The sequence below is a fragment of the Micropterus dolomieu genome, linkage group LG04 (assembly GCF_021292245.1).
Source record: "Micropterus dolomieu isolate WLL.071019.BEF.003 ecotype Adirondacks linkage group LG04, ASM2129224v1, whole genome shotgun sequence".
Taxonomy (NCBI): Eukaryota; Metazoa; Chordata; class Actinopteri; order Centrarchiformes; family Centrarchidae; genus Micropterus; species Micropterus dolomieu.
In genome coordinates this window covers 21,965,313-22,036,206 of record NC_060153.1, presented here as the reverse complement: position 1 = coordinate 22,036,206, position 70,894 = coordinate 21,965,313, and the positions used below count along the sequence as shown (strand labels likewise).

Below are 70,894 nucleotides of genomic sequence, written 5' to 3'. Positions count from 1 at the left end.
CGTACGAAAAGGGTCTATAAAGGGCTCAAAATGTCCGCGAGAGAGCCCTCACGACGATTTGACAGTGGGACAGCCCAAAGCCCTCACAGACGTCCCAGGAACACGCCACAAAGTCTGTGAGTCTGTGAGGGGGGACATTGGGATTGGGCCAAACACTTGCTGAAGAGAGGAGCTCCTGCTTCACCGGTGTTGTGCTGAGTTGTCCGCACCTCGCGGGATTTTCGGATAATTTATCACTGTTGATGAACCACACAAAGAATATATTGGTTTTAAACAGCCGGTTACTTGAAATAGACCCGCGACGTGCATGCTGTTGTCGGTAGCACGGCACGCATGCAAAACTCTGCACAAGACCAGTGAATGGCAGGCCAGATAGAGATAGAGAGAGAGAAAGGGGTCAACAATAATAGGCGGGACTTGACAATTCTGATTCGACTATGTAAATCCTTAGTCGAGGACAGCCCTAGTGTCTATACAAGTTGGTCTCTGACTCCTGATTGGTTCAAGTACTGCAAACAGGGTTATGTAAAATAATCTAAAAGATACAAATAACGGAGAATAATATGTAGGTCTTCACAGAACCCTTTTAAAGAAATTATTCATTTGTCAGCTCTCTGTGTTACCATGTTTTATTCTACAAGTACAACACATCAAACCAAGCACTTAATGTGTAAAAAATGCATTTATTAATAACAATGATGCCCATGAAAACCTGATTTTTACTTATTCTTTAGAACACATAATGAAAGTCTGTTCTTAGTAAAAAAAACAACTCAGTAGCTGTCTGAGCAGAATCAAAATGTCACAATGTGTAGACAAAAACATACATTTGTTTGAAATTTGATCATCTAGAAATCAGAATAGAAGCCAGAAACATACAAACACACATCTAACAATCAGTGTGTTCACTGAATTATCCCAATATATATCTGAACGTACGCACTACATATTTGTCTGAGTACAGACACATTTACATTATTGGCAATCGCACTGTAAATCATCCCATCTTATTCTACATTCTTATTTGTCGACAGGTCAGCATGGGCTTGAACTGGCATGTGAAAAGAAATCAGTAACATCTCAAAAAAAAAGCTAACCATCAACAAGGCCGTAACCAAGGAAAATACCCAGTCACATGGACAAATCACTAATGCCAGGGAAATATTCTAAACTTTCAGGTAGAACAAATACGCCGACAGCACTATTGCACATTGTTATCCCTTGTAAGGCAAACCAGTAGTTCTGTTTTTGAGCTGTGTCATATAATCAACCTTTAACCTTTGATAAGAATCATTTTACCTTTAACAAAAAAATCCCCAAAACCTCTCACTTGTTTCAGAAGTGTAGGACGGCAATATACTACAACATTTCCTGCTCTGTCTATGTAGGCAGTGCCTTTGAAAATGGATTTCCTCATCGGTTTGTGGTAAGATTTGACATAAAAGGCACTAAATGAAATGAAACTCCAACTTCCTCTACGTCTTCCTCATCTGGTTACCCTTGATGTTTTAATGATTAATTATTGCTCACAAACCTATCAAAAAACAACAACTAAAATTGGTGTTGAATGCTGGTGTTCATGTAGACAAAATGAAAAACAATGGAGCATAATCTGAATGGGTAACATCTTGTGTCATGTTGTTCTCCTTCCCAGACTTTTATCACTGCAAAATAAACCCTCTATGTGCAGACCCTCCGCTTATCGTCAAACAGTTTACGGACCGTGTAGACCTGGGAATGGAGAAATAAACACAGACAGCATGATGTTTCAAACTGTGTGACAGGTTAAAACAGGAAGTAATTCCTCTGTCCTTATTTGAGCTTGTAAACCCCCAGAAATGTGATGACCCCAGTGCTCCATTTACCTGGGTAAGGGCCACACACAGCATCACCAGCACACTGGCACAGGACCAGAATGAGACCCTCCACAGGTTGTCTTCCAGGAGGTTTCGGTCCCGTGCCTCAAAAGCCCGCAACACCGTCTGCATCTGCCGGCTGCGCTCCAAGCGCCTGTGCAGAGAGTCCATGGACTCCTGAGGAAAATGTGAGGAAAGCTTTAGGGAATTTAAAAAATGATGGCTGCAATGACAAAGAAGCGGGAGTGAGAAGCAGAGTCAATAAAGTGGAAACGATGGTCTCAAAAGTACAGTTTTAAATAAATGTTAACACAACAAACCTGTTACAACTATCTCTCCTTTTCTTCTTGCCTGGATGTTTTTATAGACATTGGTTGAGTATATCTAACAACATGGGTTTATTAAGGAGATCAGCTGCATAGAATTAACTTCTACACCCCAAAACAGGCATCTCACCCGGATGTCCTCCAGCTTGTACTCCAGAAGGCTTCCATCGGGCTCCTCTAATCCCGCCCACTCCTCATCTCCACCCACATCTCCTCCTTGACCGTCGATGATGATCTCAAAGAACACGATCTTCTCTGAGAAGCGACTGAAGCTGTTGTCAAAGCACATTTGATAGTCTCCCTCATGCGTAGGCTCCAACCTGGAACAACAGGAAATATAAGTGAACGATAAGACAGACAGAACCAACAACGCTCAGTAATATGATCAAGGATTCAGGCCAGTGTGGGGTAGCACTAACACGTGGACTCCGTCTGAGCGCCGAGACTCCATGATAAGCAGGATGCCTTCTGGAGAGAGGATGGTGAAGTCTACATCCATACCGGCCCCAGCAATCACCTGGATGTGCACACACAAATAATAGATATCACACACAAACACACACACAGAGCAACAAGCAACATGCTCACAAATGATATTGTCAATAAAACCATTTTCTGCAACCATTTAGTGAGGATTATTTTTGACAGACAGGAAATCCTGTATGTGGAGAGGGGGGCTCTCAGCCGGGATGGTACCATCTCCCTGCACTTATATGATCATGCATCTTGCAACAGGCCACCAAGCCACAAATTTTCAAGAGAGATTATGTGTGCCTTTCGAGGGAGAGTATGTTGTCATCTACTAGGGACTCTCCCACTAAACAAACACACTGCTGACTAGTAGACCTTTATGAGACCTGTTCATGTGTAAATAACTGTTTTACATTTATATGATGTTACACAGTACAGTAGTAGAGCTGAAACATGCAGCTGACCAATGAATCTGCAACGATTTTGATAATTGTCAAATTATCACAAAAATTCACACTCATTCCAGCATCTCTACTGTACCTCTCTAATATTAAATTGAATATCATTGGGATATGGATCCTTTGTTTAAACAAAACAAACAAGACATCACGTTCAGCTTGTTTTTCCACCATTCTCTGGCATTTCACGGACCAAATGATTAATGGAGAAAATATCCAGCAGATAATGATGAATGGATAATGAAAATAATTGTTAGTTGTAGCACTAGACTGGAGATTTCACCGGGCACTCAGAGCTCCTGTGGCAGCTGTGTGTTGAATTAACGCTGATGAGTGGGCATCCTGTAAGAGAACTGACTGATTCTGCTCTCGACCTTTCAACAGCTAAAACTAGTGCCTCAATAAATGCCAGACAATTTGTTATGGGGTTTTGTCGTTCCTATTTCCCTTTGTTGTTCGCCGGGCCAGGACCTCGCTTCAGGACGTTAACCTGCCGGATGACCAGAGGCTTCCAGGATCTGAAGCTATCAGACATCCAGCCTGTCATTTACACAGTGACTCATTAATAAGACCTACTACACTCAATTTGTGATGTGTTATCTCATTTCCTGTATTTTTATATTGCTGATCTTTTGATCACTGAAGTGAAGTGAAGTGAAAGACTTGCATCAATCTCTGTGGGGAAGCACTGCTTGTATTGCAATCTTGCACACAAAGTACCAGATATAATAGTCTGACTTGACGATGGGCCGTTTTACCACAGTTTCAGGAAGCTGTGAGCCCACAGTACGTGGTTATTAGACTGGTTAACTCCCACGATATGAAGTGAGTGGAGGAACGTGAGCTGTCATTAGCTTCCTGTACTGCTGCAGTTTAATGCTGGAATATACAAATATGCATAGAGTATGCTAGCTTACGGTATAGTGGTTAATAAGTTGACTGTTAGCCATCAACATGGTGTTCCTGTATCGCTGCCTGTAACAGATAGCATGTAAATGTTAACACACTGCGTGATTATGTCTGCGGACCACAAACACAGTTACCTGATATTCGACCTCCATCGTACCATTCTTTACTGCTGTCTGAAAGAAACACTCGGATCTTCCGGCTGGTAGCATAAATGTGAACTCGCTGTCGAGGCTCTGCCCGAAACAGCTCACAGACCCGAAACACCACCCAAACACTAGTGCAAGGACAAACAGTCGTCCTCTGCTCCCGTCTTTCCTCAGGAGAAGGTCCATGGTGAAGATATTCCCAAACACAAGGCTATCTAAGTTCAGCCATCTCCTTCGCATCCCTCTTCCGCAGCAGAACTTTGCGACGTTGTGATTGGATGGAGTCCTCCGAACGAGGGCAAAGCAGCGGACCAATCTGAGGTGGAAGAGTAGCAGTCCTCCTCCAATCACCGGAGGGCTGAGGTTTTCACTCATAACCATCCCAGCTGGTACAGAGAGGCCACTGTGTGACCTGCTGCTACTGTGTAGGCCTATGGCAAGTCGTTTTAACACGTATTCCTTAAAACTTAGTGGTAGCAATATAAAGGCTACTTGTACTTATTTATTAGTTACTAATAACTATTCCTGCTCTACTACGAACAATTGATTAGATACTAGTAGGCTACTTGCAGGGCCGGCCCTGGCAATGTTGGCGCCCCCCCCCATGCCCAACCCTAAAAAGTGCACCTCAGGGGTTGGGGCCATCGCTCCCCTATCCTCAAGAATTATTTTAAACGTTCAGCAGCCAAATTAGCATGCATAGGTGAAAAGCCAAATCATGGTCAACCTCAACATCATAGCCTAAATTGGGAGACCAAACCTATTCCCGTCCATAAACTGTGAGTCAACCCAGAGACTGTTTACTTGCGGTATGTCTTAGATTCCTAGAAATGCAAAAGCACTGGTTTAGTTTCAATAGTGGAGATGACTCAAATGAAGAGGAGGGTCTGGGGGTCTTCCCTCAGAAAATTTAAAGCATTGGGGACTTCATTTCCTGCATTCTGGTGAAAATGTCTGCCTTATCTGCCTCAATTTATGGTGTAAAATTATTCATTTATGTAAAGGGGAATAAAAATTCAGGCAGCAGGTGACAATTCAAAATATATAAAATGTATAGAATATAATGCAGTAAAACTTTCAGACATACTGTAGCTATTGTTTTTAAATAGCCTATATTTCTCCTGTAGATCAACTTTTCTAATTTAATAAAATCCCTGCTGAGTCAGCACACCTGCAGGCATGATTTAGTCTTCCCTCCTCTTTTGTGTCTTTTGCATGGGGATTTGCATGTGGCACCTTTTCACCTCAAATAACTTATAGTTATATATTCCTGGACTTTAATAAATCCTGTGTTTCAGCAGGTTTTCTGCTCATGTTCAAAACTTTCTGCACATTCAGAATCTCTCCCACATCTGTGTTCTCCGACATGTCGAAAAAACAGAGCAGGCTATTATTAATAAGAGACTAACGTCATCATTTGATGAGAATTCCTAACATCTTTTAATTCTACTTGCCCTATACTCTGCTGTGCATTAGGCTACTTATTGCTCCGCTGGAATAATCCACAACTGTCTGAACTCATAGCGCGAGCCGCAAGGTGCACTTAATTGCTATCACGGCGTACGCCGGTGTCACAGCAGCTGGGCTGAGATGATTTGTGCCAGTCGAAAACCTTCTCTTGCGGCGTCCCCTGACATTTTGCGCCCTAGGCAAGGAGATCTTGTAACAAGAAAGAACAAAATACAATAAAAGCTGAATCGTTATGTAAAATATATAGACACTTTCTACAATCAAAATAGGATCTGCCAGAGGAGATGGGAGATGTTTAGTGCTATAGCGTTGTGGAGTCTGATGGCAGATGGCACAAATGACATTTACATTTACTTATTTAGCTGACAGTTTTATCCACTTTATTAGGTACACCTGTTCTATTGCTTGTTAGGACAAGTAGCTAATCAGCCAATCACATGGCAGCAACTCAGTGCATTTAGGCATGTAGACATGGTCAAGACAACTTGCTGTTCAAACAAGGCATCTGAATGGGGAAGACAGGGGATTTAAGTGACTCTGAACGTGGCATGGTTGTTGGTGCCAGATGGGTTGTCTGAGTATTTCAGAAGCTGCTGATCCACTGGGATTTTCACGCACGACCATCTCTAGGGTTTACAGAGAGTGGTCCGAAAAAGAGAAAATATCCAGTGAGCGGCAGTTGTTTGGACGAAAATGCCTTGTTGATGTCAGGGGTCAGAGGAGAATGGGCAGACACGAGATGACAGAAAGGCAACAGTAACTCAAATAACCACTTGCTACAACCAAGGTTTGCAGCATACCATCTCTGAACGCACCACACGTCGAACCTTGAAGCAGATGGGCTACAGCAGCAGAAGACCACACCGGGTGCCACTTCTGTCAGCTAAGAACAGGAACAATTTACACACAGAAGTACAGATAGTAAAGGTAATATTGGTACAGAATTAATGAATAATGGTACAGATATTTATAGTAATGTTAATGATGATAATCGTAATAGTAGTGATAATAATAACACTGATGATAACAACAATAGGAGTAGTAGTAACAATTGTAGCGGAGGGTGTCAAGCAGGATCATGGAGGCAGTGACCCGCAACCACAGATCCAACTCCACAGCTCCAGAGGCAGAAACACCTGCAGAAAGTGACAGGAGGAGAGAGGAAAGGGACGAGAAAGCACAAGACTACGGGAAAGGGAAGAAGTCAAGTATTGATGCAGCCTGCCTTATCAACAGTTCAGGCTGGTGGTGGTGTAAGCATGTGGGGGATATTGTCTTGGCACACTTTGGGCCTCTTAGTACCAAATGAGCATCGACAACCTACCTGAGTATTGTTGCTGACCATGTCCATCCCTTTGACCACAGTGTACCCATCTTCTGATGTCTACTTCCAGCAGGAAAATGCACCACGCCACAAAGCTCATATCATCTCAAACTGGTTTCTTGAACATGACAGTGAGTTCACTGTACTCCAATGGCCTCCACAGTCACCACATCTCAATCCAATAGAGCACCTTTGGGATGTGGTATCTATAATTTAACAAAAAGTACACAACTCATTGTGGAAGTCCAGAAATTACATGCAAATCCAACTTTGCCCAGGGAAGCAAAACAGGATTGAGGAAGAGATGAAAATAAATCCATGGGAACACATGACAGGACAATGATCTAGCAAAGACAGAACAGCAGGCAATAGGGCCAAGGCCCAGGGAGGGAATAAACAGGTGAGACACATCAGGTGATCAAAACAGGGAAGACACAGACTGCTACCCAGGAACTAATTTGGATTCCCCCATTTGAAAAGAGAGTAAACCATATGCATTCCACTTGTGTTTAAACATGTATTTAGGCTACACAGACACTCCACTCACTTAATGAGGCTGGCGATGAGTTAAAATAAATAGCCTGTGACTTGTGGTAAATGACAATAAAATATTGTTATTTTTCCATAATGTGCTAAGCAATTGACACTAACACTAAACATTGTCAATATTTGCCAATATATTTGCCACTAATGCCCAAGAGACACTCATCAGGCCTTGGTCAAAGCCGTTTTTTGACTTGTTTTAGAAGCAAAAGCACTGGTTTTACTCATAACATTAATGACTTTAGTGTATTCATGTGTCCCAGTGAGCCACGATAGTGTGACAGTGAGCCAGCACGCACAATACAAAGACCCTAAAATTGAAGGAGCTAAGTGGAATTCATCCATAATTATTTTTATTATTTAGAAAAGTGCATTTCCTACAAAAGGTTGCACAACTGTATTTTTGGATTCTATCAAATGTGACACGAGTATATTTTGTTTCTGTTTTTTGTGCATATTTTTCAGAAAGAGAATTTGGACACCCAAATTTCATTTAGGTTATCCTACCAGCCACAGCCTGATTATAATGCTATTAGTTATATCTGTACTGTCACTGCAACGTCACACCCATTTTACCGTGGACCATCTCCTTTCATTTGGTGTAGTCTGTGTTCCTTCTGTACTACTGTGAAAGACCCACAGCCTAAACAAATATTTGCCTCAGATATACACATAAGTTTCACAGTATTCTCCTCAGCCACTTTCTTTAGCCACACTCTCTCATCCCCAGCCCTCTGTATTGCTCTCTGTCACTGTCTCTGGCTCTCCAGACCTGTCATCCTCAAGCCATCCACCAGCAGATGCCCTCGGACTTTCCCTCCTTTCCCCTTCACCAGACTGCTGCACCCAACTACCCACTCCTCACCTGCAACTCATTCCCTCTTCTTCCACTCACCATTTACAGTAAACCGGTTTGCTTCCTTTGTTCATTGCCAATTCATCCTAGTTGACGGGTTTTTTCTAGTTTCTGTTATATGTATCTGCCTACCTATTTGTTGCCTGCCTGCTAGTACCTGCCTGTAAGCTCTTTCGTGCAATAAATCATTGAACTGCACCAGTCAGTTTGTTCTTGTCAGGTTTCCTAGTGTAGAACCCAAAAGCAGATCGGAGGCAGCAGGTAAGTTTAAACAAATTATTTTCAACAAGCAGAGTAAGGTTGGGGAAATGGCTGGCAGTGGAGGGGGGCTTTGGGCTGATGTCCAAAATCTGAGCTGTTGGCAGTGTCATGGGTGGCTGTGTGCCGAGGAAAGTAGGACCCAAATGCAGACTACAGTGAGGAGGATGCAGTTCAATTGAAGATTTATTAAACAAATAAAGCAGGCTTACTCTGGGAGCTCAGTGGCTAATGTTTGAACAAAAGTAACCAAACAAAAACTTAATCCACAGGGAAAATCCATAAATAAGGAACAAACCAAGGATTAATCCAAAAGCGCAGGGACAGGACGGAACACAGACGACGAAGGCCGTGACGAAGAATGAGAACAACTGAGGGAAATTTATACACAGGCAAACAAGCAGGGAGGGAGTGCACACGTGAATGACATGAGGAGCAGACACACAGCAGACACACAGTGAAATATCAAGGCAACCAGGCAGGAAACTAACACAACAGAATAAAGAATAAACTAAAATGACTAAAAACACAAGCAGACACAGATCCATAAACAAAAGTACAAAAACACATGCAGAATCAACAACCTAATAAGACAACAGGAACAAAGCTAGACAAGAACACCAGGCACAGAATATTACAAAATAAAGCAGGAAGTAAAGTACACAGGAACACACAAGGACAGATCTACCAAAGTAAAACACAAAACATGGAGAGACCGCAAAATCTGGTCATGGACAGAGACAGGACCAAACAGGAGACAGGACTACACTGAAACATGGAGACATAGGACTAAGGACTCGAACAGGTAAAAACATGCAGATAAACATAAGAATAAACTAAGCTACAAAACCGTAAACAAGACAAGATCCAAATGATAAAACACAGAAATACACACACCAGGAATAACACTAAACATGAACTAAGGCACTGGACTAAGAATTGAGGCAAAGAACTAAATTGCAGGACTAAGAACTAAGATAAGAGACAATACAGATACTAAGTAAACTAAAACATGTGAATGAATAAAATGACAAACAAGGCTACACAGAGAAACGCAGAACCAAAAACAGACTTAAACAGGATCAATAGAACACAGAGCAAACATGGGCAAAACAGTATTACAAAAGACACGGACCCAAAACAAGACCAGAATCCTTAACTCATAACAGCCTGAGGCAGACTGTGGTTTGTGTGACTGAGAGGTCCAGAGTGATATAGCTAGCTGGCAGATTTGAACTGGGTGTTTTGGTTTTTCCAGAGAGAAACCATATGTCATCACAGCAGAGGGGTCATGACTGTTCTGTCTGTGTTTGGGGCCAATCCCCCTTCCTCTGCAAACCCACTGTAACAATCAGTCTTGCTATCGTAAAAATGAGAAACAAAAAAAAAGGCAATAGGAAGAAAGTAAGAAATGCAGCAAATATTGTGAAGGACCAGGGGCATGTGCGTAAAATGAATATTTTTGCAATCCAAGTAAACTATTTAATGTATTATTCGTGAAATTAGGTAATACACAATAACTGGTACTTCTTTGGTTCCAAACATTTCCAGGTCCATCTCTTTCTCTGCAGTTAACACGCACCAAATACACACCAGCCCCCCTATAGACTTCCGTCTGTCCTCCCTGAGTCTTTATCTCCACTGAATACTGTGTGTGTGTGTGTGTGTGTGTGTGTGTGTGTGTGTGTGTGTGTGTGTGTGTGTGTGTGTGTGTGTGTGTGTGTGTGTTATGTAGTGTAGTGCCAACATATGGAGTCTGTCATAACAAACTGTCCACTCCTACAACAAAGAAAAAAACCCAGAATTGAATTTCACACTGAATTAAGTGCAGTGACGTAAACACTTTATCATCATTCACTACATTTGACACAGCATTTAAACTGCTGCGAAAGAGAAGAAAACATGCTATACCCATATTCACATACAGCACATATGAAAAAGAGTTTTGATAAAGAGAAGAAAATCAAAGTATTTCTCAGAGTAGAGAAAGAACAAAAAGAGAAAAGAAAGAGAAAATATAACACCCAGATTGCCTACATTTCTGTACTTACATACACATATGTAAAGTGGAAATTACATTGGTACATTGGTGGTGTTGGTGGGAAGCAAGTATAAAAAGTGGGTAAAAACACTGCACTAAATGTACATAACAACAGAAAACAAGTATTGATAAATCACCCCTAATTAAAAAGGACAAGAATGCTTAAAGTGAAGCAACTCTTGAACAGTGACCGTAAACATGGGAGGAAAGAAGAAACGTTGCCACAGCTACGCTTCGCAATCCTACCATCCTTTGCAAAGCATTAGTCATCTTCAATCACTGCAAGGTTGTTCAGCAGAAATTAGAAAATTACCTCCTAAAACTCAAATAAAAGCTACATTGCTTCTGAAGCAAAGCACCTGAGGCGTTTGTATTGGCAAATGTGTAAGAAAGCGGTAGCCTCAGGGATGGGTGAGTGTATGGCGAAACATATTCATACCAAAAGGTGGGTGGGTGGTAGCTGCAGTGGGATATGGCGGTCAATGGTACAGGTGTACATTTAATAGCTTGAACACACTCCAGCCCAGCCTCCAAAGCCACCTCTACTGTCACAAATGATGTGTTTACTGCATAAATCAATAGGATTAAAACTGTCCCAAATGCACGGCTCAGATAGTCAATGCAATTGAGCAATTTTTCTCAGGAACTGGCAAAACAACAATTGCTGAAAACACTGAAAAAACAAACCAAAAGTGTCTCAGAATATGAGACACAGAGAGTGAGAAATTGAAAAGAGAGAGAAGGAAGTGTCAGCTGATGATAACTACAGTCAGTAGGGAGTGTCCCACACTCACATGCACACTACTCACTCTCTCTCTCTCTCTCTCTTAGTCTGTGTTTGCCTCTTCCCCATGTCATCTTCATTTCCTCCTTACACGAGCTTGCTCAAAAAGCAAAATTAGTGATAGTTGACAACAGGCGAGCAAACACGAGAGGTGAGGGAGGACACAGATCTGTACTCAACAGAGGATTTTCTATTCTCAGAAGGTGAGACATCTAGAGAAGTCATCATACACAGAGAATGTTATTAATGTTATTTTAATTTCTTAGAAATTGTTTCATAATATTTTTTTGCCATTCAATGTCCCAAAGGAGTTTCAGAGGAGTGTCTGAAAACTGCCCTGTGCTGCTGGATGGTTGACTGAGCTTTGGCGGAACATCTAGTGCACAGTTAAATCCAAGGTAGTCTCTTTCTGAATTACCTTGAACAAAATGTGACAATAGGATGTTTCTTACTCATTCATTGGACCTGTTGAAGCCATCTTTCCTTGTGCGCTTGCAGTAGTCAGGGTATGCTGAAATCACTAGGTTTCCCAGAAGCTGGTTGAAAAACTCCTAAGGTCATGTCTGCATGTGTCATGTCTCTCTCTCAGTCTGTCTCTGTCTTCCTGTCTTTCATTTCTTTGTTTTTTCTCGTCTCTCCACAGCATGCCTGTCTTTTGCCTCTCTACGATTCTGTTCCCTCATTTTTTGCTTTACCTAACTCTAGCCCTGTCTCTTTCAGGATCCCTTCCTTGCCGGGCCCTTTGACCTTTAACCCTAACATCCCAGGTGGAATGCAATCTGGTGGGATGGCAGAGGGTGGTGAGGGTACATGTCCCAAGGTGTTTGTGGTGGACAGCCAGGCCAACTACATCTCCATGCCCAGCAGGAGGGAATCGAAATGGGCGCGAGCAGGCCAAAAGTATCTTTTCATGCTGGTTGGACTCGCCATGTTGGGACTTGTTGTCGAGGGATGTTTAATCTACAATCTTTACAAAAAAACCCAGGTGAGGTTGACGTCTGCATGTTGTTTCTGTTTGTGTGTGTGTGTGTGCCCGAGTGAAGGGAGAAACCTCAGTAGGCTACAAGGAGCACATGGAAATTCCTCCTTGAGAATTTCCCTATTTTACTCTACATCATAACCAGACAACAAGAAGCAGAGAGCTTAACACATTTGTACGTGGGTTACAGATCCGTAATGACAAATGTGTCAAATGGACTCTTTCACTAGTTGTACTTCCCTTTCTTTTCTTACTCAAGTGCAAACCCAAAACATAACTTCACTTTTCTGAGACAGTTTCATAATGCTGTTTATTACACACCAATTTCTTTGATGTAAAACAGTGTCCTGGTTTGTTTAGTATAACAGAAGCTAGTAAAGAAAGTAACATACCAGAAAAACTCCCTGCATCCCTTCACTGGCTACTGTAACTCTCAGTAGTTGACTTCAAAGACAGAAAGTTGGCACATTTTGTTACAAGATTTTGTCTTTTGTTATATCAGTGAAAACTGAGGTGTTCCTGTATTACCTGTATTATATGGCCAAATTAACACAAAACAAAAAACAGTGATCAAGTGAAACCTATATATAATTTAGCTTAAAAAAACTACTTTAAAATGTAGTATTGTTTTTTAAAATTCAGTTTGGTTATTTTTCAAATCTCAATGTGCCTTTCTTTGTGTGTGTGAGTTTATTATATAAAAGTTATAATGTGCTTTTATTTATACTGGACATGTGGATACTTTCATATTTCCATTTCTTCCACATGTGCATTTCTATTGGTTTCCACGAGGCAGGACACTTCCTGTTCTTCACACTCTTGAACTTTTGACATCATGCTTGCAAACACAGATTTTGTAACTCGCCCCCATGTTCAATTTGTATTTCTCACTCTTTTTATTTGTCCTCTCCCTACAGGCTTTTCCCCTCAGTGGGTCTCACCTTCTCTGCCAGAACTCGTCCAATCCCAAAACATCTGTAAGTGTTGGTGTACAATATACACATGTCTTTACAGGTTACACTGTTGCACGGCCTGACGTGTGTTGGAGTGTTGAGTTATAACTATTTTTTTCTGTTCCAGGATGGCACCATCATGAGTCAAGTGGGACATAAAGGTATTGAGTTACTCAAATATCATAAATAATTATGCTTCATTTTCTATACATGTGGCTCTGGACAGAAAATGTATGAATTAATCTTGTATTTTTAGCAAAAGTCAGTTGCTAAATTGATTTGACTACATAAGACAAAATGTTGCAGCTAAGATTACAACATATTTGCAACATGTAATACCTCATGTGTGAATTAGAACATGAACATTGATTGAATAGTTGTTCAGGGTGATTGACTGATTGATCTGACCTTACTTTCTCGAACAGAGTCCAATGAGATTCCCACAGTGCGAACACATCAGGAACAGATCCAACAGAGGCCCTTTGCTCAACTGTTAGGTTAGAGCCCAGTCAGCAGTAAAACCTAAATATTATAAATGACCTTAATGGTTCATTTGAACTGATGTCCTTCATTTTCTTTGTTTACAACAAGCCTTTTCTCTTTCTCATCTTTATCCCAGGATCCAGCCATCCTATGGACGAGCAGAATGTTGTGCAGTGGGTACACGAAGGTGGCGAAACCATCACCCGCAACATGGACTACAACAATGGCCGGTTGTTGGTCCAGAAAGACGGTTACTACTACCTCTACTCCAAAGTGACATTAGAAATTTCAAATACTGCAACGGAGTGTTCGCTTTTCCAGCACAAGGTCATGAAAAAAACCGAGGCCTATGGCAATCCTATAGAGCTTATGAGATCAAAAAGGTTAGTCAGTGTGCCACTCCTCACTTCCTTCCTCTGTCATAGCACACATGCTTAAGAGTACTTATTTGAGCGCAGCCTGTAAGTAGCTTTCCATATGTGTATTTAAAGGCCAGCTGAAATCAGTGCTGTCTTCATGTTTCCTCTAGAGTCAGCTGTGGGACCCAGAGACCTTCAAGTTCAAAGCCTTCAAGTGTGGAGAACCTGTGGAACAGTTTCCTGGCTGGGATCTTCCATCTGCAGAAGGGAGATAAAATTTTTGTCAGATTGGATAATATCAAGAAGATGCATCAAGGATCTACTGACAACTTGATGGGGGCCTTTATGATATTTCCGTAGAGGCATATAGAAATACCTTTGTTCCACTTTGTGAATGAACACACAGAAATACAGAATTGTCTCTCTGTGTGTTCATTTACACATTATGTTGTGGTGAATTTTATATATATAATATATACAACATGTATAATATAAATTATATTGTAAATGATTAATGTATTTGAATCACTTATGAAAAAGCAACAAATGGTTGTAGTATCATAAAAAGTATCTGATATTCAGGTTATAATCCTACTTAATATAATTTGTTATAAACTTTGTTGTGTGAATAAAATCTTGTTTCTTATCAAACAAAAATGTGAGTTGGCATCCGTTCATATCTCAGACAAATAACAAGACGAAAAGCAAATGCTTTTGAAAAGATAATCAGTGGGTATTTCAAACAGATTTCTTTTCTGCTCACTTAATAAACAGTGCAAAGAAACAACTATTTGGAACCAGCTTGGATACTTTTATTACTCTGCGACAAACCACAGATGTGCAACCCACACAACACAGTTTCAAATCTATCGATTTGCAACATACACAAACACTGCGCAGCAGGTGTTTGTGTATGTGTGTGTGAGGAGCAGGATGTGGTTAAGTAAGGATGCTCTGAGGAGAGGATGAAGGGGAAGGTGGTGAGGTTGGTGTAGCTGACTCAGCTCTTCTCACAGTGTACAGGGGAAAGTTTTGCAGACATTGCAACATTGTGAAATGGAAAATAAAGACATGGAGGTATAGAAACCTTAAGTAAAGGAGAGTTCTGCAACCAACGAGGGACATCTGCCAGGGAATTAGTGTGGGAGAAGTGTAAAAAATGCATGAGAATAGTGTGAAGGCACAGGAAACCATGTAGACAGGTAGACAGACAGGCAACCAATCACCACTAAGACAGATAAAGGTGAGTGGAAAGACTGACCTCAGACGCTGCAGAATTATTTGGGTCATTTCCTGCTCTGAAACACAGATAAAGATCTGTGTATCTAAATGAAACAAACACACAACAAAATACTGGCAGCTTGAGCATGAAGGCTGTGCACATCAGGACACCTCATTTTGCTCATTCCTCATTTTGATGTAGGCTACTTTTGTGTCACTTGATTGTTTCTATGTTGTGCACTAATAATGATAACTAATTTGAAGATTAAGATTTTACATGCATTACATATATTGTAGCTTATACAATATGATGTATTGCTCTAGATTAAACTACCAAACAGTATATAAAGTAGCTAAACTTAGCTCTAACCATATACTGTATAAAAGAAGTGGACATGGCCACTGTGATGTCATCCATTAGTTTGAGGACTACAGTTTTAACCCTGGAGTTTGGCATTTTGGCTGTCGCCATCTTGGTTTTTTGGCATCAGAAGTGACCATACTTGTATATTTCTTTAAATGGGACCGTAATTTACTAAATGAACATCATGCTTGACCATAAACACATTAGAATTGTTTACATGAATGAAAGGTTGCATGAATGCATCAGTACTAACATATCATTTACATAATCTGAAAGGGGCTATTCTATTCTGCATAATAAAGTACTATTACTTGTGATACTTGTGATATGTTCCCTGTGGAGTTTTTGAACTCTAGTAGCACATTGAAGCTACTTTAGGTGTAGATGCCTGTGTTGTTTGCTGCTTTTTTTTTGCCAAAAGGCAGCAATGTACCATCAAAGGCAGAGAAGAAGAATCCTAGCAAGTAAAGGGACAGCAGATGTAAAATAGCCTTTTGGCTAATTCTGGCACACTATACATTTATTTATGTGTTATTAGTGTGCATTGTACGTATGTGTGCATGACGAGACAAGGGGACTAACTTGTAGAAAGACAGTTCCACAGGTTGAAAACATCACAGCAAACCTACAAACCTACAATAACTAATTTTATTTGCCAATACTGACGTTTTATCACCTTTTAAATTAATAAATTACTTAACAAACAACGTTTACGGTAACATGAGCAAAAAAGAAAAGAATCATGAGCCACACACAATAATTCATAACCATCTAATGAAACACATCATCTGACAGCTTAATTTAGTCTTTTTACATTTTCTTGAACTGAAATATATTATACAAGCTTTAAATCATTATAGAATTCCACAGTTTGACGTCAACCACTGAAGTATACATCTGCTTTAAGTAGTTTGTCCATACTGATGCTTAAACTGATACTTAAGCTTTTTGCCCTGTGCATAAACAGTAAATAAAGAATTTGGTATAAATAATTCTTATTGCTCTTTTTTGTGATCTAAACAATGGCTTTATGTTGCTCATGTATGTGTTGCTTCACACTTCCATATAGTAGCTAAAGTTGATATGTTGAACTTGTTAGTGAACCATTACTTATTCGAACATCCAGCAGGTATAGAACAACATTATCATTCATTTATAGTCGTGTTTCTGGCCAGCGGATGAATGTAAGTTCCATATTCTCTCTAATATACTCTCTTTTAGCTTTGTTTTTGGCCTCCACCTAAAACTGGTCTCTTTAGCTGCTAAATGCTCCACTATGTTCACCAGCTAGTTGCCAACTGTATCTGTCTGCTGACTGGTGCTGAGCAGGTAGTGCACAATGGTTTTTAGAGCTTTTTTGCTGAAAACAGCTGCCTGCTGCAGCTGGAAGCGATGCTATGAGAGCTGTGAGAGTGAACCAAAAAAGGAAAGTTGCACGTCAGAGAGCTAAATAAAGAGCTTAAACTACCTTTAAAGCTCCGTAAAGCCGAGCTGCAGATTCAGGTACTACTTCTCTTTTCGGTTCATCACTATAAATGAATCCTTTCACATTGTCATTTTATCCATTGCTATAATCAAAACATTGATTATAGCAACTTTTAAGTAAAGGATCTAAATAAATCTTATGTCACTGTTGTGTAGCAGTAAACAAGGAATTGTTTATGTGTTTCTCATTTGGGGAACCCATAGTTAGTGATCAAGAGTTCCCATGAATAATGGCAGAAATGAATGACTCACACAAAATGGCTCATGAAGATGTGAATGTGGACTTCTCTTTAAAAGTGATGATAATAATAATAATAATAATAATAATAATAATAATAATAATAATAAAACAGCCACAATTTCAGCACTTCCTTTCAGTCTCAAATATTTGAGCATGCCTTCTGCTTCATATGTGCACTAACAAAATGAAAACTCGTATATCACATAGGAGTTAATATTTGTTTTCACTTGACATCTGCACCTTGAGTTTATATAACACAGGAGGTGTAATAGTGTTTGTTTGCTGGCCCACAAAGGTTTTTTTTCTAAACCGCACTGTATGGTAAATAAACAGGAAGTGATGTGAATCCAGTTCCCGGTATGGGTTGCGTAACAGCAGGGAACTTTCCCTTACCTATAAACTTTTTATACATTCCACTTGAAACTTGTCACAATCACTTTCACACTTGTCATTTTCTACTTTTCACACTCGTCATTTTTTACTTCTGACATCAAACAAGTTCTCAGAGTTCATTGTATCCATGTTTAATATGGATTGCAATAAAATACATTCAACAATGTAGTTTGTCCATAGGACTTACATATTTTTCAAAAACATTTTCTAAATCCACAGTCCACAAGATATTTTAGTAATTCTGGTCATCTTTTGATTACAGAAGGATCACTTTTATGGGACCTTGTTTCTGTAAAAGTTATGTTAAGTGCAGAGTGTTACACATCATTTGCCAGAAGAGATTAGTTCTGAATGAGGTCCCTAAGGAGCTTGTTTGGGGTTTCAGAGCAGAATTATAATCACACATTTTTTTTAAGCCTCAACTTAATCTCCCCAGCCATTTATAAAATGAAAATGGAGCTATAGAGTCACGTATCTAACCCAATGTAGGCTGATTAATTTGCAGTGTATTGCACATCAACACTAATGTAGTGATATCCACATCAAAATAAATGTCTATAAAAATAGCAACACTATTATAAATATAGGTACATAAATAGTTACATGTTAACAAATAAATATATCACATATAGAGTAAAATATATACATATTTATAGAGAATGAGTGTCTAGTCCTTTCCACATGATGTTTGTATTATCACAAATGCAACTTCTCTTCAGAGTCCACCTTAAAATCCTGCTGAGCTGTCACAGCTTTGAAAATGGCACAAGCACCTGCCCATTTTCCCCTACTTGGATTTTAGGAAAACACAAACTGGTGTTGTTCTTTAGTGATGACCCACAGGTCACAGACAGATCTGCATCTTGCTGACGGTAGCAGCCCTAGAGAGTGTCTATGTTAGTCCACGAGGAACATCCCAAACCTCGAGCTCATCTCCAGTCTCCAGTTCTGCAGCCCGGCCTCTGGTACAGTCATCTGAGTGAGCAGTCCCTGCCCCTTTGTTATCCTGCTCACTGTCCAGCACTTCCTGCTCACAGGTGTTGAATCCGCCACAGCCTGAAGCTTCACCTCGCAGGTGAGCTTATCGTCCACGCGCACACTGAGGACGCCTGCGCTGCAGCTGAAGGTACAGGTGAGGTTGAGATCAATGTATATGAAATACATCCCCTCCCGTTTAGGTTTCAGCAAACTCTGAACTGGGTCAAACAAGTAGTTGCTTCCTAGAGACGTCCCAGCGGCGAAGGCAACTGGAGCCCATTGCATCGTGAAGTTCTTCAACTCGCCTGCAGGTGGAGACAAACACATGTCATTTAGAAGATGTTTACACAGTGCAGCAACAGGCGTGCCCGTTAGATTCCTTTCTGGTGTTGTCTTGCCTTAAATCTGAAGTGATTTGGCTAGACAGCTAGAAAACATATGAAATATTTTAGGCTAATTTTAGCAATGTATGTAGCAATCTATCTATACTTTGTCCAGGGAGAGGGGAAAAAATAGGCCTATTTATGACATGACTGCTTTTAGCAAATAAAAGTAGACTTACTTGAGGTTGCTTCCAGTTCGACAAATTTATGCATCTGTTGACAAAGCGTTAAAAAAGAAGTGGGTTAAAATGTGCACAGAATATGAGTCAAACTTGAAAAGCAAAATAAACAGCTATTTATTCAGCTTTTAATAACAGGACTTAATTGTTTACCTTGTATGCTGGGGACGATGTGCCTCCTGTCTGTTTTGATGCCTCAATGTTGAAGGACGGAGGCGAGGGCTCTAGATTGGGGTGCAGCTTAATTACAAGCATCGCTCCGCCGGCAGCCACAGCTGTCACCGCCACAAACAGAAAAATGATGGACATGACAAGAAACATGTCCAAGCAACCTCCACGCCGGCGGCCGATCTGCTGGAGAGACTCAACGTCCATTTCTTTATTTTGGTGTCCCATCAATAGGCAGGAAGGTGCGTGAGCTTCGTCCACTTTTAAAGATTCAGCGTATAGAAAAGCTTCGGGTTGCAAATGCAAGCTGGAAGTTGTACAGCTCCAGGTGTTGTTTGGTTTAGCTCCACAAAATAGTCCTCTTGGTTTCGCACAGCCCAGTCGGGGTCTTTAAGTGAATGTCGCGACTGAGAGCTCCATGGTGCCTTTTTATAGTCTAGCGTACTGTACTGTGCTCTCAGTTTCATTCACGGAGGAAAAACGCGGAAGTCATGGATTTCCCTCTCGCCTCCTCACACCCGCCTCCCCCTTCTGCGATGCGTGTACAAGGTGAGAAAACGAGACGCACAGACTTTCCGCAGCTCTCCCTGCTATTGCGCAAGTGCGCACTGAAGGCAGCGAGTGCGGTGGAAAACGAAAGGGAGACGAGATGCGCTGCCTCCAACCTCACTTACATTCCGACGCAGTCAAACAGACGCTCACCTTTCCCTCTCCACTTTTAACCCCTCACAGGACTGGCAAAAGTGGCACAATGGAGATGAAGAGAGACTGTGTGTGTGTGTGTGTGTGTGTGAGAGAGAGAGAGAGAGAGAGAGGGAGAGATAGGGTAGGGCATTTGTCAACAGTATTTCATCACCAATCTAAAAAAAGCTTACAGTGTCATACCTGGCTGGCGCAATTCTTGCACAACCACGTGCCAACTGCCAAACAAATCAGAATGTGACTCTGCGGTTGTGCTAAAACAAAGGCCTACGGGAATGCCCCAGTGTGTAGTCTATATGTGTGTGCGTGCGTGTTTGTGTGAGTGATAGAGAGAGAGTGTGAGTGTGTGAGAAAGAGAGACGGAGAGAGATGGGGTTGAACACACCGGAGGTGCTGGAGTTACAGGCATCCCAAAAAATGAAAAAAAAAGTTTTTCTGCCAATCAGATTGCAGGCTTTTGTCAAAGCCTGGACGACGATTGATGGACGGGAGTGGCCCAGGCAGAAAAGAGCTAGAGACTGAGAGTGCTTTTCACTGCCCTATATAGGCCAACTTGCACTGCAGCACTGGGTCATTTAAATGTAAATTATATGGCTAACAGTATTGTCAACATAGGCTACTTCTGTGAACTTTTATTCTGTACTAATCAGCAAATGCTAACATGCTAACTAAGGACCTGGTGAACATGGTAAACATTAAACATGCTAAACATCAGCAAGCCTGTCATTGTGAGCATGTTAAGATGCTGACATTAGTATTTAGCTCAGAGCACAGCTGGGCCTAAATACCCAGCCTCACAGAGCAGCTAGTATGTCTGTAGACTCTTTGGCTTGTCAATCTGCAGGCAGGATGCAGTCAGATTGCTGATGTGATTCTGTAAATGCAAAGATGAGTCTATAAATTTGGTTCAGGTGACCAGAGCTGTAATTGTAACTTGGGGCATTGGTTATTTTTAGAGTAAGATACAGTAAGTTATGCATTGATCACCAATGTTTCAGTGCAATTGGTGTAATTACTGGTGAGAAGGGCTTTCCCTTCTGCATCAAGTGGCGATCCACACAGCCCTGACCTCTTACAGATGATTTTAAACTGGGATTTATGGTAATCATGCTCAAATGATCCTTGCTGATCAAAACATAACCAGCTGACCTGATTGTAAAGAGAGAAATATCAAGGGAATGTTTGAGGTTGTTACTGAAAGGGAAGTTCATGGTTAAATAAAGACAGACTTAATACGGGAAGTGACAGGCGATGGTTCAGAGATATTTGAACTGCTGAGAAAGCTAAATGTGTCAAAGCTGACGTTAACATCATTAGCATATGTACAAAACAGTTACAGTCAGATACATGTATATACCTTTTATGGGGATCAACAAAACAGTACTTGTTTAAAATGTACAACACTACATTTGAGCTCAATCTATGTGTAAACTGACTTCAAATGTGAAATAAATGAGACATATCGTCACTTTGCAGCTGATTGTCGTCACTTTGCAGCTGACCCGTCTCGATTCTGTGTGCATAATGGACCTCTTAATGTGAATACAATTCTGTATTTAGATTCTTTGTGTTCATTGCTTTCCTTCACTTTCCCCCTCTTTGTTATTGTTGCTTAGCCCGTTATATATTGCTTTCAGGAACCAATGCTGCTGTAAAGTGGGAAATCATTCAGCAACTTGCAGTAATTGCAACATTCTTGTCTGTGGTTTAATCAAGGGCTTGGGACATGTCAGAAGTCAAGCAAATATTATTTTTGTCTTTTGATGTGGCCCTGAATATGAAAACATCACAAACAGTGTTTTCAAACAATCACCTCCATTATCAGGCTGGTTAACCTCATTTGTCCCGATCTTTAAACGGAAACAGTGAGTGAAAGTAGATTGCATAAAACATGCATTCACTACAACAAATGTATCGTTACTCAAAAAGTTATGGTGAATGAGCATCATTTAATGTGCTGCGAAACTTGTAACAATAAAATTTAAAGTAAAGACTCAATCCTGAAACATCATTCGCCTGTAATGTGTCAGACTGAGCAAGACATGAATGTGTGTTGTTTTTGCTCCATGCAGAATAATAAAACAAAAATATTAAATGATGAAACTCCCCAACTTTGACGTCAAAGAAACACCTACAACAGTAACGATGTGTAAATACTGTTAATGCATGACCATAGTAGTTTAGATATAGTGTGTATATGTGTCATATATTTTTTTCCTTGCCATATTGTAATGTTAGTTTGGTTGCTAGTCAACTACATGACAAATGCTGGAAAGTTTATGATTTCCCATTTATATTTATTCCATTACATTTCAAAGGTCAGCGATGTACCTTTAAATTAACTTCATTTATTTGAATACTAATTTGCAGGCTGTATTCCATAGTATTTTTGATCAAACAACTCCAATCTCCAATCCAACCATACATTTTGTCAAATTGGCAGCAAATAAGCCTGATTTGCCCTCACACTGTCTATCAAACTGCACATCCTCCAAGCTATTATCTATTACATATCCAATCCTCTTTGTGCCCATTTTGTCTAATTTCTATTTTCCCACCTACAATATGGCTACTGATGGGAGGGGCTGCTTTGTTTAAATGTCCTCTTCTGAGGTTTCTTTATTGTTTTCTCCTCCTGTGCTGAGGGGTTTTTTAAAATGTTGTTTTTCCTTTTTTTAAAGAGCTTTGAGTGGGTCAGGAACCTTTGCGGTTGCAGGTCTGTAACTGAGACATTGTTTGTGATATTGTAGTAGACAAGTCCCCATAAAACGCAATCTAACCATATGCAGATTTAAAAAAGAGAACCAAAAACGTGCTTCAGTGATTCAAATATAATGAGGAATGACAAGTGAGAATAGGCAGTGGCTGTGATGGGGAAGATGCAGGGACTGTTTCTGTGTGGGAGTGATGGACAGAGAAGGGGAAGTCAGCATTAAACAGAGAAAATGAGAAAGGCTGTCTTACAAGTATGACATACAGTTTGTAGAAGGTCATATGCTCCTGCAGGGCCATTCCCTTATGAAACTAACCACACTTGTGCAAATATCAGGACATCACTGGTGTTGTAGCCAACCACATTTGCACTCGGTCTTTTCTCGGTCTCGGGACATTGCGGACTCGGGATTTTATTTCAAGACTATTCAAGACCATAACTTTGGGAATATCAATAAATTGCTTTGATTTGTTAACATCCTAACTTTGATTGGAAGTAAAACATATTGCTTCAAATGCAACCAATAACCTTAATTAACGACTGTCACCCCTCCCTGCGATGTTTACGTTGATTTCAGCTCTTAGTGTTTGTATGTGGGTGTTTTATTGAGAATGTGGATCCTTCAGATCAATTTGTTAAATAGGCTGCCTATGACCTCGTTCCACATTTTATTGCATGCCATGCAATGCAGGGAACTGGTCTTGGTCTTGTCTCGGTCTCGATAAACCTCTGCTTTCCACCTTTCATCAGAGGAAGTGACAGGCTGCATTACTCAGCGAGTGCTGTAATATGTCACATTGAGGAATGTTATCATTTCATAGATGGAAGGCCACTGGGTTTTCTTTACTGAAAATGATGTAAGACCAGAGAGAAGTGTAACAGAAGTGACGTAATTTTTATTAGGCTTGCTTAGGGCAATCAATTACTGCATGCGCGCGCGCATACACACACACATACACACACGCGCGCGCGCAGTTTTCACATCCACAGCAGGATTTTCTGTGGTCGGGGTAAGGTACGGCCCTTCTGACTAAAGAAAGAACACCGTTGTGATGTTCAGGGCTTTCTCACCGGGAAATCACTGTCTCTGTTTTCACTTCACAAAAGTACAATACTCTATCTCTCGCCCTCTTTCTGTTTTTCTCTACGTACAGAAATGAAACAAAAATTGCTGACCATCAGCAGAAGAGAGGAATGAAACCTCCCCTGGCTGTGCTTTTGCTGCCCCCTGCAGCAGACTGTCCTAAATGCACTGCTGCAACTGCAATTTCACTATCAGAACAAGTGCAAACACAGACTTCCCCACTCTAATTATAGAGGTAAGTGACAAAACCTTTCCATACACGCGATTTACTACACTGTACGGTTAAATAAAGGAACTTGTTACATGGGGTTTCTTTTACTGTGATGAAACTGTTGTGTCTCATTTCCCATGTTGTTTTAAATATAAACAATATTATTTTGGTCCGTTACCCCTAATCAACTTCATTCCTGAAGAAAAGAAAGGCAAAAGAAAAAAAAGGCGAAAGAAAGAAGAAAAGAGGCTGGGTTATTTAACAGGGTAATATTACAATTATACTGTAATGCCACATTTTTGTTGTGCTAATTGGCAATACTGCTTCCCTCAAGTGAAGTTGTGGTAATATGTAATGTAAATGTGACCCGTAGGGTAAGTGTGGTCTAAAAATTTGAAACCATTGAACATTAATAGGTGTCTGGCTTGTTTTCAGTACTTGACACTTTGATGCTGTTCCTAAGGGGGACACAAAAAATACTACGCTCAGTAATGGCAATGTAATCATGAAGTAATGATACAACAGAAAGTCCAAAGTTAAGCTAAGCTAACCAGCTGCAGGCAGTAGCTTAATATTTACAGTAGCCTACAGACATGAGAGTGGTATCAATCTTCTCATCTAACTCTTGGATAAGCATATTTCAATAAATGTCAAACTATTCCTTTAGTAGGGAATATCTAATTAACATAAACTTAATAGATCAGTTATAAGCCTAGGAACAACTATTGAGTTGCCAGGTTGGATTTATGACCTTACCTCCTGGAAAACAGCTGTAGAGGATCTGCACCAAAATCTAGGCTGTTTAAAGTTCACATTTAGTCTATTTTTTGTGCCAACCAGTTTAAATGTACTACACAGAGTTTTTAACTGGTTATGAAACAGTCTCAGTGTAACACTGATGTCTTTACATGACCTACATTAGTAAACAAGAACATCAGCAAGAAGACTGGCTATTTGTATATTCTTAATACCGGTCACCGGGTCCGAATTCACGTAAAATCAGATGGAACGATTTACAGCAGGCAGACCAGAAGAGCCAATGTTTACATTTTCCCAGGCAAAGAGAAATACAGACATTGATAGGGCACAGGTGAAAAAAAACGTGTCAACCTTGGTCGGTCATTCAACAGAAAGGATTCAAAACCAATCCTGAATAGGCCCTCTTTCTCACAGACAGGTATGTAATATGTCTATTTTATTCGGCTGTGTACAGTCCATGGAGGTAAAGGTCACAGTGGACATTACTGTAAAACATCTGGCTGGTAATGTAACATTGTATGTTGGCCTTACTACCAAGCTGTATCTGGCTGGTGGTTAAGAGGACATGACATAGTCTAACTAATGTTGATAACTTTAGCATTCTTGCCAAAATTACTATTATCGAGCAACCTAATCTGGTAATTGAATGCTTTGTGTAACCTAGGTGTATGAACTGTACTAAAACAAAGTTTTCTTTGTTTCAACATCTTCATATTATTGTTATCAATCATACAGAGCCACAAATAGATAGTTCATCTCATCGCTATGTATCCTGTAAACAGTTGTTTAACCATCTACATCTACTTTCCGTTGCCTGAGGGCAACGGAAAGTTTTCTTAAGCCCCATATTCATTAATTGTTGTTTCTTTAAATGATTGCAATCAATTAGAATTGTCAATAAACTGTCTTGAACAGTCCAATAATGTGTGGGGGTCACTATGAAGCACCATTTGAAGGTGGAACTTCCTTTTCTGAAACTTGGTCACAGGAGCAGGTGGTGTGAGAAGAAGGCAAGATTATTTGGTTTAGAAATCTAATTTAAAATGACATGAACTTTAAATAAAAATTGTGTTGGTATGAAGGTTTAGAGAAGCCTTTTGTCAGGTTTTTGACATTCGTTTTTATTTTGCATGTTCAGAAATCCAGTTTTTAATTTTTTTGTCTCATGGCAACTTGTGCGATAAGGGCCACTTTTCAAGGAGGTCTTTAATGACCATGTTTTGGATGTTATCACATATTTTTACATGTTGTAGTTCACAATATAAGCTCTAAATATAGTTGTATTTGTTTATTATTAAATTTTACTTATTTTTACACATTTCCACAGAAAAATTGTTCTATGTAACTAAAGAGCAGGATTCGTCTGTTAGGTCAATCCCATCTGACAGCAGGGACAGTGAGGAGGAGTGGACTGGAGAAAAAGGCTTGAGCAGGAGTAAAAAAATAACTTCTTTCAGTAGCTCTGGTTGTCATTCAAATGATAGGTTTATATGGCAGACAATATACAAAAAGGGGTCAAATATCAAGCCTTAGTTATTCTTGTTGTATTTTTGTTGCCAGTGGAAACTTACTGGTATCTAAGTATCTGTCAATAAAATTATATAAAAAGGGAGAAGGAAGATGAAGACACAGATAAAGATGACTCCCATCTCTGACTAAGTTTGGGTATCATGAACCATTTCCCAGAACCATGGATTCGATAAGAAACGTGCGTTTGGGTTTTGAACTTGATTTGAACTTTCTGCATATTTTAGGGGTGCTCCGACTGAACTGAAGTGAGCATTTTATTATTTAAAAAAGTGTCACTTATCTGCAGGGACCTGCTAAGCGGATCTAATGCCATGTCATTTGTTACGCAGTACCTCAACAAAGCAACATCTCACACTCAGGCACAAAACACAGGTGAGCAGACATTATCCTTTTAAACTGAAGGTAAACGAATGATGTCTACAGATGATTCCAATATATATTGTTCTTAGAGACGAGTCCCCACCAGAGACCAAACCAGAGACCCCCCTAGTGCAGAGACTCCTTTCTTCACTTTAGCCATGAAGATGAGCAAGGAGGAAGTGGATAAAGATCTGTGGTGAAGGGGTCAGAACCAGAACCAGGAGCCAATAAAATTGAAATCATTTAGTAGAATTGGAAACAGATTTAGAATCGATTAAAGTAAAATGATACCCAACCCTATCCCGAACCAGCATGTCAGCTTGGACAGTAGGCTACCTCACACAGGAACACCCAAAGTAATATGCAAAAAGTGTACACAGCAGAGAACTGCTTTTTGAAGTTTCACAGGGAGTGAAATGTCATTACATAAATAACATTATATGACACGACACACTACATGATAGCTACAAACCGTCTGTGTCAAATCCAATTTATTAATGTGTATCTAGTGTTTTTTCGTTTTTACTTAATGATCTTGACTGTTTTAAAAAATATTTATGATTTTGCATCACTGTCTGAGCATTATCTTATGATCTGTGAATTCATAATAGTCTTTATGATTCTGTACCATGGTTTGGGGCGGGAATGTCCAAAAAAATTTTTTAAAATAGAATGTTAAAAAAATAGAAAAAGTTTTATCAATAGAATGTCCCAAAAGTTTTCTTAAGCCCCATATTCAGTAATTGTTGTTTCTTTAAATGATTGCAATCAATTAGAATTGTCAATAAACTGTCTTGAACAGTCCAATAATGTGTGGGGGTCACTATGAAGCACCATTTGAAGGTGGAACTTCCTTTTCTGAAACTTGGTCACAGGAGCAGGTGGTGTGAGAAGAAGGCAAGATTATTTGGTTTAGAAATCTAATTTAAATTGACATGAACTTTAAATAAAAATTGTGTTGGTATGAAGGTTTAGAGAAGCCTTTTGTCAGGTTTTTGACATTCGTTTTTATTTTGCATGTTCAGAAATTCAGTTTTTCATTTTTTTGCCTCATGGCAACTTGTGCGATAAGGGCCACTTTTCAAGGAGGTCTTTAATGACCATGTTTTGGATGTTATCACATATTTTTACATGTTGTAGTTCACAATATAAGCTCTAAATATAGTTGTATTTGTTTATTTATTAAATTTTACTTATTTAAAAAAATGATACCCAACCCTATCCCGAACCAGCATGTCAGCTTGGACAGTAGGCTACCTCACACAGGAACACCCAAAGTAATATGCAAAAAGTGTACACAGCAGAGAACTGCTTTTTGAAGTTTCACAGGGAGTGAAATGTCATTACATAAATAACATTATATGACACGACACACTACATGATAGCTACAAACCGTCTGTGTCAAATCCAATTTATTAATGTGTATCTAGTGTTTTTTCGTTTTTACTTAATGATCTTGACTGTTTTAAAAAATATTTATGATTTTGCATCACTGTCTGAGCATTATCTTATGATCTGTGAATTCATAATAGTCTGTATGATTCTGTACCATGGTTTGGGGCGGGAATGTCCAAAAAAAAATTTTAAAATAGAATGTTAAAAAAATAGAAAAAGTTTTATCAATAGAATGTCCCAAAATGAACCAAGAAATGATGTGGAATCATTTTTTTTCATGTACCATCAAAAGATTTTCTTTTTTACGCATGTGTATCTTTACCTAAGCTCGAGCAGAAGAGGGTTAAAAACACAAGTCTATTTAAAAATAAGTTGCGTCTTTCTTTCACACTTCCAAAACAAATGCAGGTGCTGGCCAGATCAAGATCTTTATGATAGGACGCGGAGGAAACATTGTCCACAGGGGCCGCCAGAATCAACGCAAAATCAAAGCTCCTTGTAGTTGCTTTAATGAGCGAAACAAATTATGTAATGATAAAAGTGGTAATGATGTATACCCTGATATTAAAGTAAACCTGATGATTTCTAGAGATATGGGGCCAGTCCAGGCTGATATCATTTTTATATTAAATATTAATATATTCTTGGTAACAGCCATTAAAGCCAGCAAACAAACAAAATGAAGGTGAAAGGTGAATCTTAGTGATGGAGAAATATCTCCCAAATTACATCCAACCACCGTCCCCGTGACACATACCTGATGCTCTTCCTCTCCTTTCTTGGAAATTACACCCACATCACGTTTTACCAACGTAATGGGCAGAGAGAGAGAGAGAGAAAGAGAGAGAGAGAGAGAGAGAGATACACGTCGTATCCCTGAGGGTCTCTTTCGCAACCCGTCTGGAGTTTTTCGCTCCACCGTGGAACATATCTTCAAGGTGACGGATGTCCTGCAACGAGTCAGGGCGAGCCCTGCAGACTCTGTGATGAAATTAAAAATGCATAAAAAAGACAATTTACTTTGACAGTGAAGCAACGCGTGCTGCGGGGAGAATATTAAATACTGTGGCAACTTGTGGATTTAGTTGCAGTCTCTCCGCAGCTCTGCACATGAGTAGTTCAAGGGCGCTCCCAAGTTTCTGATGCCAACAAGTTTTTTACTCCGACCCTCCACCCGCAGCCAGTGATCATGTTGGATAAATGTGGACTGCAGAGCGCCGGTGTGCCCGTCTCCAGCGCGGACCTCCAGCTTAAACTAACGGACAACAAGAGTAGCCTGGCCGCAGCCGGGATGGGGATGGAGAACGGCACTGGGAAGAGACTCATAGAGATAACTGGACCGGCTTTATCCAAAAGAAAACTTCTGGTCGGTTTAGACCTCCTCTGCCTCTTCCTTGGTAAATATCCACATATACACATCATATTAGATGTACAATATAATTAATTCCAACAAAATAGTGCCATTATGACATATCTGTAAGTCTGTGTTTGTGTCAAAGAGATGCAGATCTGTGGCCAATGTAAAAGCCATATGGAGTTAGGTTATGGTTTGCAATGTTATTTTGTCCATCCATAATATATATGCTATGTTAGTATGCAAATGCAGACAATGCAAATTCTCAAATCAGTAAACCAATACTGAGTTTACACCGAGTTAACTTAGCTTAACAAAGTAGGTCTCTTACGCCCGTGTATCTTTACTCATGCTAATAATCAATTGGTCGTTTGGCAGGAATCAATGAAGCGTTTATTGTCATTTTTTAAGCAAAAAAAAAAAAAAATATATATATATATATATATATATAAAGATAATACATTTGAATATTGTTAGTCGTGAAATGTTGCTCGGAAAAGCAACCTGATACAATCGCTGTAGGCGTTAAGAAATTGTGATTTTTCACTATTTCCTTACATTTTATGGACCACCTGATTAACCGAAGAATTGAGAAAATTATCGGCAGAGTAATAGGCAATGAAAGTAGGCTAATCATTAGTTGCATATTTATTTAGTACCCATTTATATTGCAGCTTTAAAGAATCCTCCCAAAAGTTGTTATTCCTTACAATTAAAGGTAGGCTATCTCTAGTGGAAGTTAACTTCAAGCATTTTAGTTCTGCTCCGCTTTGTTTTCATTCCTTTATATGTAGTCATTCTGCTGCCCTGCAGAATATGAGCCGCAAATTAACGCCAGGTTTGAAAGCAGAAAGAGGTAAGAACGAGAGAGAGAAAAAAGAAGGAAGAAAGAAAGTTTTTCAAGTTCGCTCTCCATCTACATGTAGGCTGTCCGCGGCTCTCTGTTTTCCACTCGTGCGTGCTCTCGAGCTCTCCGTGCCAGCTGGTTCTTGCATTGCCCAGGGACCTCTACAGTTTCCATGACAACCCCAGTTCTCAGGGTAGAGCAGGGCCACGGGGAATTGTGTTTGGTCTAAATAAATAAATGCACGATTCACCGTGTGCGTGCGCGCGCGCGCGCGTGTGCACACGAGTGTAATTGTTGACCCTCCCTCCCATGCTCCCTATATGTGACAGGAGGGTGGTTATGTAATGATGGCTAATTGGAAAAAGGTGGATGGAGAGGTAGTCTGTGTTAAAAACAGATGTGCATGAAGGGAGGGAGCCATGCTAGAAGTATCTGTCTCTCTCCCCTCTTTCTCCTGTGTGTCTGCAGGCATGCAAGACAGAGAGAGAGAGGGAGAAGGAGAGAGGGGAAGAGAGAGGGAGAGAGAGTCAGAGGGAGAGAGAGAGAGAGAGAGAGAGAGAAAGGGAAGGACACCCAGAGACAAACAGAGACAGTGTAAAGGCTGCTTCTGGCTCTGGTTTGCTGCAGCATTTATGCTTTGTTTTGAAGGGAAGAGTTGAACTAAAGTCACAAACAACCCCCGTGCGCACGCACACACACACACACACACACATATGCAGTTCAAACTGGGTCTCTATTGAGCTCTGCCTGCTGTCTATTTCCAGACCCTCACATTCCTAATAGTTGTCTAACTTGTTAGGTTCTCCAGAGAAAAACTGAGGGTTCCCACCCTTATTTTTCTGAAAAACTATTCCTCGTTTGACCTTCCCTCCTTTTCTCAGTCTCTTCACTAATGTCAAATTCCCTGTCAGTTTTATTAGCCTTGAATTTCAGTTACCTACATCTATCTTTTTAATTTTAGGCCTTATTACTTTCATCTGTGATTAATGTGATACTTAATGTGCATCTCTTGGTGTGTGACAGGGACAAAGAGTCAAGGGCATCAAATTTTCAGTGGTTTATTATGGTACTACGGTGTTAGTGAACATCAATGCTTTTAGGGTACTGGCAAAAATGTGTCCATGGTGGGTGTCCAAAGCTGTCACGTACCGAAAGGCTGGCATAAAAAAATTTTTACTTTTGCCCATTTTAGGCTGTATTTTTTTTGCACAGCTGCTTGTGCTTAGACAACATTTAAAATGTAAGAAGCATCTTTTCATGGCGCCTACAGCCATGTTACCAGCTCTGTGAGACTGTACTTCTTTCATGGTAGTCCATCCGATAATAGTTGAGAGTTACTCAAAACCACAAATGTCAACCTCATGGTGGTGCTAGAGGAAAGGTCAGGGGATGTCCAAAGTCAGTAGGACTCATCCTCTGAGGACGATGAATCCATCCTATAGTTGTTGAGATATTTCAGTCTGGACCAAAGTGGTGAACTGACTGACATTGCTATCCCCAGAGCCACACCTCTAGCTAGGCTCAAATATATAAGAAAAACATCTTTTTCCTCAAAGTAAATTATTGAAGAAAATCTGATTTTGGTTTTAGTACACAGGCGCCATTTAGTATCAAAATAAGTCAAATGATTCCCAGCCTTTGTCTGCACATGCAGTATGTAGCGATAACACAGAGGTGACTAAGGTTGCAGATTCCTCCCCAGAGCCCCTTCTCATCCTTTTGCTCCTCTTTTCTCCTCCTACGCATCATCTATAGTTTCTCATCACAATGAGGAATCTATACTCCCGCTGGGGATTGTTGTGATATCCTTCTTGGTCCAATTCCATTCATCTTCCTCTTCCTCCTCCTTCTGTGCAGCTTCCATCCCTTTCTTTGCATGTGAACTGAAGGCCATGAGACCTTACAGAAGGGGCTTCATGTGCGGCGACCCCAGCATCACCTATCCTTACCTGCACCGAGAGGCCATACCAGACGAGTTACTCATTGCCGGTGGCATCATCATCACCGGCCTCACTGTGAGTACTCATCATCCTGATCATCCCTGTCATAGCAGTCAGTCCATTATTCATTGTACACCATGTCCCAGCTCACAAGGAACATGAGGGGAATGTGATATGACGGTTCTGACTACGTGTCCACCACCAGATCGCCCTCGGGGAGTGTTACCGGGTTCGTTTCAGAGGCGTCAGCTCCAAGGCCTTTGTCAAGAACCTGTATGTGTCCTGCCTGTACAAGGAGCTGGGCTGCTTCCTGTTCGGTTGCTGTGTTGGCCAATCACTGACCAACATGGCCAAACTAAGTGTCGGGCGGCTGCGACCACACTTCCTGTCTGTGTGTGGTGTCACATACGCGTCGCTAAACTGCACCCCTGGCACCTACGTTGCAACCGTGAACTGCCACCAGCCTGACCACCGGTTGGAGGAAGAGGCCAGGTGCGTGTGTGTGTTTATGCACATTTGTTGTGTAATGTGCTTTTGTTCTGCATTGTTCTAATCTCTTCTCCAATTTTTTTAGGAAGTCCTTCTTCTCTGGTCATGCTTCCTTTGCAATGTATACAATGCTCTATTTAGCGGTGAGTATTTCTTTCTTTCTATCCATTGCATTGTCTTCACCACATATTCTCACACACACACACACACACACACACACACACTCACAAACACAATTTGACTATCTTTCCGATTTCCAATTACCATCTCTCTACAAAAAGCTGAGAGAGAATGAATGAAACAGGCACCCATCATCGGTCCAGTTAGCAGCAGAAATCGGGAGAATGAAAGAGGATAGGGAGAAAGACAGGAACTGAAAGGAGAAATGGGACAAACAGAGACAGCTTTGTTCTGCTGTGGGAGGAGTGTGACCTCGCCTCACCGCCTCACTGCTCTCCTCCATTGTGTGTGAATGTGTGTGTGTGCAAGCCTCTGCATTAATATGCGTATTTATGCAAGTGACTGCATACAGTATGTACCTATGTGCATGCAGCATATTAATATGTGTGTGTGCCATTACTTTCTCCAACTGTTGCCCTTCTTTTTGTTACAACAGCTCTTCATTGCATTTAGCTTACGAAAAAGGGGGTGATTAAAAACAAGGCACATCCAATGCCCTGCTGCACCAATAAGATCCAAAAGGCTTGTTTATGTTTGTTTTCACCATAACTTGAGAGCAGCATCAATCTCTAGCTAGATCTCCAACCAGGTAAAGTGGGTAACTGCGCTGTCGCAGGACTGCAATAAGCACAGCCAGTCATTGACTGACCTACCTAACTACCTATCTGCACACACTCTGCCCTTGCATGCACTGCACATGAAAATGTGTTTTAGGGGAGTGGTTTTGGACGGAGGCCTGAAGGGAGGGGGTGGTATTTTTTTCCGATGGGATACTTTCAAAATGTAGTTGTCTTTTGCAAGTCTCTCCAGTGTTACCTACCCTAGCATTTGTGGTAATTCAGACATCACCAGCATTATTATGTAATCTTGGAGAGCCATCTTGGAGAGAGGCACTGACGTAAAATCAAGTTTTAAGGCTATTGTTATTTCATTGTGGACTTTTTGGACTGTAGGTGCAATTAACAGCATTCAATCAAGTTGTCACAAAAAAACTACTACCGTACTAATTAATACATACAGAAGTGTTGAGTCTGACACCCCTCTCAGTACTGATTTATTTAGTACTGTGGGGATTGTACAAATTGCTGAGTTTGCATTAGCACAAATGGCATCAAGAGCTATTTTAAAAAGGAGTAGATAAAAAAAGCAGGCATAAAACAGGTAAATTCCTGAGAGTTTCTCCAAATGTTCAAAATTACCCATCAATGAATAAGGCCAAATATCTTATTATTATTTTATTTATTTATTTATCTTATTATTTTTCTACGCACTAAATAACATCACATTCATTTTTGTCATGTAGTTTTACCTGCAGGCACGGTTGACATGGCGTGGGGCTCGGCTGCTGAAGCCGGCACTGCAGTTCTTCCTGGTTCTGCTGGCAGTCTACACAGGTCTGACCCGCATCTCAGACTACAGGCACCACCCATCTGATGTGCTAACAGGCTACATACAGGGAGCCCTCACTGCTTACTGGGTGGTCAGTATACCTTGCCTGCTTGTTTTTGTACATCTGTGCGTGTCCACACGTCAGCGTCTGTTAGCGTCTTATGGTTGGTTATGTGTTTGTGTGTTCCCCAGGCCTTCCACATCTCGTCCATGTTTAAAACCTCGAGTTCAGATCTGTCTCCAACTGAGACCCTGGACAGCCCCTTGTCCCCCCACCATACTGTCTGCTAAACCTCACCTCCACCAACCTTTGCCTGTACCAGCCACCTGCTGCCTGATGTCTGGTTAGGATAGACAAGAGATTTGAAGAATGTGAGACCATTTCCCGTAAAGTCAAACCACATACCTCAGTATTCGGACAGAGTGTGTGTGTGAGAGAGAGAGAGAGAGCGTAGAGCTTGTGAGAGAATGTATGTGACCCATAAAAGAAAACAAGTGAACTGAGAGAAAGGAAGAGGGAGGGTACTGAGGATAATCAACCCTTTGTCCTTGTGACTGACCGTAACGTCACATGTGATACACCTGTGAGAGGAATCCTGAGCACACAGAAACCACTACCGCTCTATACGTCATCTGTAAATATATACTGATTTTGTACAACTCAAATGATACTGTAAAGCACGTTTTGATTTCCATGTTAGTATTATTAATTACCACTTTGCAATGATTTGGCACGTAGGATGTAATATATTTTTTACAAATGTGATATATGTTGTAGCTATTTTTATTAATTTTTACATAAACCCAGTGAATGTAATGGTGTTGAAGGAAAGCACAGTGAGAAAGCAACTGATTGTTGTACTACTAAGAAAAAGTAGGTTGTGTCCGTCCTGTTTCAATTCTGTGAGCAGTGTGTTGTACATGTAGTTTATTAATGAGAGAATGAGTATGAAAATGTCTACACAATATATATGTATATATATGTATATATACACACATATATATATAAAGCATGTTTGAAAAGTACAGACGCTACTAGCTCTCTGAAAAAATTTTTTATAAAGCTTTTTTGTTACTAGACTACTTACCAGTCCAAGAGCACACAGATCATTAAAGAAAAAAAAAAGTTTTTTTTCTAAATCTTTGTCTCTTTAAGTTTTTAAGTTTGTGATTGCATACACATTGTGAGAATAACATGTTTGGATGCTACTGCATAATTTTTTTAAATATATTTATTATATTATTATAAGTATTATTGTAAATCCTGAAGTTCAAAACCAAAGACACAGAGAAACATTAGCATTCATGTGGGGTCATGTTTCTGGCCAACTCCAATATTCACCTTCTTTTAGCTCTGTTTTTGGTCTCCACCAACCACTGGAGAAAAATATTTGTCTCTGTATTTGTTAAATGCTCCAATATGGTCACAGCTAGTCACTAACTTCATATGCCTGCCAATTGGTGCCAGGCAGGGTTTGCTTGTTTTTTCAGAGTTTTTTTTGCTTAAAAGAGCTGCCTGTTGCTGCTGGATATCAGGTTGATAAGAGCGGTTTGACTTAATTAGAACCAAAACAATTAGCTGAAAGGCACTAAAATGCTGAACTAGAGCCGAGGGAACTACAGAATCTGGTGATAATACTCTCTGAGTTTTTCACTATATGAACACCTTTTACATCACATAGTCATGTGACTATTTTTCATAGGATCGTAAACAGCTTCAGCCACATTGATTATCGGAAATTCAGCTTTTTCAAAATGTTCAAATAAGTTTCAAATAAGTCCACACATCTGCATTTAAACTTATTAGCCTTAATTTAATAATGCAATAAAGTTGTGGACCTTATTTTACTCTCTGTCTCTGTCCTTTTTACCTTTTTGGACGAACATGTTCTACCTTGGTTTCAATATGATTTGTGTAAATTGAGGTTGAAAAAGTACAATATTTCCCTCTGTAGAACTATAATGCAGCAGAAAACAGAAATACTCCAAGAAAATGAAAGTACAGTACACAACTTGACTAAATAAACTACTTTAGTTTTTCTTATCATTATACGCCCCATCATTCTCGCCTTCCCTTCCTTTTCCACGGTGGATATCTTTCCCCTTTTTCTGAAACTCTCCCTCTCTCTCTGTACATCCACACAAAGAAAAAGACAAGAACATTTATTTCACATGTTTACTTGAACTTCAATAGCAATACAAGACAATCAGAACACTTGAGGTCGATATGTACAAGGATCTCAGGGGGTTGCAGAAAAGTTCTGAGGTTTTATGATCTCTGGCTTTGGAGTCAAGAGTTCTGCTGCAATGAAAAACTTCATGGCAACAAGTTCCATCACCAAGTTAGTGGCAGGTGGTGGGAAAGTCGGTGGAGGGGGGCAAAGGTTTTGGTCTTGATGTGAAAATGAGATTGGTCAAGAGTTCAAAATCAGTCGGAGGGGATGTGTGTAAGAGGCCCCCCAATTTGATATTGATAAAATGTTTCACTGTGATACATTAATTATACAAGAATGATGTATATACAGGCACGCACTCACTCACACACACACACACGCACTCACAAACACACACACACACACACACACACACACACACACGCATGCTCATCAAGCTACACCCACACACACACACACACACACGCACACACTCGAGCGCTTTCCTCCTACAGTATGTAGCCTTGTAAAGCCACTATAAAGTCATGCACATGTTCTTTGAAAGGATTTTTTGGCAACACACAAGTGCTTCTTTGACACACTGCTTGCTTGCTACAGGGAGGGAAAACACCCAGCCAATGAACCAATAGAAACTTCGACGATGTGCAAATAAAGATAAGCACCGATGAGATGGGACGACACAGCACGGTTTCAGGAAAGAGAAAAGAGGGACAGGAAGAGGAGGAGGAAGAGTTATAAATGGATCACAGTCATAGAAAAGTAACAAAACATGAAAAGGGGGAAGTCTCGTGGTGATCGGGAGATAGAAGCAGGGAGGAGCCATCACTGTCATCATCCTTACCTTCGTCATCCATCATTATCCTCAACAGTGTCATCATAATCATCGTCTTCATTTCCATCAGTATGATCATCATTATTTGTTGCTATCACCATCTTCCTCCTCCTGCCTGATTTCTATGCCCCGATCACCACCGCCCTAGTCACAGGCTCGTCACCCGCTGCATCTGTCCGTCGTCTAACTCAGAGGCGGGCTCTGCTGAGTACACTGCTTCTCCATTGGATGCCAGCGGCGGCGGCTGGTAGAAGGTCTGCAGGTGATTGGGCCGAGGGCCCAGCGGCGGTCGTCCCAGGCTGTAGGGAAGTTCCAGGGCGGGTCGCTGGGGCTGGCCAGTAGGGCTGACCTCTTCTAGACCTTCAGGGCTGCTGTCGGGGTACGAGAGGGTCGGAGGGGAAGTGCGGGTGTAGAAGCGAGGAGGGGAGCTGCTTCGGCTGTACACCTGGGGGGAGTGGCGGGAATATAGATTGTTTGGAGGCGAGTTAGTTTCTCGAGGAGCAAAGATATTCGTCGGGGGAGAGCTTCGGGGGAAGATGCTGAGTGGGGGCGAGCGGCGGTCTCCGGGGTAGAGCGGGGAGGGGTTTGAATCTCGGGCGTAGATAGGTGAGGAGTCTGGGTCAAGGTCGAGGTCAGGGGTCAAAGGAAGAGTAAAGCTGTCAGAATCCTCTCGTTCGCCGTGGTACCGAAGAGATCCTCTTTTCCTTGCGTCAAGACCTCCATCTTTGCTCTCAAACAGGAAAGATTCGTCCCTGTCTACATCCATCCCTCCCCTCCACACATCCAGTGCTCTATCCTTCTGTTTCTCATTTTCTCGTTCAATCCCTGCCCTCCATCCATCTCTGTCCTTCAAAAACAAGGATTCATCTTTCTCTCTCTCCATTCCGCCTCTCCATCCTTCAATCCCAAAATCTTTCTTCTGTGTTATAAAAGTCTCCTCCTGCTCTGTCTCTGCTCCTCCCCGCCACACCTCCATCCTTCCACCTCTCTTCTCCAGCAGATGAGATTCCTCCCTCCCTCTCTCCATTCCACCTCTCCATTCGTCTTTCTCGCCATCTCTCTTCTGAGAGGTAAAAGACTCGTCCCTCCCTTTCTCAGTTCCTCCCCTCCATTCGTCCATCATTTCTTCTCTTTTTAAGAGAAATGTATCGTCCTTCTCTCTGTCCTGGCCGCCTCTCCATGTCTCTGTGCCTGCCTCCTTCTGTTTCATCAGCAGCGGCTCTTCCAGAGCCTTGTACAGGGGCTCAGACTCCTGTGGGGGAGGGGGAGGAGGAGGCGGGAGGGGCCTGTCCCGGTAACGATCCCTATCTCTCTCCTTGTCTCTGTCTGTCCCTCCGTTCAACTCCACTGTGTTGCGGTGGCGGGACAGAGTACCAGAGGTGCGGCTGAGGGTGGAGTAGGGCCGAGCCTGAACATCAGGTGGACGTGCTTGCTGCCTATCCTGGAGCCCGCGGCGACCCAGAGTGCCTTGCAGCTGCGACCTGTCCCCATCTTTAAGCAGCTCACGAGACTCAGAATCTCCAGGAACACGTGAGTGTGACCAGCCATCTTGTAAGCGTGGTGTTGTGGCGTGGTCTTGTCCACGTGTTGTGGAATGTGTCTCAGCGTCTTGTGTGTGGTGCCTCGTATGCGCCCAGCCCTCCTGTGCATTGTGGCGTGCGTTTGGCTGCATGGTGGCAGCCCATCCCTCTTGGGGAGGCGGTGCGTGTCGAGTTAAAGTGGCAGTGTGAGTGAGAGCTGCCCTGTCGTGGTGGTGAGGCCTTGCAAGGCTTCCGTAGCGCTCAGGAGGTACAGGCATAGGAACTGAGGGCCTCAGGTTGCTCTGCACCAGCTCTGAAATGATCATCTTTTCCAGCGCAGCTGCATCAGACAAGTTACGACGTATTCCAGCACCACTGCTCAGATCTGTGGCCCCATGGGGGGTAAGGAGGGCAGGGGAGATGTCATCCCCTCCTATCCCAACTCCTCCCTCCCTCAGAAGGTCAGTGCTGCCCACCACGCCGGCTCGGGACCCGGGTGTGGTTCCCAGACCATGTAGGGTGAAGGTGTTGGGGGTGTAGCCTCCGTTGAGACACACACTGTCCAACCCACAGGACTCCTGGTTCTGGGACACATTACCCTCTGTTGGAAGAAAAACGAAGATTACCGAACAGGGATAAAAGACTGACATAAAGAGATTTACGCAAATGAACGTATGAATGAATAAGCAGAATTTAGGGTTCATGTGCCTACTGAGGATGTGGCTTTACTAAGAAGATTTGGACATTAATGATATTCTTTGATGAAATGTTCGGTTTTGTAGCCACATGGAAGAGATGTATGTTGAATGTCATGGTCTATGAATAATTACTGTGTGCAAACATTGCACAAACTGAAGCACAGTGCACGAGGGAGTGGCGCTCAATGATTTGAGTGAGCACAATAAAAGAGCTCATACTCTGCTTGTTTCTGAAGGTTCCTACAGGTCCACGTAAAGACAGAGAGACAGAGAGGGAAAGTGTCAAAACTATTTAAAAGACAAACATTTCATGGTCAAAAACTGAAAACAGAACATGACACTGATATAAAACAAAGATATTTCAGCAGCTTTTAATTCCAAACATTCAGAATGTAAAGAAACAGAAAAATGAGACATGTGCTGGGCATAAGTCTTAGGCCACTTAGGGTTCAATAAATTGTCCGCCCGATATTTTTAGCCAGTATGATCTTATCACAGATATACAGGCATCGGCATATAAGTAATGTATGCTGGCATCGGCCAGAAATATAAAAGATGTGTTTCAGCTAATTTAGAAACAACATCGTCATCACATACTTTGTTCATGAGAGAACACTTATAAGTTTCTTTTTTTAAATGTAAGTGTCCTGCGCTGTACGTGTAATGGTCATAAATCTTTAATAACCAAATTTAAGGATCCTTATTAAAACAGCTTGCATATGTAATTTAATTATCAGATTAAAACTAGACAATTGTCCTCAAAAATGGCTCTATCCAACACAAAAACACAATAAAGTAGACAAAGTCAAAAGAGGAATATTTTCATTGATGAAAGTTGTCCTGACTGAACTGTCAAAAAGTATGTCTCAGTTGATGCTTCCTTTAATCAAGAAACTGGAGGGAATTACTGCTGGATTTTCATTTTTGAATGTATCTCTCTGGAACGGTGTTGCTGCAAGCTATTTTATAAGCTAACAAACTCATTTTTAAGTTACTAAATAGGTACAAAGACATTTTTCAATGATGCATAAGAGTTTCCCAAGGTGCTGTAAGTGCACACACATAAAAGGAAAGTTAAAGAAGCCAACATAAAGAGGGAAAGTTAAGTAAGCTGTGTAGAAAATGTAGAAACAAAATTAGGACAAATCACAGAAATTTGTAATGAAATGTACCTGTGGAGTTGAAGGGTTGATTGTATCCCTGGGCCAGCATTGTATCATAAGGAGAGGCTCCAGCATGCGTCTGTAACACCGGATTAGTAAGGAAATGGTTCCCCAAAGCAGCTGGGGATGGAGAGTGACAAAGGGAGAAAAATTAATACAACATTCTTGAACAAAAGAGGGGGAAACACTGAGATTTAAGACAAAAAGAAAAGCAGTAATCTTTACCTCGGTTAAGAGTAGGGGTGTTGTTAACGTCTGCAGCGATGAAAGAGGATTCAGTCTGTCTGCGAACAGTGTCGTTCCACATCCTCCTGATACGACTCTGGAACAGAAATATTCCACACAAGGTCAAAACTAACTCAGACAGAGAGAGAGGGAGACAAAGACCTGGAGACATAGTGTTGTAATGTACCTGTCTGTTAGCAGTAGCTCTCCGACTCTGGCTGCTGGTGTAGCGGCTGTTTGATCGCAGGGCGGCACCCTTCACCGAGTCTGGAGAGCTGGAAGAGGACGTGGCACAGCACTGCGAGAGACGCAGGCATCGGCCATAGTCCTTCTGACCCTACAAGCAATATTGAAACATGTAACATGTAACAAATCTGTTTAGTCACAAATGATGATGTTACGGGTAGATGTTGCAGTTACATAACAACAACAAGAACCCAGAGACAGACCTTCCTGGCAAGGGTGCAGTGCAGTATGGTGATGAGGAGGCCCTGGGCGGTGTTGAGGGAGGAGAACAGGTAAGCCAGGAGGAGAGACGGAGCAGACAGAAACATCAAGCCAGAGGACCATGTGACGCTCTGCAGAAAGAGCAGTGTCAGGGAGCCAACCGCCCACGCCCTGGAGACACCAGAGGAAGTAGGGCAGGAGAGAAATCACATTACATTTTCATTCTTACAAGCAATTTCAACAAGAGTTCCCTCACCTGGATCTGTTTAAATGCTTCTCTAATTTGATTTTTCAGGCCCCCACACTGAAAATAGTACAGAGAAGGTTTAACTGTTTTACTCAACCATGGACAAAAAGAGAGCTGGTGTGCATAATACTAATATTAATATCTAGACAGTTCAAAGAGAACTTAAAATAGCAACTGAAAAACTAAAATATAAATAAATTTCTGAATTTGCCAGACATTACTAGCACACCCTAGCTCTCTTTTTTTGTGCAGGTTTCCCTCTATTTTTAATTTATACAGAATTGCTAAGGTTTAAACTTTACTTACTCAAAAAAATGCAAAAACAATTAAGATTCCAAAAGTGGTGAATGCTCCCGTTTTAGCTAGGATGGGTCATAAATGTTTTAATTTACTCCAGATAGGGCTGGGCGATATGGGCAAAAATTTTATCACCATAAAAACATTTCATTGTAATCGATATCGATAATTATCACGATAAATGTCAAATCTTTATTTCTTTTAAATTTAAAGGCTGATTTTTGCTTCTAGGTGAAAAGTTGCGTGGTTAAAGTTGTCTTTATGGTCAGAACGTGACAAACACTTGTTGCCAAACAGAGGATCACTTCACAAATTTCAGGTAGAACATTCAAAATGATTCTGATAAAATCTATTTTAAACAATCTTTTTTCAGTTCCATATATTGCGATAATTATCATTATAGATTTATTGCCCAGCGTTAACTCCAGATATCTAAATGGATTCGATTATTCACAAAAACAGACTCATTTTCTTTTTACATCTAGTTTTAATCAGGTTTTGGGCCACTGCACAGCAGGTCCTTTTTCACTTCATAAATTCAACTTTACCGTCTTCGTCTAATGACTGTATGATTGGAGCCAAAGCTACTGAAACACAATGAGGCATAATCACCGAAAACAGATCAGCATGAGACACTATACTTACCTCAGGTTGTCATGGCGACTTGAGTCTGGCTTCAAAGCAGCAGTGCTGTGCATCTTATGTAAAGTCATCACCAAGACAACCAGGTTCAACTGAGGCCAAAAAGAACAAATACTATTTAATATATATTCATTAAAGTGACTCAACGTAAATATAGCATCACGCATCATAGCATGTGAATATATGAAAAGGCAGGGATCTGCACAAGAGCATGGCCTCTTACCGTAATGACAACCGCCACCGGTCCAAGGAAACTCCAGATGAAGTAATTGTCTGTTCGTAGCCAGCATCTACACACACACAAACAAATCACACACATACACACAAATACAAAGACACACACAAACAAATCACAGTAAAATAAGAACCTCTAAAATAACAAAGTCTGGGAGCTTACACAAATTATTCTGATGTAGGAAGGTAACTGTCCCCATTCAAAACCATGCACACACACACACGCACACACACACCAGTCCACTTACGCAGTTTTTGAGCCATAGCCTCTGAAGTCTATGGCTGCAGACACGGCCACAACCAGCCCAGGAATTGAGTAGCCACACAGGTAGAAATACTTCCTCCTGGAGTTACGTCCCTCAAATACTTCCCGCTGCAGCAAGTACAGCTCCACCCCCTCCAGACACAACCAGCAAAACACTGAGAGCAGCGAGAAGTGCAGCAGGCCAGCAATGATGGAGCACACAACCTGGACATATGGACAGAGTTTCAGTAGAATTTTCCAAAATGCTATAAAATACAACAGTAATATCCACCGCATCATAAATGTATACATTTTCACCCACTCAACTCCTCCTCTATGTCTGTATTTGCCCAGTATCGAAGGACTCACTGTGTATTGGGTCTTGTTGGCACCAACAAGGAAGAGCAGTTCAGTGATGAGCAGGTTAGCCCATAGGTTGCAGTGGATGGTGCTGTGGTCTGTGTGCCAGGGCGCCCCCTGGCAGCACAGAGTGGTAAGGCAGATGGCCAAACACACCAGTGCCACAGAGATGCCAACCCAGGAAACCACATAGACGAGAAGCTCTTCTACACCGACCCCAAACTGGTAAAGAGAAGCAGACAGGAAAGAATCTGATCATAAAGAGAACATGTATGAATGTAGGAACACTGACACGGGTTTATGAGTGTATAAAATGTATTTTTTGCAGTGTGGATTGCTCGTGTGCCTTTTCCTCTGGTTGTGTGTCCCTGTTTTTTACATAACATCTATTCGAATGAATAAAATCTTACCCAACAAAGAGAACATCTCACAGATAAACACTTAATTTAATTTCATGGCCTGCAGCATTGGTCACTCCCTCTCTCTTATTGCTATAACCCCCAATTATCACCCCCTCTCAGCTTGATTTTTAAACAACATTTTGAAGAGCATGGCGGGTGAAGTCCAACTGTGCTTCAGCAAATGGATGCATAATGGGTGGAGTCAGGAAGTCTTTGGTGGCTGGAGATGGAGCTGGGTTTATTGATGTTTGAGTGTGGCACATGGCCATATAAAAAGAAAACTACAACAGTAATAATGTGTGACACATAGCTTTCTAATTCTTATTCTTATGAACCCAGTTGTGAAAAATGTGGCATGGCTTGTCTTTTTGTACTGTATGAGAGAAGGTTCACACAAACCAAACAAAAACAAACCCACACACTGTAGCCTTAAAGCTGCTTTCTGTCCGTGAAGGTGAATTGAACACTGCCACGTGTTGTTTTTGTGGTGTGTGTTACTTACAGCAGGTTGCTGATACGTCATGAGGACGGCATAGCTGGACAGGTGGTTGCAGGCGCAGGTTGTGTGTGTGTTGTTGGTGTGTAACAGGCGGCAGCCCTGTGTAGACCACCTGCCGCTCCCCGAAACCCCTGATGCGTTCCAGAAAGAGCAGTTGGGGCCAAAGTGGTTCTCTAGCTGTGGAGACAAACACACACCAAAACACATATTTGTGCCAATAAAGGATACTCAGGGACCAGATTCTGCACAATGTCAGGACTTTGCTCATTCTAACCGTTAACTTTGAGGTGAACAGATTTTGAAACGGACCTGCAGGTGCCTGAGAGTAAAGATCACTGGCTCAGAGAGGTACACTCTGTTGGATCCTCTATGTACAGAGGCAGAGATGACATGGGAGTTGACCACCAGGCTCTTACGCCTGGCCTCGGGCACCTGGCCCAGCCCCAGCCCGAGCCGCAGAGTTGAGTTCTGGGTGGTCAGGAAGGAGCCCAGGTTCTTATAGAGAGTGAGGACCAGCTTCACCTGGCCTGCAGAGGAAACCACAGAGGGGAGGGAGACATATTGAGAGAGACTATTTTTTTTCTGTTCTTTAAATTATCACATTCAAGAGAAAACAGACTTTCATCTTATACTTTATAATGCTTGGATTTTTGATATGTGGAGAAAAACTAGTGTAAATCCCATAACCCGTTACTTGTCCTACCTATGGTTTATCAACCCAGGCAATGTGACTTATAATACTGATTTTTCACTGTACATAATGCTGATTAGTTTTTGTGTGTGCAGTACAGACCATTGTTGCTGTACTGTTGCAGAGCCAGTGCTGATATCTGCAAGATGCTGTCACTGTCGTAGGAGTGAGGGAATGTCAGGTCCTGGATGTCTGCCTCTGTATTTAGTACATATACCTCCAGATCTGCGTACACACACAGGAACACACACACACACACACATACACACACACAAAAAAAGCTTAAAAATTGTAAGTTCCACAATAAGTAGAGCAAAAAACACCAAGAAAGAGGAAAAAAAATACCACATACCAACATTTGGTGCCCTGTCACTGAAACGGCCTTCGTAGAGATTGTTAGCCAATAGAAAAGCTCCTTTCTCTACTGCGTCTAGCAGCAGTGATGCTGAGCGGGACTGATCAACACTGCTCATATCCGCCCAGGACACCAGAGCCTCAGGACCCAGCAAGTTATCAACTGTCTGAACGACCGCCTGACAGAGAGAAAGACAAATATGTTTTATTCCTATTCCTCATCTATCAGTCTGTCCGTCTGTCTGTCTGTCTGTCTGTCTGTCTTACCTGAACATAAGCTCTACATGTGCGTTCCCTCTTCTGCAGCTGAAAAGAAAAAAACATCTGTTGTTAGAATCATCATAGCTGACATGTCCTCTTTCATTTCCAGGTCAAGTACACATCCGCACTGACAAGAGGAACAATTTACCTTGTTGTAATTACGTGCTGCTGACTCTTTATTAGCTGGTCTCAAGGCCTGGAGCTGTGAGTCCAGGATATCCAATAGCTGTTCAATTAGCCTGACGGACATGCTGACATCACCGGCATAGATCCGCCCCCGGGTGAGGTTGACCAACTCCCCGGCGATGTTGGCTGCGTTCTCGCCACTCTTAATCTAAAGTGAGGCGTGGGTGTTTATAATGTCAAATATTTTGACATTTACAAGAGCACTGCTTGCTGACTGGCTTTAGGGCATTTGCACAGTGTGTGTGTGTCTGTGTGTGACTAACCTTCTGTGCAATTTGGCTGACCCAGGGAGAGGTGCAGTTGGAAAGGTCAGGCCCTCTGGAGCTCCAACCCACCGGAGACTGCATGCACTGATAGGAAGCTATCCCTGCAGAGACAGACATGGTGACGCCGACAGTCAGAAAGAGAAAGGACGGCTCGTGTCTTAAAGGACCTGAGGTGATTTGTCACTTCTGTTTCTCCCTGCATTTGCGTCTTTTATCCTTGTAAGTGTTTACCCAAGACCACAACGGTGAAAAAACAAACGAATTTTCAAAATTTGTGAGAAAACAAAGCGCTGGATTCTTTGCATTCTTTCTATGTAAAGCAAAACACTTATTCACACATCCAACAAACATGAATCAATATTAGCATTAATTTTGAGTCTTGTTTGAGTACGAGAATATTCACAGTACTTTTGTCTCTGTTTTGATCTTCATCAACTCCAACTGACCAATCTTGGCTGTAGAGCAGCAGTCGAGGGATGATTAAGTGTTAAGTTAAGTGTTTTACCTGATCTGTTTAATTGTTGCATACATAAAAATGTTTCATGAAAAACAGGATTAGACTTACTAATGCACACCGGTTCTGCAATTAACTGTAAGTAACAGCCACGTCTGTTTTCAGTTATTTAACATTAGATTATTCCACTGTGTAATAATCATCACCTCTGCGCTAAAACCATGTCCAAACCATCCAACATGATTAGGACTGGGCAACATGCACCACAGGCTTATCTGCATAATCTGCATAACAGCTTTTCCTCAGAGGGAGCCTGGGCTGCAGACAGCTGCACAGCAAGAGGAAAAGTTGATGAACCCAGCTTGTCTTAAAACTATAACCTCTTCTCTCTCATCTGAAGGCAAGTTCAAAGAGAGGGCATCCAACTACATTTCAAAGGGAAACGAGATACAGACACACACACACACACACACACACACAGTCTGCCATGCTCACATCTGCACACACACACAAACACAGGCCACACCTACCCAGTGACCCTTTAGGGCAGGGCCTCTCCACGGTCTCTCCCTTCAGGGTGGGTGGCCACTGCACCCCTCTTGCCACCCGGCCCTCACATCCGCCCACCTGACCGGGGCCCCCGGGAGACATGGGGACACGCAGAGGTGGACGTGGGGTCAGAGGGACCATAGCTGTGATCGGCCGCTGATCAAAGGGTCCTCGGTTGATGACGCCAATTGGGTGAGAGGCCGACGGCCGCACTGGGGTCAGTGCGACAGTGGCTGTGTAGGAGCGGACGGTCGTCATCAGAGAGGAGAGGGGACCTGGAGGGACAGAAACACTTTGTTGTTTCTCTAGTTTTATCACATATGTCCAAATACACAAATGCACTTGTTCCACAAACCTTTAGTGGGCGGTGGCGGTGTGAACTGTAGCGGGTATCTCAGCACATAGTAGTTATTCCACACATACAGCTGGTTGTCTCTGGGGTTGTAGTCTATGGAAGAGATGTACTGGTAAGGGTTGGGGAATGGTATTTGAACGGGCAGTTCCTGTCCACGGCTGGTGTCGTAAGCGTAAACCACCATGTCGCTGCCAACTCTGCCCTCCGCCTGCCCCTCATCATCCTGGAAGACAGAGCGCACGGCGTACAGTACCCCGCAGGCCATGAAGGCGTTGCTCGCCCCACGCTTGTCAAAGCCAGTGGCCCAGGTACCCTCAAAGCGCAGGGTATAGGGGTTCACCTGCGGGATGTGAAGATGAGAGAAATCAGTAATAAAACCCTTCCTTCTTCTCTCTTTCCCACCATCGATCTGTTTGCATTCCTCCTACCGCACCTGGCTGACCACGATGCGTCCATTATTGGCTTCAGTAGAGTAGATCACCCAGAGGCCGTTCTCGTCCACTGCCAGATCGATGTCTGACTTCCCTCCCCAGCGGTAAGGTGATGTGTCATGGTAGTTAGCATTGACCACCACTGCTTCACCACTCTTGATGCGTGTGCGCAGGTCATACTTGACCAGGTTGCGCGTTCGCTCCTTGTTGTAAAATACGGCGCCATCATACACCACAAAGCCCGTACCGTCCACACGGCTAGGCAACCTAGGACAGGGAGCGATAAAAAAATATGTAGTGTACATGCAAATGTACACTATTTATGTAAGGATGTAATTCATATTCAATTAAGAGACCCTCCAGAACCTCCATGCACACGCAATGGACCTCATGCAAGAACCACTCCAATTTGCTTTTAAGCAGCTTGTAAAAGTGATTTAGAAGAACTATCCCCTTTTACCACTTTTCTAGAATTTTTACAGTTTTTTTCAGTCGCTTTGGTGCATTTCTCAGATCAGAATTGAAATTCTCTAATACTAATAATTGTTCAACCTCCACATCATCTCGTCACTTTCGCTTTCTCATTGTTTTGAACAAATGGCAAATGACTTGACACACTGTTGCAAATGATTATGTACAATTGTCTGCTGTTTCCTACCTTACTTATCACCTACCTTATCAATTGCTTATGTCATGCTGATCACAATTAATTATACCAGTCTCTGTTGAATAATCTTAACCCCCCCCAAAACATTAGTCACTACATGCAAAATGGTTGAACACGTTGTCAAAAATAAAAGTTAAAATACTTTATTCATATCATTTGCCTACAAGTATATAGCTAAACGAAATGTTGTTTCTTATGGACCATAAACAAAGTAAGAATAGACAACAACAACATCACAATGGCAACACTCAGACCATTCTCTCGCAATACCATATATTACCAGTAAACAGTAACAATACACAGTGAGCAGTAATATATATATATATATATATATATATATATATATAAAACGAATGTTGTTTTAACCTGAAAACGAGATAGTTAATTTTGTCGTGATCACGAGATAACAAACCATAGCTGAATACAGGGGCTGGCAGGTGCGTTTCTTTAGGATAATTTCAAAGCAATTACCAGTGTCACTTGTAAGCGCAGTTGGTAGAGCACAGGGCTCAGTTTGATTCATGTTCTTGTTGACTTTCTTTTTCTTCTTTTGTGTCTTATTTATTATCCTCTTCAGCAAAATTGTTATGAAGAGATTGAGAGGAATCCAATCACACATTTCCTGAGGGCTATTTCAAATGTTCCAAAAGCCGTCAGGAAATGTGTAACGTTACATGGATTCTCCTGAATGAGAAGAAATTTCCTCTGCCTGGGAATGATGGGGAAATGAAAAGTCCATAGGTTGATGGATGTGGACCAAATGCCGGCACGTGCTTTACAGTAATGTGAGCATGTGAAACAGTCTTTTCATAAGAACTTTGTTGAAGAGGATTATGAAAAATATTAAAAAGAACAATTCTGTCTTCAGTGAGGATTGAACACACAACCATAAGACTAAGTCCTGTGCTCTACCAAGTGAGGAACCAATGATACTACAGACCACACTATAATTACCATTATGCTTATCTCAAAATCACAAGAAAATTATCCTGTTATCACAGGAAAAGTGGAGTGAAAAAATATTTGATTAGGGCTTCCGTATGTATATATATGAATGTATATATAGATAGACGTTCTATACATGTCTATTTGAATTTTTTTGTAAATGTGTCCTGAATTGATGAAGATATCTGTTGTGATGTGGAAGAGAATCTGTGATACAACAGACCGGAACGTCAGCCAAAGGGGTGTATCCCATGCAACAGTCATGTCTCTTTCTTTTCTGTATTACAAAGACATGCTCTATCAACAAATTGCAGTACGAACAGTAAAAGCATAGCTGTGATTCCTGTCCTCTCTCCTGCAATGTATGTACTGGTGAAAGTGATATATGCCATACAAAAAAAGTGCAGCCATGTGCATTTTCAATCATTGTCATCAAAATCTTAGCCAAAGTGTACATCAGAAAATACTTACAGAGTACACTGTTATATTGACAAGATGGCTAAACATTTTGACTTGCTTGTTCATAAACAAGACACAAGGACTTGTCGTTCTGATGGCACTGAAAGTTCAATGACATAAAGATTTGCTTTTGAGAGATAGACTAAGGATTTTGAGCAAGTTATGGGCTTTTGCAGGTAATCCACTGTGTTGTGCTGTTTGTACTGTACTGTTTCGAGAAATGCACTTACTGTTTTGCAAATGTACCAAAGCAACTGAGAAAAACTGTAATGTTCTCTTAGGCACGAATATAATTTACGAGTGGTCCAGACCTGTCGTGGGAATCATGTGCAATTAGTCTGCTGTTATCCCAACCTAGGTTTTTCACCATTTCACCATACTGAACCCTGAGTTGACACCCTGTTCCGCCAGTGTATGAATGAGTGTGAATGTTAGTTTCCGTTTGAGCACTTAGGCTCAGTGTATGACTGGTGAATGCAGTAAAAAACTTTGAGTGGTTGAAAAGACTAGAAAGGTGCTATACAGAGCATTTACATTATATTTTTGATAACTTTGAGGCAAGTTTAAGTTTAAGTTTAAGTTTGAAAATCCTACATAAATTACACTTTAATTATGTTGATACACTTACATTATGTTGTTATCCATACAACATCATCATTCTTTTTAATTGTCTGTTGATGCTACTGTATACCACTACAATACCAATATGAACATTTCAAACTGCAAAATGACTTAAATGATGAACTAAGTGAAGGTTAATTTGTTTCTGTATATAATAAGGTCAGCTGAAAGTGTAATTTTTTGGAAGCCTTAGCGCAGGCCCTTGGTAGGCCCTTGGAAAGTGACAGCGTGCTTATATATTGGCACAGACAGATAAAATGGCACTTTTGATTATGCGGGGCTGTGCTTCTGCAAATGTGAAGCTTGTTAGAGAAATGATAGACTTTCTTTATGGATCGCCGAACGCAGGACTTTAGTCTCCAAACTCTTCATTGTCATTTTCATGACTGAACACTTCCTGACATATGGGGCAGGACGAGTAGCCTTAAATGGTATTATTGGAGCATTAATTATGCTAATTTCCGAATCTTATGAATGGGCGCTCAATTACATACAGAGGGCACTCATCAAGTTAGGAGTTGAATCTGATGTGGCACACTTACACGAAAAGTAAAACAAAGTTAAGATAAGATCCAAAAATGTTCTCGCGTGAGGTACAATCTTTTTCTGTAGTTACAAGAGCTTTGGTTATTTCACATAAAACATTATGTTTTCGTCTGTGCTAAGAACATCCCAGAGTTTCCGTAGAAATGGCCTTGAGTTAAATAAATCTGAATCTGAATCTGGATAAGGCACTTTGAGGGGCTACATATGTAGTTTCCTGTGAATCCATTTTGTAAATGTACGCCATTTAAAGCCACAGCGATAATGGCGGACACCACCACGGACAATTCAAGCAACTAAATAGACAGATTAAAAATGGTGTTAACACATTTACTGGCTATAGCAGAATAAATACCAGCCATAAATAGTATAACATGGGTTTGATATGATGAATTTTTATGGATTATAACGTTTACTCTGCTTGTCATAAATTCTTACTATTATATATTTAGGGGCTTTAATCTTTCATTTAGAAAGTAAATGTTGCTCTATTCCCATTTTGAATTGAATGAATGTGAAATTAGCCCTCAAGAGCTGGCACTATTATGAATTACGTTTTGTTATTTGGATGAACTGATTAATTGTTTAGACGATACATTTTTAAAACAACAAAAGATATGCCAATTATAAGCTTTCAGAGGGAAAGGTTACATCTTCAGTCTGCTTGTTTTGTGTTTTGACGAAGTCCCAATTCCTAAAAATAACTAATCAATCTATTTCAACAATTTCAGCAATAAATACAGTACACACAGACATTACTCACTTATAGGTGGTGGTGACTCTGTTCTGGCGGTAGTCGTCCCAGGAGGCGTACTCATATAGCACCTCCGTCCTATACGGCGTCCACGGCATGACGTACAGCCTGTCGCCAGCCTGCAGTGGGTCCTTACACCATGCCCCTGACTGATGCTCTGCCTCCAGGAGAGAGGAGGCCGGCTGGATGCTGAGCAGTGAGCCAGGACACACGAAAACTGGTAGACGGGAGTTAGGAGGGGTAGCCAGCAGGATATGAGATAGAAGAGAAAGAGGGATGGAGAAGAAGATCAGGAAGGGAGGTGAGGGAGAAAAAGAGTGGTAAGATAGTGGAGGCAGGTGCAGGGAGAAAATGGGTCGATGCATGAAAAATGGATTGAATTAGATGCATTTGATGCAGCAAGAAGAAAAAAGAATGAAGAGAAAAAGAGAGAGGGATTTAAAACACCTGTGCTGATCTCAAGAGGCAAGCAACAGAAAAGACATAGCAGTGTTGAAAATCACACACTGTTAGTGTGTGTGTGTGGTGAGTAATACAACAGGGACACTGCAATGAAAGGTGTGTGAGTGTGTTTATGTGCGTTGTGTGTGTATGTGTGTGTTTGCATATTTATGTGTGTGTGTGTGTGTGGGAGGGGGGGGTTAGTGCAAAAAGAGTGAAAAAGAGCGTGAGGTAGAATCAGGGACGCAGAAGGCGGGGCTAAATTTTGCCTTGAAGTGAATGAGAGGGCAGGTTAGTTTACGCCGAGCACAACGATTGGTCCACCCACATGGCAATAACTGTATGGGACACATATGTATACTGAACAGTCTCACACTGGCATGCAAATAGGCATGCACACATCCTCACACACATAAGCAGTGCTTGGTAAGCACACATCCAGACGGATATATAATCACACACATTTGGTCTTATTTTTCCTATGAAGATAAATAAGGGGCTCTTCCTATAAGGGAAGAAAAGGGAAAATAAGCATGAAGAGGATGATCAGACAAGAAGGAAGGAAGAAAGGGTGCTTGTGTGTGAAAAGGAAACAGCAAAGAGAGCAAAGAAGACTATGTTTATGTTTGTGTGAGCAGATGTGTTTATGTTGTGTGTGTGTGTGCACAGAGAGACCGAGGGAGAGAAATTAGAGACAGAGAGATCGACCAGGAGCAAGAGAGGAAGAAGAAAGGAAGAAACTGGAGGGAGAAAGGAAGTGAGAAAAGAGGAAGAGAGACTAGGTGCAGAACCTGCATAAAATTGGATAAAAGGACGGGTTTCCATACAACAAGAGATGAATAAAATGGGGGGAAAAATAAATAACCGAATAGGAAATGAAAAAAGGGGGGCAACATCCAGCATGACTACGAAACAACGTCCTAGGGTAAGAGGAAGAGAGAAATGGTAGGAGAGAGGAAGAGAAGGAGAGAAAAGAGGGGGGTCGGGGGTAAAGAGAGATCAAGATGCTACAATGTATTGTCTTTACCTTTTTGGTCCACTTCTACTCAAGCATAGGAAAAAAAGAGGGAGAGAAAGAAAGAGAAGTCAGAGGGTGAAAGAAGGGAAGTAAAGAGAAGCAAGAAAGCAAGCAAGAAAGAAAGAAAGAAAGGAAGAAAGAAAGAAAGAATTGCACAGATAAAGACTTTGGAACTCATTCTCGCCACAAACATCATAGTTCACATAAAAGAAAGAAGAAGCACAAAAGAGACCCAGCATACTCCCCTCCTCTCCTCTCCCCTCCCCTCCCTATGCCCCCTTTTCCCTCCCTCCACCTTCCCGATCTCTCCTTCGCTCAATCAGGCTCCTGTGGAGAAAAGAGAGCGACCCCTGTGGTGTGAATCTGAAAAAGAAAACACACATGCATGCACGCGCAGGTGCAAACGTGCACTCTTCCGCGCGCACACACACACACACACACACACACACACACACACACACACACACACACAGTATGCAAATGTCCTACAGTTTCCCTCTCTGTACTTTCTCCACCCAATTTTCTGTCTATTTTGCACACACACACACATGCAAAAACACACACTCCCTGAGAAAAAAATATTTTCTATCCATCAATCTCTCAGGGATACAGTCGACATCAAGGGTTAGAAGAACAAAAAAAAAACACCTTAAACCTAAAATGTAGCTGACAAAAACTGGTTAAATCTTTGTGTTTTGCATGCACATGCACATATTTGCGTTTAGTCCTGTTTCTATGTATGTGTGTGTTTATGTGTGTTTATATATATATTATATATATTTATATATTCTTACTTACTATAAGGGACACACTCATACTGGATCTCCAGGTACTTGTATGTTCCAGGACAGGGGTCTGGGAAGACGTCGACCCCTGCGACCACCACACACTGGGTCCTGTTGTTACACCTGGACGACAGAAGATGGATGGATGGATCAGTGAAAGGGATGAGAAAACAAAGAAGGGAGGGAGAGTGATTAACAGATAGGAAAGGGAGAGCAAAGGACACTCCATTTGTCAACTCTCCCTCTCCCTCTCCCTCTCCCTCTTCCTCTTGCTGAATATTGATCAGTTCTTCAAGGAAACCACTGCTGAGTACACAGCTAATAGCGCAGCCAGGCAGTCAGACTCAGCTGGAGAGATTACTGCACTTGCACGTACACATGACTTACAACACAAGCATTGGCTTTGTCTAACGTTTCCTCTGACATGAATCCACATGTGTGTTGTACAGCAGTGTACACATGCAATATGTACGAAACAGTATACGCTCTCATTGATTGGTTTAACTGCTTCAAAAACACACTAAAATAGCACAAGAATGACATAACAATGTGCGTCTTTGCTAATTTAAGCTCTTACATAAACACAGTATACAGTCAGCAAGAAGTGTAATCCAGGACATACACACCTCTGTGCCATAATCTTGAGTGCGTCAGGGAGGTAACACTGTGTGTTCTCCATCTGGAAGGGGTCTGCGTCACAGATCTTGTCATCAGTGCGGCCATAGTTAGCGGTCTCCACCATAACTACGTCACTTCCTGGGCAGCGCAGCTCTATAGGGTAACCCTCACACGCCAGCTCCCTGCGCAGCAGCCCGAATGGCATGGCAGCCCGGGACATAGCTGTTCATGAGGAGTGGAGGTGGGGAAGGTGGGGGGTGGGGTAAAATGGGCAGATGGTAAAGGGTGGAAGAAGGAAGAATAATTAGCATTTACTTTGTCTTTGGACTGTAATCAGCTGGACAATCCAGTTGACAGAAAGCATTGTGATTTGTGATGTTCTGTAAATTTAGACAGCAGATTAATTTGGTCATTTTGCTTTTACTTCTTTTTAGGAAAATGGGAATAATGTTAATGTAGCAGCCCGTATGAAGGGCTAAAGGGGCAATCTAGCAATTTAGCATTGCACTTCCATAATGTTGTAGGACTCACCAGAGACAGATTTTAAAAAGACTCAGAGTTTACAGTTAAGCTAGCGACTCTATGAGTCCTTAGGCAATGAGTGGTACTTTGAGCTAAATGCTAACATGCTGAGACATTTCACTGAAAACAACATATGTCAACCTCATTGTGGCACTAGAGGTAATGTCAGAGTATCACCAAAATCAGTAGGAGTGTAAAAGGTCTGTATAACATTTCATGGCAATTCATCTGTTAGTTTTTGATTTATTTCAGTCAGGACCAAAATTGTGGGCTTGTCAACATTTCCATCCATAGAGCCACACTGCTAGCATGGCTAAGAAATTATCCAAATTGAAGCAGCAGAGGTGAAGATATCCTGACTTTTAGTCCCTTGTTTGGGTCTGTTATAAATCTGTAGTCTTTAAGCCTAAATTGAGATAACCCTTATGACATTATCTGGGTAATTCTCTCAGACTTTGGAAAAGATCATGGGTAATTTAATGCAATCTTTTAAATGCACACGTGTGAAAGCTTACAATGGAAGGATTCAAAGACGCAAACAGTGTGTGATTGTTGACATAAATCACACTTCTACTCCACTGTGACACCTAAATGTGATGCAATGTGTGGGCACATCACAATATCTTGTGTTTTTAAGTCAGTGGGGAGGATAAAGCTTCTACTACTGGCTGTCAGATGCTTGGTACAAATAATCTGTCGCGTATGATATCTCATTTTCTTTCCTTTGAAGGCTGGAACTCACTATGTCACATCTGTGTGTGTGTAAACTCGCCTGACTGCCATATTAATCCATGTAAACCAGGGTTATTTAAGAAAATCACATTACCATTACCTTAATCCGGTTGTTCACATCAGCTTGAGTCTCATGAACATATGAAAAGGTGGTTTTGTCATATCAGGAATAAACCGAATTTTATACCAAACACGTCTGTGTGATCAGTAGGCTACTGGTGTACTGTAACTGTCTGTGGTGCTGAATGACTGATTGCTTATTAACTAGGAGCTACAGGTGGCTCTGAAACACTCCCTTTGTTAAGATGCACAATTCAAATGTTCTGGTAAGCCAGTATTTATGTAGGTCACAGAATTTCTTGGCCAAGATCACTTTCTTTCTTTAGAGGCAGGCTGGTGTTCCCCTGTTAATGATGACTTTGCTCACTGGCAAAACAATTACTTATATTTAAGTCACACAAATCCAAAATGCATTGGCAAAATCCATCGCTTCTTTTTTAAAAGTGTTTGTGATCATTACGCTGACTGCTGTGTCAGGATCAACACCTCAAACCTGATACTACCTCAGCGCCTTACCTTGGCTGGAGGGGGCGACGTGAGCCAGAGTGAGCACACACACACCCAGGAACCACAGTGACACAGCCATGCTGGGCAGGAAGAGTTAGGATGTCACACCACCAGCAGCGTTAGGAGAGCCTGGGGAGGAAGCAGTGCAAGTGTGAGATTGGGAGTGAAGAACTGCACCCTCCCCTTGTGTGCAGATCATTGTGTGTGTGTGTGTGTGTGTGTGTGTGTGTGTGTGTTGTGTGTGTGTGTGTGTGTGTGTGTGTGTGTGTGTGTTGGATGGTCTATACCGAACACTGACAATGAAAGAGTACACGTGAGGAAAAGACAGAATAATGGAGAGACGGACTGTTAGGAGAGAGAGAAATAGAGATAACAATTGAGCAATCGTTGCAGTGAAAAGTCTCTCAATCTGCTGTTACCATGGTGATAGCACAGTGCAGTCTGACAGAGTGAGACAGAGAGAAAGAGAGAGAGAGGAGATATGCTGGGAGTGTGTATCTGTGTGTGTTTGTGAGAGAAAGTGCACGCATGTGAGTACGTGTTTTAAGTCCGTAATTAGCTAGGAGCAACAGTGGCTGCTGACCCATAAAAGAGTCTTAATCTTTGTATCCTCACATACACACACACACACACACACACACACACACACACACACACACACAGGCAGAGAGCTGGGCTCAGCTAAGGCCACTTTTCAGTAATCCTAAATAAATGATGTCGTGGAGACGATCTCTTCCCCCAGCAGGGGTAACGAGATAAACAGCTGACTGAAGGCGCAAGTGATCAGAGGACAACGCTGCACTGTGGAGTTTTACGAGGGAACATACGGGACGCAGGCGGGCGAGCTACAAGAGAACAACGGTAATATGACTCCTTAATATAGACTGAACTCTTGGCCCTAGACAGAAGGGAGGATGGAAGCGGAACTGCACCATGCACAACATTACATACATTTTTTTTTCCTGATTAGCTTTCCAATCTGCTGCTGCAGTGTGTACACAGTATCTGGCATGATGGTCTGCTGAGTGATTACTCGTGTTGTTTACACACATCGTTGGGATTCGTCTTTCTTTAAGGGACAAAATGCATTTCAGGGTGAAGACTTGGTTTTGGTTTAGGGTACAGGTAGATTTAGGTTTGGGATATTGTTAGCGTGAGACTCCAGGAAATAAATGTAAGTCAATGTATTGTCATAGTGTGTATATGTGCGTGTGGTTGTGTTGGTGTGCATGTGTGTGTACATATACTGTACATATGTGTGCTTTCGTCTGTTTATTTGAGACTTGCTTTTCTCTCCATCTTCTTGTTAGGTAATGATGGCAGACAGATTTAGGTCACTGCTCAACAAATGTCCAACATGCATTCAAAGACTTGTGCTTGCACCGGGCCTGCTCGCACACACACACACACACGCACACACACACACACACACATGCAGGCACACACATAAGAAAGAAAAGAGAGACCTCTGCCTTCTTTAACTCCACTGAACCAACAAGACTGTAATAAAGGCCTCAGGACCACCGTGACACGCACGCACATCCACACACTAAACAAAGTACATAAAAGACGCAACAGAATGTGAACCTTTCCGTTTTTCATCACATAGGCTACACACACTGACACACACACAAACATACACAATACATCCCATCTCATCCAAAACCCTTATGGCAGCATGTTCTTTTGCATGCAACCCCATCGGGCGCTCTCTCTCTCTCTCTCTCTCTCTCTCTCTCTCTCTCTTTCTCTCTCTCTCTCTCTCACACACACACACACACACACACACCCTTAAGTGTTGATGCAGATTAAGTAGAGCAAGGACACTGATGGGCCTTGACAAAGCCACACACCCAGTCCCCCTGTTCGCAGCACCATGCTCCCTGCCTGCAACCAAAATCCAGCCCGGGGCCACCGTCCGGCCTACTTGGAGGAGCAGCAGTCTCTAACTGAGAGTGGGTGAGTAGTGGGCCTGGAGTGAAATATATTACACATACACTATAATCACATACAGTATACACAGAAAAACTGCATTCATCTGCATATCTAACAGTGTTAATAGTGACTGAATTGCAAGAAAAAATGTATTAGCATCTATTATGATAATCAAGTTAGTCCCTTAACATACAGTGTGTCCCTTTTAAGTACCAATAAGTAGCTTTAAGATTGCTAAAATCAAATGTTTTATCATATATAATATCACATATCAATCAAATAGGAATGTTCTATATGTCAAATTTCACCTAGGTTCAGCCTGACACATTTGGTATTGTTGGAAACTTTGGGATCTGTAAGGATATAAAATAAAGTTAGTTTGTTTTGAACAAAGTTTGGTTTTCACCACATGAGTTTGTAATGACAGGCGCTAGGCGGTTAAGTAATTCATAAATTAAATTTGATAATATTTGCCGTTTCCAGCTTCTCGAATGTGAGAAATGCTTTTTTTTCTGTTTTACATCAATGTATTTGGGTTTTGGACTGTTGGTCAGACAAAACAAATAATTTCACTTCAGGCTCTGGGAAACTGTAATAGAACTTTTTTACTATTTTCTGACATTTGTTAGCATAAACATTTAACCAGTTAATCAAAAAATACAGGCCAGATAATCAATAATGAAAGTAATCTTTCCTCGCAGCCCTAAACGGCAGAGATGTCAAACAGGAGTCTGCCAGACTCCTGTGTGGTTTGGTTCTTCACAAATTTAAGCACTAAATAAAAAAGAAAATTGACTGACTCACTGCTGTGGGAAGCAAATGATACCTGAAAGCCATTAAAGTCTGCCTGTTGGAAATCATTCAAACTGATGTGAAATCGTGCCAGGTACAAAGATTCACGCTGTTAGAGGTAGAGGCCATAAAATCAACAGTGAGAGAGAGAGAGAGAGAGTAACCTCACCCTCTTTCGGTCACAGAGCTATCACTGCCTGAGGGTGGATCGCCATGAAGCACAAAGTGACAAAACAGCCTTGTAGTGTTATGCTTCTAATGGAAAAATGAATGTGCATGTGTGTGTTTATGATGGAGCGAGAGAGCAAGTGAGAGCAATCAGGAGATGAGGGGGAGGCTGAGAGATTAGACTTCTGACAGCGCAGTGAGAGCAAAAGCTTTACTGGCTGAAATACTTTTTTAATAACAACAGTATTCTTGTTCTTGTTGCTGATAATATTTAAGGCTGAAGAAAGGATTTTAAAAGACACTACAGTGGCCTCTGTGACTGCGAGCCCGTTTCAGACCATTGACCCCTACAGCTCCCAGAGGACTGAGGCCTGCATGCCGCAGTCAAAGCCACTTACAGGGTTTTAGAGCCTGTATGTTTGTCTGGTCGGTGCAAGGCTCTGGGGAATGGAGGTGTCGCCCTCTGTCAATCATTCGCTTGTTGCAAGCCGGAAACACGTTCAAAGCATTAGGACCTGCACTGCATGTTGGACGATCCTGAGAGCATTAGGGTTTACACTGTATGAAGGAAATGGGAGTAAATTGCTTGCAGATAGATCCAGATCGTGAAAAGTCATTTTCACTTTTTATGAGTTTTCAAATTCGGTCCAAACAAACTGAATACATAGCTGTAACACTAATACATTTAAAGATAGTTAATAGCATTTATACATAATACATGGATGGCCAAAGGCTCCACACATCCTCCCTGGCATCGCATATTATTCTACATAGTCTGCACGTGGTAGACAGAGATGGTTTGTGAGAAGGATTTGTGTGAGAAGTCATTTGATTTGCTTTGACCTAAAGAAGTGAACCTCTGCAAAAGACTGCGGGAAGGCTGAATAAACATCGATAAGTTTTCTCACATATTTATTAAAATCGTAATCCTGCCCTCAGCACACGCTCTCTGTGTTAAAAGCACACAGAGCCTTAGTGCCCTATAAGCACTTTCTCGGTATATGACAGGTTCAGGTTTCTTTATTTGTACCCGTAGGTAGATTTAGTTTGCAGTAATGGCATCCATCTCGACACACATTTTACAAACAACACAGTCAGTACACAAACATGATAAAAGTGCTCCAATAATCAGTAGCCTACTTAAAAAGGCAAACACAACAATAAAAAAACACCAAAATTAAATAACCACTATAATAAAAAAATAAAAAAATAGAAGTGCTCAAGTTCACTTACTTTTTACTTGAAGGTTAATTTCAGTATTTTTAAACCCGGGCCCTATTTTCATATATTTTGGTGTCGAAATGACTAGTAGGCACAAAAGGTTTTGGAATCCATGCAATAGATGGCTTCAGCTGGCAGCCGTAAGCCAGCCTCAGTGGCTGCAACGTATTCCTTTGGGGTAATTTGTGCACAAACAGTGCTTCTTTTTGACACTGACAGGCTCAGACTGTTTTACAAGGTGTCTAGCAACATCATGGAAAGGATTCCTACGAGTAACACCACAATAACAACCATTGTTTTTATCAAGAAGCGGAAGTCTTGCTCAAGGACAGTTCTCGCTTTGAAATCTTGAGAAAGTTGTTGCTTTAAACGTTGGTGGAAATGTGAGTCACAGTTGGAGAGTTGGAGAGTGTCGATACCACACTGTAAAAATACTCTGTTGGAAGTAAAAGTCCTTCATTGAAAATGTTACTTAAATTAATGTAAGTATAACCAGGAAAACATACTTAATTATAAAAGTAGAAGTACTCAATCATTATACTATTATATACTGTATTAGATTTTACTGGAGTTTGTTGAGGTAGAACTAATTACCTAACTATTTTGTATTAGACTAAAACTAACAATTATTTTCATTATGAATTACCCAGCTGATTATTTTCTTGATTAATCGACTGATTGTATGGTTTGTAAAAATTCTAAAAATTGAGAGAAATGCTATCACAATTTCTCCGGAACTCAAAGTGACACCTTCACAGTGCTCAGTTTGTCCAACCCTCAAAATGATTAAAAACATTGTAAAAATTGTAATTCTTAAAATAATTAAAAGGAAAAGCAGAAAATCTGAAAAATGACTTAAACAATTGACAGAAAGTGAATTATATTTCATTAGTTGACTAATCACTGTACTTGTATAAACTGTTGAATAGTTTAACTTAGATTTCCTGTGATTCATCTCGCAGAAGAGACAGAGAGAGAGAGAGAGAGAGAGAGCGTGCATATGGACAAAAGTGTTGATGTTATGCAAACATTTTCTTTGATCATTCAGCCTAATGCATTGGTTTATCAGTGACAAGGTGACTGTCTCATATGAACGGGTCCACATCAGGTTGAATGCACATCGATAGACTAACGAGTACACTATACAGGCTACGTTCGTCTCCTCTATGAAATGTCTGTATCCTCACTGTGCTGCATTATTATAAACTATGATGAACTGGCCGTTGGTCTCTTCATGTCCTTGTAGTTCTCATGCATTAGTTCCTGTTGTTGACTGTGTAGTTGCTGTGGCTGCTTTCACATACACCATGTTGGTGTTCTAGTTTGATGTCTGCTCTTGTGGAAAACAAAATGTAAAAATGTAAATTATTCACTGTTTCTTGCAAAAAAAATATAGATCTGAAGCGAATATGAAGCTTCCTCACTCCAGTCAGAGGTGGACAGGACCCAACCATAACCTAACAAAGCACACCTGGACTAGGACCAACAGTCTTTCCGGCTTTTGTTGTTTCTCCCAGGAAGCTCTCATAATTTGCATGGCCTTCAAACTTTATTATGAATAAACATCATGCATGTATCCAAGTTATAGATGTTTGTCTGACATCTCTCAAATTGACAGATCGTCTATGAAACACACACATTCCAAACACTAGCTACATACAATTTCAACCCATCAGTCATCGCAACCTGGCAACCTGGCAACCTGATCCAAGGGGTGTGCGGAAGAAAACTGCTCTCTTCTTCTCCTCCTTTTGTGATCCTGATTGCAAGGTGCAACTTTTCTAATCTCTTCTGACTTTTGGTACTTTTATTTTCTTATCTTCCGTTTAGGAAATAATAATAATATAATAATAATAATAATAATCTTTATTTGTAGAGCACTTTTCAAAAACAAGTTACAAAGTGCTTTAACAAGTGAAAAGACAATAATACCCAAAAGACAATAATACAAAAACAATACAAGATAAAAGCATGAAGACATTGAAATAATGGTGCATTGTCCCTGCATCAGATTATGAATATTATTAAATATTATTTTAATTACATCAAATGGCAGACTTTGGCTGATGTGAGGCATCCATGTTTGTTTGATTTTCAGACACTTCTATTTTTGCCTATGCGCCAGGTGTGATATACCTATGGGAGCTTTCAGTCCTAAATACGACATGGATGTTGACTAGAACCTCAATGATTAGTCGACCAAGATTCAGCAACTATTTTGATAATCAATTTTAGTCATTTTTTAAGCAGAAATGAAGAGAAACCATTTATTCGTTTCAGCTTCTCAAATGTGAGGATTTGATGCTTTTCTTTGTTGTACATGACAGTAAAGTGAATATGTCTTTGGGTTTTGGTCTATTGGTCCACAAAAACAGGACATCCTAACACGTCACCTTGGGCTGCAGGAAATTATAACAGGCATCCATCAATATTTTCTGACACTTTACGAAAAAGCATTCAATTGATAAAAAATAATCAGAAGAAGATAATAAAAGAAATCGCTGGTTACAGCATGTCGTTCTAGAGGGCATGGACAAACAGACGTATTTTGATGTTTGTTTGAAACTGTTTATAATTACAATAACGCGGATTGGACATGAACGTGGCACAAGGTCAGTCCATTCCCTTCTGTTTTGCTGGAGCATGCTGCAGATCTGCTATCAGTGTTTCTGCAGGGTTCACAATGTTCAGTGTGAGACTTTTTAAGACTTTTTTAACACCACATAGTATGCAATTTAACCCTTACCTACTTCACTATCATACTGGCCAAAGTATAAAGGTATGATTGAAAACCAGAAGACAATAAGGCCTAGAGTTATTATTTTATTCAGTACTTACCAGCCAGTATATAACAATAACTATTAATGATAAAAATTAATTTAAAGTAATGCAGCTGGACCAGAATAAATGGCAGAAAATGGATGGATGGCTCAACCAAAGACAAATTATTAATTAATTTAAGTGTGAGAAACATTCTGCTGTCGAAACAATCCTACTTTTTGTTTATAGGTGTTATATTTCCTGATGTATGGCTGCAATCAGATACTTTACTGTCTACTGCTGGCAGGAGAAAATATTTAAGACTTATGTAAATTAAACAGTTTTTAAGGGAGAAAGGGCTAAATTTAATGCCTGCAGATACCCTGGTTTGATAGTAGACACCCCTTTTCCTGTTAAAGGTAGACGAATGCATTACTTGTTTAAGTCAACATTGTGTCTCAATTATTGTTGCTATTTCACATTGAATTGCCATGTAGTTGTGTGGCAGGCTATTTCTAGTTGTTTCAGATTTATAGAACACCTTTCAGTATCAATTATTATTTTCATTTTCCTTGCAGCTTCAAATCCATCTGTAACAGTCATCAAGTATAAAGAGAAGTTCAAATCCTTGAGAAGAAATATAAAGGAGTTGAACGGCTCTCTGGTCCTCAGGCCAATGGAGAGGCTTGTTAACTAGAGCCAGCCACTAGAAACCTCTCTTTCTTACAAATTGAGTGAGACCAATCAAGTGAATATCTTCCAAAAGTGTCTTTTTAGTACAAAATGACCTCTTTGTGTTGCTGAACTTCACAATGCATTTTTGCACAGAGCAAGGACTGCAAATCATCTCTTAGGTTGGAGTACATGTATCTCTAAGTGTATTAGGCTATTGTGAACAACACTGCAAATCAAAGAGCTGAACTGCTTTATGGAAATATTGGATTTATTTGTATTATTTTTGCATAAATTTGATGATGAAACTTATTTGTTGTGTATTTATTTCACTGGATTAATTGAAAACATATATTCTTGTCTGATTATTTTACCCATATACGGTTTCTCATGAGATTTTACAGAAATGTCACAATATCATGATAGCAAATTTATTTGTAGATATAGACAGGAAGAACAATTATATCATCATTTTCAAACAGCACACTGAGTTGCTATGGTTTTTCACAATAAAGCAGCAGGGAAATGTTGCAGTAAAGGTCAAAAAGATGTTTCTAGTTCTTGGAAAATGTAAATTTCACTATGTGAAGTGACCGGGAACCAAATGTCTTGGGGTTGGTTAATTATTCTTAGTGGATCTACAGTTGTAGTAATGTATGAACAGTCACGTAGAGTTTGAGAATTTTGTCCTTTTCCTGCTCTTACAGCTTTTAAAATGACTGCATCACATTATTGAAGTAAAACATGAGAAACCTGTTTTCAGAAAATTCAAAACTTGGCATCAGATGTAATCTTCAGCTCATTTCAGAGTCATATAGTTTTGGTTAAAATGTGCTTTTCCATTAGCCACAGCTCAGCAAGACCTGGACAGTTATGTGCAAAGCATATTTTGAACAACTGCTGAGATGACATGCAGTCTGGTACTGTCTGTCCTGCCTCATGGTACTAAATATGATTTGTGTGTCAGCATAACCTGTTAGTATAACATCAGCTGTTTCAATTTGTCACCAAGACCGAATTCCCGGACAAAGAACGTGACTGTGATCCTGAGGTGTGACAAAATGTCAGGGCTACAACAACTGCTTCTGCTTCCTCTGAAATCACTGACGGAGGTGTGACAGAGCAGAGCCGAGTATAGCTTTTGTTTTCAGGAAGGCACAACAGGCTGGATAATAGGTTTTTGGCAAACTGACAACATGTACAGCGAGATTCTGCCATAACGTGTATAAGATAGAAGCGATTTCTTGAATGTCTGGTTGTTTTAAACCACCATTGTAAAAGATCAATGTGATGGACTACCTTGATTTGTCTGCATTACCCAAAAGCAGACGTTCCTGGTTATTTTATCAGAATATGGTGTACTTCTGTGCCAGATTAAGAGACGATTTAGGCTCCAGACGCTGTACTTAATGAAGGGGAAAAATGTAAAGGGAGATTCCACAGTGTAAATTACTCCATACAGTTCTTTGGACTCAGCACCAAGATAGTGTGTTTTGCACACTGATCTATTTCATCCTAACAGTTTCTCAAATGGGCTTTTAGAAAATTGTATCATGATTTAAAAAATGACATACTGAGATCAAAAATCTTATCCATTTCGCCCACAACTACTGGACAACATATTTTAAAAGACAATGTAATGCAATGTAAAAAAAAACCTTGATTATTTGCGATTATTTGTAACCCGCAGAGGTTAAATGGCTGGGACTCCCTACCAGTCGGTCCGAACTGAAGAAGCCCATGAGAGGCGAAACATCTTCATCTTCAGCCAAATCCAGTTGCCCTTGATTTTAACCTTCCTTGGATGATTATTTGTGCAATTTACACCCTGCGTCTTCTGTCTGTTGTTTGTGTTATTTATTTTAATCCCAATCCCCATTCCCTACAGGAGGCCTTTGTCTCCTGCCAGGCCGTTAATGTAAATAAGAATCTGTTCTTAATTGACTTGCCTGGTAAAATAAAGGTAAAAAATTGAAGAAGCACAATCTTGAGAAGAACACTGATAACATGGATAAGGTGACCAAACAGGCTGTTACTGGTCATTTTCCTCCAGTCTAACAAGCTCAGATAAATGTATCACTGAGCTGTAATGCTGCCATCAATACAGAAAAGCTATAATATAATTTTGTTGTACAGCAATATTAGAGCAATTAGTCGATCGACAGAAAATTAAATAATGTCAAAAGAAATTAATAATATTTTTATAATTGATGACTTATTTCAATGATTTTAAAGCAAAAATGCCAGAAATTCTTTGTCATATCATTTTGTTATGTCATAGATGATCAAAGTGTCGAGAACAAAGCAACCGACTTGACCTCACCTTGAGCTCTGGGAAGCAGTTTGTCACTGTTTCCTTTTGTTTTTATTTCATAGACAAAACATTCATTGTCAATTAATCAGCCAATTGTCTTTTGGATTAATCGATAATGAAAATAATCACCAGATACAGCCTGACAGTATTGTGACAGGTGAAATCCCAGCTGATGTCTAATCTCATATCACGATATTGATATACTCTGATGTATCCACCCCCAGCTCTGAGCACGCCTGCACAAACGCTCACAGCACAAGCAAGGAGACTGACTCAGTGTGTCTGACTGATGCAAGAAGACATGATAGGAACCTGCGTGAGGTGGTCCAAACAGAAAATAACCAAATATGGTGCGTTTTACAAGTCAAATGACAGCAGATCCATCCAAACTGTGTGTGTGTGTGTGTGTGTGTGTGTGTGTGTGTGTGTGTGTGTGTGTGTGTGTGTGTGTGTGTGTGTCTGAGTGGTTTAAACAAATCACCGTGCTTTTTTCTCCTCAGTGGTTGATGTAAATGATCCCTACATGGACACAAACCTCATTATCTTTGTCGTCTCTTTCCCATATAAGGTGCATGGCGCGAACACATGCACGAACACACACACACACGTAGGTGAGTCACCTTGTTCAAATGTGTGTTCACTAACATTTCTACATATAAATCTTCCTTTTCATCTCTACCACGCAGTGTCTCCCATCTGCTATTAATATGACACACACACACATGAAATAATACAAAACAAACACACAGTTAAGGTTACAAATGTATCAGAAATTCAGCCTGACAGAAGAGCAGGAGTCCTGTCAGCCACTGAGCTGTTTCCGTCTCCTCTCATCCCTCTGCATCTCCATCCTTCCCTCTGCCTTCCTCCTCTTTCATTCATCTCCCTTCTCCTCCGCATCTCTCTCTCTCTCTGTTTCTTCTCTCCCTCACGGTCACCCCTGCATCCCTGCCTGGCCTCCTCCACTGACCCAGTCCTCTCATCATCCCTGCTCTGAAATATTGATAATGGACTGTCACTCTCTGCCTTGCTGTCTCTTTTCTCCTCATGTTCCCATCTGTGGTGAATCAGCAAACCAAAGCAGCACACAGCATGTGTGTGTGTGCGCGCGCGTTTACACCACTTTTCACTGCAGCACACCAGACACTGCAATGAAGGTGTGTGACAATGAACATAATTCAGACAGACCCCTCTGATGGGACACCCTGAGTCCCTGCACTACTCTGAGGCCCAGAGGAGGATAATCACGTGCCCGTGAATATTCCACAGCACTCACGCCTCACAATACTCTATACTACTGACCCTGCTATAATGGCAGCCAGAAGCATGAGGCCCAACACATCAGATCCCTGTCCGTAAGTTATCAAATGGCCAATGACAGCAGCAGCAAAGGAGCAGGGTACCTTTGAGAGAGAGAGAAAGGGAGAGAGAGAGAGAGGAGGGGCGGGGTGCATCCGCCTATATCCATATCTTACCGTCAATCCTCAGGTTTCCCTCCTCCTCGTCCCCCTCGCTCACTGCGTCTCCCGCATCCCGTCTCTCCGCTCCCTCATGCACCCACTGTACTCTCCTCCCTTTCTCCCGCGCCGCTCTGCCCGATGCATGAAACAAATCAAATATTCAGTGGGGAAATGGTGGTGGGCGATACCTGCTGGGCTATACAGCAGTCATTAGCGCGATGTGTCCGACAACAAATGGGCGTCCTCCTCCTGTGATCAGTGTACTGTGTTCGGCTCTGCTCTGCTGGACCTCACACCCTCCCTCCGTCCTGTCGAGGTTCGATGTCTTCCCCGCTGTGCTGTGTGACTGTGCGTCACGTTGGTATCATAATTCCCACGGGTTTCATGCCCAGAGATGGTGCGGGCTATAGGCCTTATAGCTCCGATGGATGAATGGAGGGAAATACGCGATCACTTGCGAATACTGTAATGAGGCGCAAATTAACGCACAGACCCGGACTGCTCTGTCTGCCTCCGTCGATGTCCACAGCTCATCAAGCCCAGTCGTCGGTTGGCATTGTTGGTCATATGATTCCGATTTTACATCCTTACATTTAATGGCAAATAACGTCGACGTGAAAACAGCCGCTTTGCATATCCTTGAAGAATCGTGATGAGGCGCACATCAGGACGGACATGGGGATAGGCTATATATCAGGCTTGTTTTAAAGGCAGAGATAGTCTTATAAAATTATGCTGTGATTAAAAACAAAAACAAAAAGACAACAGCAGGACGACCAGGGGAGATAAGGTTTTTCCGCTCCTGGCCTCGCCTTGCATCCGTCCGTCTCTCTTCTTCTCTCTCTCTCTCTCTCTCTCCATCCGCTGGTCCGCTTGTTGCGCGTTCTGCACTCGAGAGCGCGCAACGAGCGGGCGTGTGTGTGTGTGTGTGTGTGTGTGTGTGTGTGTGTGTGTGTGTGTGTGTGTACGTGTGCAGGGAGGCAGGGAGAGAGGGCGCTTCGACTATATTATCAAGGTTTGTCTGAGTGAGCAACAATAAGCTGCTGTGTAGGCAAAAGGGAAGGAATATGGAAGACACAGCAGCTCATGTTTATTTAGGCCGCTGTGTCTTTTCGCAGGTCTGTCCATCTCGGGTTTAGGTTTAGCATTTACGTTTCTCCAATGACAAGAAAACGAAGCTATTGTGTTTGCTGTGCAGCCTGTGCAGCACAGCGCAGATCCAGCAAACACGGGCACTTCCATATATTCCCATTAACCTTAAAAGAGCTTTGCAATCTGTCTATTACACTGGATCACTGCCATTTATAAAACACATCAAACGTACCAATCAACCAGTCACACCTTGATGACACCTGAGGGCATTCTGGTTTCATCATCGGTCTCTGTAGAGACATTTTTATCCCATGTGCTCCAGCTATTACTGCCATTACTCCTATAATGCAAAACATAAAGCACTCCACTGCTTTTCGTATTTGCATATGAGGAGTAATGGCATAAGGCTTAGGTCACTCAGAGGAGAGAAGAAGGAAGCAAACCTTCTGGGCTGAGAGATCCTGATCCTGACTGATCAGATAAAGGCATTATATGCATTTTACATGTGCGAGGAAGTGGCTAAACACAGTCTTTAGTATGAAAGAAGACGAGTCAAAGGAAATGAATGATTATGTAGAAAATCCACTTTCTCCATAATTTTACTTGACTCCCTTTGAATAGCTCTGATTGCTTTTTGCTTAGTCTACAAAGAGGAGCCAGACTTCATAAACACTCAAAGCACAACAGTCAGTAACAAAATTATTTTAATGGTGCTGAATAATGCATTGATTTGGGATTGTGCTTTGACTGGATGCTGAAAATTATCATGTGAAAAACGTGCATTGCATTACAGAGCTGTGTCGTTGAAAATAGAGGAATGGTTTGAAAAATCTCCTGGGTGTCGTAAAAAAGCCATAATGGCAATACTTGGCTCAGACCTCCCCTTGGCTTGACTGTGTACTTGGCAGCATTCAAAGACATTAAAGACAACCAATTCTGAGCTGAGGTCAGCGTTGGTTAGCAGTGTTCAGCGTTCCTTTAGATAGTGTTTACATCACTTTTTATTGGTTGTTGGCATATCCGCATCCACTTATAATGCTGGTATAGAAAAGCAAAGCTAGTCACAGTAAGGTCAGTCTGACATTTCTACTTCTTGAATAGGATGAGAAATGTTGGTATTTTCTGACATTCTGCTGTGAAAAGGGTTTGTGTCAAAGCTTTTAATGGCTAAACATGGCAACTGTTGTTCTTGGTCTCCATCACAATGGTGACCCTCCTCTGTCTTTGTCCACCTCCGCATCTTCATCTCCGCCTCCACCCCACCCTCAATGCAAGTTATACTATGCTATTTTATAACAAATTTTATAACAAAAATGATGTCAAGAGACGCAATGATCAACAGAGAATAGCAAAAATAATGCTTAAAAAAGTGTTAGCAAGATAGTTTGACTTTCTTCACTAGCTAGTCACTAACCTTGTCTGCTTGCCACTTGTTGCGAACAACAAGCTAAACGAGGTGAAAACGTGCTGCACAGTTGAGTTAGTGACACTAAGAGTAACCTCTTTCTCAATACACGTGGTCATGTGACCTGTAAATGCACCCATATTGATTACTGGAGCTCAATGCGTACATAGGTGTAAATGTTTCTGTGTTTGACATTTGCTCTGATGACTGAAAACTCAACTTTTCATATTTTCATTTACTTCAGTTAGTTGACAAAGTAATAAAACTGGACTGGATAATAATTTTGATATAA

General features: G+C 41.3%; 6 protein-coding genes across 8 annotated transcripts in view; 2 read left to right on the top strand and 4 right to left on the bottom strand.

Moving 5' to 3' along the window:
• Positions 1-663: 663 nt before the first annotated feature.
• Positions 664-4,455, bottom strand: tmed1b (transmembrane p24 trafficking protein 1b). Its single transcript, XM_046046647.1, has 5 exons — positions 4,155-4,455; positions 2,602-2,699; positions 2,313-2,502; positions 1,866-2,033; positions 664-1,731 (listed from the first exon to the last, which is right to left on the bottom strand). Exons 1-5 carry the CDS (start codon positions 4,404-4,406, stop codon positions 1,681-1,683), a joined length of 759 nt encoding a protein of 252 aa, XP_045902603.1. The 5' UTR covers positions 4,407-4,455; the 3' UTR covers positions 664-1,680.
• Positions 4,456-11,502: 7,047 nt separating this feature from the next.
• LOC123969965 (tumor necrosis factor ligand superfamily member 14-like) lies at positions 11,503-14,741 on the top strand. The gene is made up of 8 exons (XM_046047764.1): positions 11,503-11,645; positions 11,751-11,840; positions 12,163-12,427; positions 13,339-13,398; positions 13,502-13,535; positions 13,800-13,871; positions 13,994-14,240; positions 14,387-14,741. The coding sequence occupies exons 3-8, from the start codon at positions 12,215-12,217 to the stop codon at positions 14,574-14,576; spliced, it is 816 nt and encodes a 271-aa protein (XP_045903720.1). The 5' UTR covers positions 11,503-11,645; positions 11,751-11,840; positions 12,163-12,214; the 3' UTR covers positions 14,577-14,741.
• Positions 14,742-18,139: 3,398 nt separating this feature from the next.
• LOC123970027 lies at positions 18,140-20,212 on the bottom strand. The gene is made up of 3 exons (XM_046047877.1): positions 19,614-20,212; positions 19,461-19,494; positions 18,140-19,203 (listed from the first exon to the last, which is right to left on the bottom strand). Exons 1-3 carry the CDS (start codon positions 19,854-19,856, stop codon positions 18,818-18,820), a joined length of 663 nt encoding a protein of 220 aa, XP_045903833.1. The 5' UTR covers positions 19,857-20,212; the 3' UTR covers positions 18,140-18,817.
• A 9,144-nt stretch (positions 20,213-29,356) lies between these two features.
• LOC123969846 (phospholipid phosphatase 3-like) lies at positions 29,357-35,669 on the top strand. The gene is made up of 6 exons (XM_046047570.1): positions 29,357-29,779; positions 32,441-32,598; positions 32,729-33,015; positions 33,098-33,155; positions 34,496-34,672; positions 34,774-35,669. The coding sequence occupies exons 1-6, from the start codon at positions 29,572-29,574 to the stop codon at positions 34,870-34,872; spliced, it is 987 nt and encodes a 328-aa protein (XP_045903526.1). The 5' UTR covers positions 29,357-29,571; the 3' UTR covers positions 34,873-35,669.
• Positions 35,670-36,743: 1,074 nt separating this feature from the next.
• Positions 36,744-56,906, bottom strand: LOC123969950 (adhesion G protein-coupled receptor L1-like). The gene is made up of 24 exons (XM_046047740.1): positions 56,793-56,906; positions 54,971-55,184; positions 54,358-54,467; positions 53,569-53,583; positions 52,110-52,317; positions 48,114-48,378; positions 47,681-48,020; positions 47,307-47,600; positions 46,320-46,423; positions 46,019-46,204; positions 45,877-45,915; positions 45,608-45,788; positions 45,358-45,480; positions 44,874-45,091; positions 44,568-44,741; positions 43,674-43,886; positions 43,309-43,529; positions 43,050-43,116; positions 42,830-42,918; positions 41,643-41,811; positions 41,381-41,530; positions 41,194-41,290; positions 40,978-41,088; positions 36,744-39,708 (listed from the first exon to the last, which is right to left on the bottom strand). The coding sequence occupies exons 1-24, from the start codon at positions 56,860-56,862 to the stop codon at positions 37,736-37,738; spliced, it is 5,631 nt and encodes a 1,876-aa protein (XP_045903696.1). The 5' UTR covers positions 56,863-56,906; the 3' UTR covers positions 36,744-37,735.
• Positions 56,907-69,884: 12,978 nt separating this feature from the next.
• LOC123969847 (nucleoredoxin-like protein 1) overlaps positions 69,885-70,894 on the bottom strand; it is a 4,724-nt gene continuing 3,714 nt past the window's right edge. For all 3 annotated transcript variants that reach the window (XM_046047573.1, XM_046047571.1, XM_046047572.1), the window contains one exon: positions 69,885-70,894. This exon is cut by the window's right edge and continues 522 nt beyond it. The gene's annotated coding sequence lies outside the window, so the exon portion shown is untranslated.

Excerpts from the sequence above, each read along its gene's own strand:
- LOC123969965 (XM_046047764.1), top strand. The coding sequence starts at position 12,215 with ATGCAATCTGGTGGGATGGCAGAGGGTGGTGAGGGTACATGTCCCAAG. Across the intron at positions 12,428-13,338 it reads ATCTTTACAAAAAAACCCAG|GCTTTTCCCCTCAGTGGGTC; the intron begins GTGAGGTTGACG and ends CTCTCCCTACAG. Across the intron at positions 13,536-13,799 it reads GAGTCAAGTGGGACATAAAG|AGTCCAATGAGATTCCCACA; the intron begins GTATTGAGTTAC and ends TTTCTCGAACAG.
- LOC123970027 (XM_046047877.1), bottom strand. The coding sequence starts at position 19,856 with ATGGGACACCAAAATAAAGAAATGGACGTTGAGTCTCTCCAGCAGATC. Across the intron at positions 19,495-19,613 it reads CATCGTCCCCAGCATACAAG|ATGCATAAATTTGTCGAACT; the intron begins GTAAACAATTAA and ends CTTTGTCAACAG. Across the intron at positions 19,204-19,460 it reads CGAACTGGAAGCAACCTCAA|GCGAGTTGAAGAACTTCACG; the intron begins GTAAGTCTACTT and ends CTCCACCTGCAG.
- tmed1b (XM_046046647.1), bottom strand. The coding sequence starts at position 4,406 with ATGCGAAGGAGATGGCTGAACTTAGATAGCCTTGTGTTTGGGAATATC. Across the intron at positions 2,700-4,154 it reads CGATGGAGGTCGAATATCAG|GTGATTGCTGGGGCCGGTAT; the intron begins GTAACTGTGTTT and ends GTGCACATCCAG. Across the intron at positions 2,503-2,601 it reads CGCTCAGACGGAGTCCACGT|GTTGGAGCCTACGCATGAGG; the intron begins GTTAGTGCTACC and ends CTGTTGTTCCAG.
- LOC123969950 (XM_046047740.1), bottom strand. The coding sequence starts at position 56,862 with ATGGCTGTGTCACTGTGGTTCCTGGGTGTGTGTGTGCTCACTCTGGCT. Across the intron at positions 43,887-44,567 it reads TGACGTATCAGCAACCTGCT|TTTGGGGTCGGTGTAGAAGA; the intron begins GTAAGTAACACA and ends TCTCTTTACCAG. Across the intron at positions 41,291-41,380 it reads GAGCTACTGCTAACAGACAG|AGTCGTATCAGGAGGATGTG; the intron begins GTACATTACAAC and ends TTTCTGTTCCAG.
- LOC123969846 (XM_046047570.1), top strand. The coding sequence starts at position 29,572 with ATGTTGGATAAATGTGGACTGCAGAGCGCCGGTGTGCCCGTCTCCAGC. Across the intron at positions 32,599-32,728 it reads TCATCATCACCGGCCTCACT|ATCGCCCTCGGGGAGTGTTA; the intron begins GTGAGTACTCAT and ends GTCCACCACCAG. Across the intron at positions 34,673-34,773 it reads CCCTCACTGCTTACTGGGTG|GCCTTCCACATCTCGTCCAT; the intron begins GTCAGTATACCT and ends TGTGTTCCCCAG.